The 54810-nt window shown below is 46.2% G+C and overlaps 3 protein-coding genes across 9 annotated transcripts; 2 read left to right on the top strand and 1 right to left on the bottom strand.

Moving 5' to 3' along the window:
- Positions 1-3913: 3913 nt before the first annotated feature.
- Positions 3914-15594, bottom strand: CFAP53 (cilia and flagella associated protein 53). Of its 4 annotated transcripts, none has more exons than XM_035560024.2 (8): positions 15485-15594; positions 14248-14477; positions 13083-13256; positions 10013-10316; positions 7710-7928; positions 6397-6613; positions 5833-5935; positions 3914-4486 (listed from the first exon to the last, which is right to left on the bottom strand). In XM_035560024.2, exons 1-8 carry the CDS (start codon positions 15578-15580, stop codon positions 4237-4239), a joined length of 1593 nt encoding a protein of 530 aa, XP_035415917.1. In that variant the 5' UTR covers positions 15581-15594; the 3' UTR covers positions 3914-4236. The 4 variants fall into 4 exon arrangements, with proteins under 4 accessions (XP_035415917.1, XP_035415918.2, XP_050572410.1 ...); XM_035560025.2 differs by having other exon boundaries at positions 6397-6610; XM_050716453.1 differs by having other exon boundaries at positions 14248-14495; positions 15485-15568.
- A 9440-nt stretch (positions 15595-25034) lies between these two features.
- On the top strand, positions 25035-33313 carry LOC118254591 (tetraspanin-36-like). Of its 2 annotated transcripts, XM_035559970.2 has the most exons (7): positions 25035-25262; positions 29967-30158; positions 30542-30616; positions 30786-30881; positions 31065-31217; positions 31404-31487; positions 32467-33313. In XM_035559970.2, the coding sequence occupies exons 1-7, from the start codon at positions 25203-25205 to the stop codon at positions 32551-32553; spliced, it is 747 nt and encodes a 248-aa protein (XP_035415863.1). In that variant the 5' UTR covers positions 25035-25202; the 3' UTR covers positions 32554-33313. The 2 variants fall into 2 exon arrangements, with proteins under 2 accessions (XP_035415863.1, XP_035415862.1); XM_035559969.2 differs by having other exon boundaries at positions 25135-25262; positions 31065-31487.
- Positions 33314-34789: 1476 nt separating this feature from the next.
- On the top strand, positions 34790-47232 carry SKA1 (spindle and kinetochore associated complex subunit 1). Of its 3 annotated transcripts, none has more exons than XM_035559966.2 (7): positions 34790-34893; positions 35166-35270; positions 35926-36050; positions 37502-37593; positions 39130-39267; positions 43137-43306; positions 45897-47232. In XM_035559966.2, the coding sequence occupies exons 2-7, from the start codon at positions 35183-35185 to the stop codon at positions 46043-46045; spliced, it is 762 nt and encodes a 253-aa protein (XP_035415859.1). In that variant the 5' UTR covers positions 34790-34893; positions 35166-35182; the 3' UTR covers positions 46046-47232. The 3 variants fall into 3 exon arrangements, with proteins under 3 accessions (XP_035415859.1, XP_035415861.1, XP_035415860.1); XM_035559967.1 differs by lacking the exon at positions 34790-34893 and adding an exon at positions 34936-34955; XM_035559968.2 differs by lacking the exon at positions 39130-39267.
- The last annotated feature ends 7578 nt before the right edge of the window (positions 47233-54810 follow it).

Genomic DNA, 54810 nt, shown 5'->3' with positions numbered 1-54810 from the left:
CAGGACTTGGGTGCTGGGTCCTCAGCTGTCAGTCCGTATGATTTGATCCGATTTGCTTATTTCTTTCATTGCTTATTTGTTTCATTTGTTATTTGCTCATTTGTTCATTTATTATTACCACCCTTTTATCATCGTCCCCCTTTTATCATCGTCCCCCTTTTTATCATCCCCCTTTTTATCATCCCCCTTTTACTATCATCCCCCTTTTACTTCCATCCCCCTTTTATTTCCATCCCCCTTCTATTTCCATCCCCCTTTTACTTCCATCCCCCTTTTACTTCCGTCCCCCTTTTACTTCCGTCCCCCTTTTACTATCGTCCCCCTTTTATTTCCATCCCCCTTTTATTTCCATCCCCCTTTTATTTCCATCCCCCTTTTATTTCCATCCCCCTTTTACTTCCATCCCCCTTTTATTTCCATCCCCCTTTTACTATCGTCCCCCTTTTACTATCGTCCCCCTTTTACTATCGTCCCCCTTTTACTATCGTCCCCCTTTTATTTCCATCCCCCTTTTACTTCCATCCCCCTTTTACTATCGTCCCCCTTTTACTTCCATCCCCCTTTTACTTCCATCCCCCTTTTATTTCCATCCCCCTTTTACTATCGTCCCCCTTTTACTATCGTCCCCCTTTTATTTCCATCCCCCTTTTACTTCCATCCCCCTTTTACTTCCATCCCCTTTATTTCCAACCCCCTTTTATTTCCATCCCCCTTTTACTTCCATCCCCCTTCTATTTCCATCCCCCTTTTATTTCCATCCCCCTTTTACTTCCATCCCCCTTTTATTTCCATCCCCCTTTTACTATCGTCCCCCTTTTACTATCGTCCCCCTTTTACTTCCGTCCCCCTTTTACTTCCATCCCCCTTTTACTTCCATCCCCCTTCTATTTCCATCCCCCTTTTACTTCCATCCCCCTTTTATTATCACCCCCCTTTTACCATCCCCAAGCTTTTTTCCCCCAAGCTCGCCCTCCATGCGAAAGGGGCTGCGCCTCTTTCCCCCCCATTTCTGCCCCAAAAGCCCTTCCTACAGGAGCAGAGCGGTGCCCAGGTGGGGCCCCAGGCTCCCCATCACTGCTGGGGACCCCACAGATTTTGGGGTGCGCTGAATGGCTTTATTAGGGTGCCTGGGACAAACCTGTGCCTGGGGTGAGCAACCGTAAGCAACCACAGGGATCCCTCCCCCGGTGGTTTCGGGGGCTGGTCCCTTGGGGAAGAAGCCACCCGCCCGCCCTTGGCTCCGTTTCCTCAGAAACTTCAAACTTTGATTGAAGAGAGAAAATAAGAACACCAAAACAACTATGAAACCCCCGAGGTGCTGAGCTGCTGGAGGTTGTCTCCTCAGGAGACAGAAACTTCTTGCGCTGATCCTAATATTTCAGGAGAAGTGACCCTAAAATTGCATTTGATGGTACCACCTCTCCCATTCACATCAAAGGTGCTCGGAGGTGAAAATGAGCCAGATATCCCTATTTTTCCCCTCAAAACAGAGCCAGCAGCTTCCTTGGAAGCACAGGCAGGTGTTGGAGATGCGTGCCCTCCCCGGGATGGCACAGAGCAGCTCATCCTCCCTCACCCCGGAGCCAGAGTCCGCTTCTTTGCCATTATTAGGGGACGTTAAAGGCAGAGCTGGGGGGTGAACACGCGCGATTTCCAGTTAATATTACCCCCCTGTATTCCTGGGAGGTGTGGGAAGGCTTTTACCCTCGTTGCATGCTTTCGAGATGAATTTCTGCCTATGGGCACCTGAAAAACGGGAGCCCTAACTCAGATCTACCCTTTGAAATCCTGGGAAAACTAGAGGAAGCAAGAAGAAAAATCCTTTTCTTTTCACCTCGTCACCCCTACACATGCACGCCGCCTTTCCGAAGGCGCCTGCTGGGGTATTTGGCCCCAAAACTCTGCGGCAGGAGAGCACGTAGCGAGGTAAAATAGAGCCCCGTGTTTTTTAAACACGGTGCCTGCGCATCACCAGCAGCCCTGGAGGAGGGAGAGGTCACCTGGCAGGCGCCGGGTGGCTTCGCCGATCCGCGGCGTCCCCGCGGTTAATCAACGGCTTGGCTCCAGGCTTCCTCGGCCGCTCGGGGGAAATACCACGCGCATGAGTAGCAGTCAATGCTCGTGAGGCCCTCGAGCCCCGCGAGCCCCAATTTGGGGGCTGGTTTGCCAGCTGCTGTTTGCCCGGTCCACGACAAGGACATCAAAGGAACCGGAGCAGGACGGAGATCGGTAGAATTAAGGAAATGCTTCGGTCTTGACGCACGAAATCGTTGTTGCTGCATTGCTCACCTGACCGTTGGGGGCATCGAGAGGCTGCTTTGAAGGCAGCCGGCTGGCCAGCCAGCTGCTCAGCACGTGGCGCTGGTCCTTACCTGTTCTTCCAGACCCACGCGAAGTCTACGAAGCGCTCAGCCCCAGCGACGCGTTCGTTGACCGCAAGTTTTCTCTCGGAAGAGTCAAAAGAGTTACAGGCACTCAACCCCCATTACCCAGTGGGAATTCAGTTCTGCTGCAGGCAAAGCCGCTCCCGGCCTCATCTTTTATTCCTGTGCAGGCTTCGCGTTCGTGGCAGAGTGGAGTTTTGCCTCCGGGAGCAGGAGCTCTGACACTCTATAAATGCTCGATAGCTCTGACCACCTCTTCGGAGCTCTTATTTTATGAAAAAAAAAAAAAAAAAAAAAAAAGGATTTATTAGCGTTCTGGATGGCTCCAATTGGCCGAGCTCACAAGTGTGGTATTCTGCTGTCTCTCACGCACTGCGCTGTACCCCACGACAGCCTTTAATAACGTACTTTAATTAATCCTGGAATCGCAAATGTGCTATTATGTGCCTTTTTTTTTTTTTTTTCCCCCAAACACGGGTCATGGGAGTAAATAAAATCCACGTTGCTTATGCAGGGCCGTACCAGGAGTCTGTGGCAGTCCAGGAAATTAATCTCTTAATCATCCTGCCAATTTTATCTGGCGGCGAGAGCAGAGACCTGTGGCTGCCTGGGCTCTCTGGACTGATGAACCTACCTCAGCAGGGGAGCTGGGATACCTGGGCTCTAATCCCAGCAAATTATCAGCTCCTCCATTCACATTCCCACAAGCACCAGGTGTCCTGGTACTCGACCAAAAAGGAGCTAAATACTGACAAGAGAAGGTGAGGAGGAGGAAGAAGGTGGAAGAAACACTTAGGGAGGGATGGAAGTTGAAGAAAGGGGTGAAAAAGACAGGAGCTGGAGGAGAGATAGCAGAAGGTGAAAGGGAGGAGAAACATCTGCAGATAAGCAGCAACAAAGGCTCAAACAGAAAAATGTGAGAAAGAAGATAAAACATTTCTGAATCACAGAGCCCATGAGCAAGAAAGGGCACGAGGATATAAACGGATTCTTCCCTCCTCTTAAAAGCAAAGAGGAGAAAATAATGAAATGCAGACCGGAGAGCTGGCTGAGAGGAATGTCATGGGGCTGGCTTCCTCCCGCCTGGCCTCCTTGCATCACCCACTGCTCCTCCTGCATAAAAAACAACCTGGCCATTAATCCGGGGCTGCTTTGTCTGAAAATATTACTGGTGCTCTGGTCCCCCACTCCTGTATGTTCAGACTACGGCACCGGAGGCAATCCAAGACAGTCCAAAGAGGCAGAGTTGCCACCAAAAGGATAACTAATAACCTTTTTTTTTTTTTTTTTTTTCCTCCAAGGAAAGGATGACTTCAGACCTGCACAATTAAATCTGCGCAAGAAGAGGTCTCATGGACTAGCTTTGGGACTCTGATATTCCACAAGTCATCCAACAGCTGTCAGAACATACACAAGGCAGTATTAACTCTTTACTCTCTAGCCAGAGGAAAATAGATTCATAGATTTAACAGGGAAATCACCGAGCACCTTTTGTCTAAACGCAAAAAAAAAAAAAGGTTTTGCAAATATTTGCAGCTTGAAAGGTGTTTTAATAAAAGTTTGCCGAAACTCTTCTACAAAGTTTGTTTTTTTTCTGATTTTAAATAACGCCTGCGTATCGTTCACGGCACCATAATTAATTATACTGCAGAGAACATTGAGTAGTTTTGTATTAAAACGTCAGACACTCTGATTTAGATCTTGTCAAAGAAAGCAGAGCGGGGAAAAAAAAATTAAAAATAGATTTCTTGTATTCAGTTAAATATTTTGAGTGTCCACAGGGGAGAAGGGTCAAACGCAAATCAGTTACAAACACGCCTGGAAAAGGCTTTTAAAGGCAATCTAGAGTGAGCTAAAATGGCATAGTTAAGTGATCTTCTTGGGGGTTAGACATCAGTTTTCTTCTCAAAGGGTGAATTTTTGCTAGTTTCTCGTAAGGCCTTGACAGAACGTCCTGCATCCTTTCTTGATAGGCTCGCTCTTCTGCTAGACCCAATTCGTATTCTTGCTTCTTCTCTTCTTCCTCAGCATCACGGGCCTGTTGCTGATAGGCAATTTGAGCCCTGAGTTGCCCTTGGTATTCTTTTGCTTCCTTCGCTTTTCTGGAAACGACACGTAAATAGCTTGTTTATGAAGCGTGGGTTAAAAAAAAAAAAAAAAAAGTGTAACTTTTTTTAATCTGTAATCATTCAACCTCACACCAAAGGAAGGTTCAAAACTCTTCTCAGGAGTTGAGAGTGACTTGCGCTACTACAAGCAAACCATACGTTGTTCAGAGCACGAATTCTGCTGCATATTACAGAGCAGACCACAAAACCAGTGCTTACCAAAAAAATACAAGCGCAAGAACCACCCCCTGCCATCAGCACGCCTCCTCTGCCCCTCGCAGTGGCAGCAAGAGGCCGGAGAATGCGTCGGGTTTCAGTCCTCCCCTAGCTCTGGCTCACTGCTGAGGCAGCCTTACGCCCAAGCTTCCACTCCCTCGTTGCGAAGGTAACAACGGTTACTGCCAACAGGCGAGGCAGGGCGCAGGCTCTTGTCCAGCGTTGCGCTAACGCTGTGGGAAATGGCTGAAGAAATCGTTGTTCCACCCTACCTTGAGATTCACGCGTTACTTTCACTGTCCCCCGGAGCAGGACTGGAAGCCTACCTACCTGCTCGGGAGGCACGCAGACTCGCTCGGGCTCTTGAAAAACCGACAGTTTAACCAAAATACGTGCGACACAGCGGAAGCACGCAGCGCTTACCGACCCACCGAACGCCCTCTTTGCTACGCGAAGCGGATTCGAAGTGAAGACCAGAACGTTTACTTGCAGAGGGTGAGATATCTGCCACATCCAGGAGACGGTTGTCAATAAATTTATCAGGGAACGCAAGCGATACTAGCTCCGGAAGGAGTTACTCGGTCACGTCCCATGAACGGGTGTGGAGAAAGGGCAGAAGTACAAAAGGGAAACGGAATGAGAGAAATAAGGCCCCTTGTCCTGGGTTTCGCATGACACCCAGAGGAACGTTTCGGCTACTGCGATTAAAAATATTCTCACCCCGAGGAACTGCAAGGTAAGGGGAACCCCGTGCAGCTGGGTTATGGGGTCCGGTGTTTTGGTGGCTGACGCCGCGATTGTTCAAGGGAGGTGCGTGGGTGGCGTTCAGCAATAACCTGAAGACACTCGTTCCCCTCGGTAAGTAACCTAACCTTTCATTAAGCCTTCCTCCTCGCACCTCAGCCACTCCTAACGACAGCTCGGAATACGAGGGGATGTGTGTGATAAACACAACTAATAACGCAGTTTGGAACCGACAGGCTGCACCACGGCAGAGCCTCTGTGAAGGGAAAAAAGCCTACCCGGTGCTCCTACAAAGCTACTTAAAAATGAGGATTATCCAGCTCGCAAACTTAAAAAGGTTGATCTGCAATGCAATGAGCCAACGGCATAAAGAAAAATACCTTGCACACTTTTCTTCCTCTACGTGTTTGAGTTCTGCGACGGCTTCAGCTAGTAACTTCTTCTCTTGAGCAAGTTCTTCCTGCTCCTTTGCGTTTCTCTGCACTGGAAAAACACAAAAATACTTTTAGAAGATAATGGCACTGCTGAGCTCGAGGGGAAAAGGAGACTGCATGCAAGCCAAGTAGCCTAAATAGCAAGCCTGAGCTTTGTTGTTTCTGAGGAGGCACCCAAACAATGGGAAGCGTATTCTCAGCTTATTTGCTTTTGTCCCGTCTTGAGAGCGAAGATTTAACACAACTTCAAGATAATAATATAATTAGTAATAAGAATTGCTTCCTCACGCAATCCTTGCTTTGTTCTGGCGACAGCAACGGGAAACGAGCGTAAGGACTGCCTGTAGGAGGAAAGTTTCAGAAGGAGATTCAGCGACAGCAGCGTTGTTGTCCACTCGTCCATACAGCCCGTGCATACCGGGCCAGACGGTCTTCCCAAAAGCAGCGTGCCTTTGCCAAGCCTCACGTTCACGCAGTAAGTTTGGTGCACAGACAGCTATTATTACTTACTCTTCTCCTCAATCTGTAGCTGTCTCGTATCCAAGACATCTTTCAGTAGCTGCTCTCTAGCCTCCTTTTCTAAGCGCATTTGCTTGGCCTTCTTGGCCCAAACCTTCGCCCTCTCTTCCTCGAGGAACTTGTCCGCTTCTTTTTCTCGCTGTTTTTCCTCCTCCAGCTGTTGAGCCAGGTGTGCCCGGTAAGCCTGTTGCTCCTTGAACAGCTCCTGCTGCAAGCGCACAAACATTTGCAGGTTTGAGTAAAAGGGTTCAAAGGTATATTTCAAAAAAGTCAAGAGAAGTGGTGGTTTGTGGCCAGTGTGGGAAGCAGGAGCCTCGAGCTGCGTTCCAAGCCCTGTCACCAGACGAGCTGAGCAGAACGCGTTTCCCAGGCAATCAACAAAGCCCGGACAAGAGCGTAAGGGAAGAACAAAAACAGAGCGATCCCTCTTAACAGCTCAGCTGCCTGCACCACAGAAATTTTGCAAATATTTTCCACGGCTGACACTCACCTCCATTAGAAGCCACGTAAACGCAATAACAAGTAAACACCGTCTCTTCTAATTTTGTGCCAAGGTCTAACTGGCTGACGATTACAGAGAAAGTTTATAAAACTTTCCTAACCCACACGGTCTTCCAAATACCTTGAGCAGAGTGAAGAACACAGCTCCCCGCTCTGTTATCAAGTTACCCTGAGATCCGTTTTCACCTTGAAGTTGGACAATCTACTTGTTCTAAATTCAAAAATTGACAGATACATCCACGGGTTCATAGCCTCCCCGAGATATTCCATGGGAAACTTTGCACCTATACATCTAGCCAGTAATAAAACATTTTAAACTGTTTCTTAGTAGTCTAATAAACCAGAACACGCCAAAATATTTACTTTCCTCTGCAATTACAAATATTTAATAAATCAGGTCCGTGAGACAGACAAACAAAAAAGCTTCCCCAATCTCCATCGCATCCATGCAGTGTAAGGACTAAAAACCTCACGTGGTTTATACCGAAGGAAATCAGCGTGGAGGGGCAGGAATCCAGGATTTTCTATAAACCCCCATTTTTCATCTAGACTGGTAGCTTTGCTGATCGCAAGACGGGATTTAAAGTCCTTGCTGCGATTTTGACAGATAATGGGTTTCTTTAGAGAACCAGAGTGCCGGCAGGAAGAGAGGCACCAGGCTACGCGACAGAAGAATCGCCTTGATCACAGAAAAGGTCTTGCGTCTGATCTCATTTATACTGTGCAGCTCCACAAAGAGCAGCAAAGTTAGTCCAGGCGAGGTGTTGTCCCAAAACTTCAAAATTAAAACCTGTAGCCCTTACTTTTCTTTTCATTTTCTCCTCAGGGTCTTCCTCAGGTTTCCAAGGAGATTTTTCTAAGGTTTTCATCTCAAGGGCAAGCTCGCTTTCTTTTTCTTCATTAAGCCGCTTCCTCTTGTCCTCTGCTGCGCGGAGCAACATATCCCTGCATTCCTTCTGCTTCTGTAATTTCTCCATTTGAAGTTTTTCATTTTCTCGTTTAAGCAGCTGCTGTTGTTCTTCCTACAAAAGGAAAAATAGCCCGCTCGCAAAATCGTTCCGTAACTTCAAACAAAGCGACGGCTAGGATTAGTTTATTTGGAACACCGAAGAGCAAAGATAAATATTAAAAAACGTTATTATTTCTAAAAATAGAGAATTTTGGAGTTAGTGTTATCCATCAAAGTTGTTAAAGTATGAACGTTTTACCATATCGTTCCTTAGAATTCAGGATTTTCTCTTCAATTATCCCAGGAATGCCTGACATCCAGACTCCAAATACCTCAGGCAGACAGACAGACATCTCTTCAGAGAAACCGGTATCTTGGCAGCACGTATAATCTACATCCAACTCTTTAAACACAGCCACAACCACTAACCGGTATCAGAACCCCGTGTTCCTCCCATTTCTGCATATGTTATCTGTTTATGTTATCATAAAGCACCCACTCTGACTCTTGAAGCGTTTCGAAGCCAAAGCTACACTGCTATCTGCCCGACCAGCCCGGTTTACTTTCAGAAGCCGGAAAAACAGCTTTGAAACTCAGGACATATTATTTGAGACACTGAATAAGGAACCCAACGGTGAAGCTGTAGGAAAGTAGCTAAGGATGGGACCCTCTGAAGAAAGCTTTTTGTTGTTTTCCAGAAATTAAACCGCTTCACCACAAATTTCTGTTCTTGATGGAGCTCAAAACAGCTGTTTTCAGGGGAAGCTACGAAGCCTCCTATTCTAATTTCTTTTTCTATTTCCTCTATTTTTATTTTTATTTTTTCTGAAAAGGCCAGTTAAGTAGAAGTGTTTTTATTTTGGGAGGGCTGGCAGCGCCTGAAAAATCGTTACAAGGAAAGAATTTTCTTCTGCATCGTTTTAAACGAGTGAAACATTGCAGTCTACCTTGGAATAAGGACTCGACTTGGAATAAGACTCGACTTACAGCCAGGATTTTTAGAGCTTTGGAGTCGTTATTGCCATTTTTTTTAAAAAATATTGTCATTATTTTTAAAAAGCAGTGGAATATTTATCTTGCCCATATCAGCTTTCAGTGCCCTGCACGACCATCCAATTGCTACACATAAACAGCTGCAAAATGAAGACGAAGTTTGAACTAAATCACAAAGTCAACGCTGAATAATGCTCCGCTGAAGTCAGCTCAACTATATCAGGTCCAGAATGGGAAGAGACAAGGACACAAGAGGGTAATCACCAGAACAGTTGGACCGAGTGAGCCAAATTCCTCCCACGATGTGGCACCCCTAAATAGGAGGCAGCTCTTAAGACGCTGCTTGCAAAGTTCTATCTGTTAAAGACTGGACTTTCAAAATAAAAAAAAAAAAATAAAAGACGGCAGGATGGAAAGACAGAATGTAGATTCCAAAATCCAGTCAGCTGGGGAGCAAGCAGCAGGGGTGTTTCACACGCACGTCTCCTCGCGTACGTGTCAGGGCCCCGAGTGCACCACCAGGCTCTGCAACCTCCCCCTGCAGGGGTCTGGCTGCCAGTGCTCACAGCTCTGTTGGATCAGAGCGCTGGGGAGGAGGAGCAGGGAGAAAAGGGGCTGAGAACAGTCCCTTGGGAGCTGCAGGTAGGCTCAGGCTCACTCCTGGTGCCCAACCTGCGATTTGGGCTCTTGGAAGACCCTGCTAACTGGCAGCCAGCCTGCTCCGCTCCCTGTGCTCCTGGCAGGGAGAACAGCACACCTACCCTCAGCTCCCGGCAGCTGCTCCCTCTCGCTGCTCCCTCGCAGCGTACGTACCGTGCGTTACAGCTGGGACGCTAGAATCCATCCCCCAGGAAACTGGAATTCAGAATACGTCTGGCAAAAAAATAAGCTTACCACCATTTCCATTTCCCACAAAGGCTTTTTGGAAGCTTTGAATGCTAAAATCCATTACATGCTAAGTTTCAAAGGACGTTTTTCCCTCTGTGAACAGGAACGCATTTGCCACGGCTCTGGAAAAGAGGCTTAGCATAATAGGAGAGTCTCGGATACTAATGGAATCAGCGAAGATACAAACGAGGTATGGATTAATCCACACGCCTAGTAAGCCTAACATTAGAAGGGACTTTCAAAGAACACTGAATTGAGGACGATATGGAAAATTACCAGCAGTCGAGCCTCTTCTTCCTTCAGCCGCTTCGCCTCCTCTTTGTGAGCACTGAGCACTGCTACCTGGGCGCTGAGGACATCCAGGATTTCCCGATTCTGTTTGGACAATTTCTGCGTATCCGCCGCCTCTCGCCTTTCCTTAGCCAACCTGTCTTCCTTCCAAAGCTCTGCAAACATCTGCTCCTCCTCCTCCTGCTGTCTTTTCAGTTCCTCCTTCAGAGTTAGCTGGGCCAGCCGGTCCGTACACAATTCCTTCTGATGCTTCTTCACCCACCGCACGCGGAGCTCATCGCATTGTTCTCTGAATGGCAAAAGAAAGGTTAAAAAAGGAAAAAGTGGGTCGGGGGGTTCGAAATAATAAGCAAATTTGGAGATCCATGACAGACGGAGGGCTCTAGCTCATGACTACATGGAAGACTGCAGCTCAGGATGCTGATTCCTGCACCTGGTCTGGCACTGATTCCCCCTGAGTCATGAGGAATGACTGAAAACCTGATTTCATGGAGATTTTGACATTAATGACTCGAAAAGCAGGTCCTGTATTGGCATTTGTTTAAAAAAAAACCCACACATGCACAATATATATGCATATGCTCACCGTATATTCCTTTATATATACAATGCATGTGCATATATAGAGTCAGAACACGAATTATGTGGGATTTTTTATATACACATGCATATTTTTAACATATAAAACACACTTGTTCAAACACTCAGGTTGCTCTTCATTCAAATAAAGACCTAGACTAGGTTTACTAGTCGCTTAAAAGCTCAAGTCCCAGTCTGAAAACAAATTAAGAGCAGAAATTTAGGTTACGCTGCTAAACTAGAATTTTATTAAATATGAAGTTTTGTGGCATATTTCATAGAAGTTGCAGTATTTCTTTTATGTTCTTTTATGTTTTATTTCTTTTTCTTTTCTTTTCTTTTTTTTTTTTCTTTTAAAGTTTCTTTTATTTTCTTTTTATTTTCAAACGACCAAACAAAATCGAACCCGAACAAACGTTTTAAACCCGTTTTAAAACCAGGACGTGGCCTTTCCCTTTTCGGGAGCCGCCGCGTGACAGCGGCAGGTATCTGTGCCACGTGAAATATTATTACTTTATACAACGTTTGTCTGACAATCCCACGTAGCAAAAACATTAAACACCCCTCAGGCAACTATTTCACAGTACTATCGTTCTCAACGCGAGGACAGTGATTTAATTTTCATCACTACGGTAACGGAACAAAATCTGAATGAATTCTATTACCTAGGATGTATAAAAGTATACATATACGTGTAAAAATAAATAAGATTTTTAAACATAAAAGCAAAACTAAGCTTGCCGCCGCTAAAGTAAAACATTTAGCGGTTTGCTTTTTCATCCTCCGCAGCTCTGCTACGGATTTGTCTTTGCAAAGTCTTAATTTTTCCTGACGATTCCTCAGTCCACTAAAGCTGCTGTCTCTGCTTAAGCCCACATCTGTTTTCCCTGACCTGGGTTTTGGGTATAAAGAGTAACGCTCCTCTCGATTCTGGGGCCAGACACCAGGGGTTCACACCTACACGGAGGCTCGCGCTCACAAGCTCGTAGGCTCACGGACACGCGGTTGAGGCAACCGCCAAGGTGTAATAATTACCCGGTGGCTACCAGGATCTTCCAAAGCTTCGCCAATAACGCTCCCTGGTAAGCCGGCCCAATAAAAATTATTTATGGCTTATAAACTGCAAAATTCTCATTTGGCTTGATATTCAGGGGGCATTTCTGACCTTTTAACCTGGCCTAGAAGAGACAACTGTAATCTGTCAAGCCCCCCTTCACTAGCATCTAATCTCTAAAATAAAACCTCCCACAGTCAGCATTTTTCTTACGTTTTTAACCCTGGGATCGTTCTTCCGACTCCCAGGTAGACGTTACTGGTGATTACAGACTACTGGACTAATTGGTATTCATGAAAAACACGTTTCTCAAATGTTCTGAGAAAAATACACCATAATTAAGATTGGGAACCTTACGCCGTTAGAAAGACCTGCGTTACCTTAACACAACGGGTTCAAAGTTCTCCCAGCAGTGAAAGAATAAAGAATTACTTCTTCTTTTTCACGTTTATAAACTCATCTGAATTTAACCGAGCTCTCGGAGAAGAAGAGAAGTTAAATAAAAGCTTGGCACGGTTCGAATTTTAATAGAAAGTCACTCTGTAACTGCTTGATTTCACCAAAATAAATTCCTTTCGAGCGGCTTGTAGAGCGACGTATAAACATCTGCTCTCCCAGATGGCTGCTTTTCTTCCTCACTTTGCTACCCTAAGCTCCTTAACGTTCAAATTGTGCCTGCATGGAGCCACTTCCCAAAGACGGAAAGTGCGTTTATTCCCCGCCCCTCCCAGTTACTTCTTCATTTTATGGCCGCCGTGTCCAGTCGCTGCGGTAACAACGTCCTCTGCGTGAATGCTCCTGATGTTACCGCGAGAAAAAGGAGGTGAGTGAGGTTTTATGCCAGTTTTAAGACGCTGCAGGTTGTTTTTTCTTAAAGATACCACTGAGTGGCAGACAAAAGACTGCCCAAGCCCCCGGTGAAACACTCCACCCTTTCCCACTGGGTTCAGCGTTCAGTTTTGCAGAGGGAAAGGGCAGGATTACATTAATATCATTTTCACCCCTTCCACAGGAAACCAGATTTCCAAGAGCTGAACGAGTCAGATGTGACGCCAAGGCCTCGGGAGCTGAGGAGCACGTGCAAATCTTAACGGCGTTCTAAGGTCGCTGCCAAACTTGGCGTCCAGGCAAGATTTGGCAGGGGATTTCAGGTTGCGCTACAACTTCAGCTTGCTGGTGTCCTTGAAAAGGGGGCAATAAATAAAACCAGCCAGCTCGGGCAATCCCAACTTCTCAAGGACTTTCCACATATGAGCATGATTTAGGCCAAATAAACCTTCCATGATTTGGCGGGGGGTGGGGGGGGGGGGAGCGTGGGGATGCCCACACAGGACAAGGATTTCTGCACTTCGTCACCTTCTTGTTAGGTTGCTGTTTAGTATTTACTTCGCCAAACTCTATTTCACATTGTTCTGGACCTACCTGAATTGCTGCTCCCGTTTTTCAGCCACCAGCTGCTGTCTTTCCTTCTCCCTCTCCTCTCTCAATAATCTTGCTCGCTCCCTCATTTTCGCTTGCTTCTCCAGTAGAGTCTCTTCAGATGATTCCATCTCAGCGAAGTACTTATTTTCCTCTGCCTCCAGAAGCTCGCGAAGCCTGAAATGAAGAAAACACTTCAATAAAAACCAGAGCAACTCATCTGTTGAACGATTAAGCAATGAACTGCACTCTTCCCCTCACATTTATGCGTCCCTGTAAAGACGGCAAGGGGATCTTTGGCAGCTCAGCACCAAGCCTGGTGAAATTTAACACTGGGAAGGCAAAGTCCTGCACCTGGGGGGGAAGAACCCTGCGCCTGGGGACACGCTGGGGCTGACCGGTGGCGATGAACGAGCTGAACAGAAGCCAGAACACAGAGCCGATGAAGGGAACGGAGTGGTTTTTGTTTGAGGGGAGGCTGAGGGAGCTGGGAGCGGTCAGCCCGGCGAGGAGAAGGCCCCAGGGGGAGCTCATCAAGTGTGTACGAGTCTCCCACAAAAAAGAGGGAGGCTCTTCGGAGTGCCCAGTGACAGGACAAGAGAAAACTGGCACAAAACGAAACGTGAAATTCCACCTGTCCACAAAGGAACAGGTTTTTCTTGTGAGGGTGGCCACATGCAGAACAGGCTGCCCAGAAATCCCGTGGACACTCTGTGTCCGGAGATAACCAAAACCCGACAGGACACGGTGCTGAGCAGCCTGCGCTAGGTGATCTCAGAAGATCTCAGCGGGTTCCTTCCAGTTCACAGCCGCAAAGCCGCTTACTATAAAAAGAACAACTGAGAAAACGTTTGTTTTTTTTTTTTTTCCTCTAAGATCAGCACAGCTCGATTCTGCTGCGGTTTCGGTTTTTAGCTTTTCCTTGTTGTGAATTGTACTGGTAACAAGAGCCCAAAAGTTCCTCTTTGCTCTGCGTTGCTGCCTGCCTGACAAATAAGCGTGCCCACGCTTTCCATTCCAAGGAATAACGAAGGCCATGCCGTAATGCCAGGGGTAAGGCACAGAGCCGAGCTCTACTGAGTGTTTTTCCCCCCTAATCACTCCTCTAAGCACACAGTTAAGTGGAAAATAGCAGGGCAGACACTGATTTTAGCTCCTTGCTTGCTACCTCTCTCTTCTGTCATCAGTCCCTGCCCGATACTCCTGCATCGTCGCCTCAACCTTTCTCCGCACAGCTCTGTTCAGCCATTTCTGCTCGCTGCGTTGCTGCCACTCGTGGACGCTGCGGCACTGCCTGTAGAGCTTTAGGAGAGCGGCGTATTCCAGGAGCTCCTGTTCTTTCTCTCTGCGGGCCAAGGCAAAATTTGCACTTCTTCGTTCTTTAGGAGGCTTGGCTCTCTGTAACAGAAAGAATGTCTGATGAAATTACAATTATTCTTTTTTTTTAATTGAGTTGGGGACCGAGTCCATACGGGTTTATGGTAACCAGGGGTAACACAGAGCCCAAAACACAGAATCACAGAATCGTCTAGGTTGGAAGAGACCTCCAAGATCACCCAGTCCAACCTCCGACCTAACACTAACAAGTCCTCCACTAAACCATCTCACTAAGCTCTACATCTACACATCTCTTAAAGACCTCCAGGGATGGTGACTCAACCACTTCCCTGGGCAGCCCATTCCAATGCCTCACAACCCTTTCAGTAAAGAAGTTCTTCCTAATGTCCAACTAAACCTCCCCTGGCGCAACTTTAGCCCATTCCCCCTCGTCCTATCACCAGGCACGTGGGAGAATAGACCAACCCCCACCTCACTACAACCTCCCTTAAGGTACCTGTAGAGAGCGATAAGGTCGCCCCTGAGCCTCCTCTTCTCCAGGCTGAACAAGCCCAACTCCCTCAGCCGCTCCTCGTAAGACTTGTTCTCCAGACCCCTCACCAGCTTCGTTGCCCTTCTCTGGACTCGCTCGAGCACCTCCATGTCCTTCTTTTAGTGAAAGGCCCAAAGCTAAACACAGTACTCGAGGTGCAGCCTCACCAGAGCCGAGTACAGGGGGACAATCACTTCCCTAGCCCTGCTGGCCGCAGTTTCTGACACAAGCCAGGATGCTGTTGGCCTTCTTGGCCACCTGAGCACACTGCTGGCTCATATTCAGCCGAAAACCGGCACAAGAGCAGCACGAAAGGCCTGGAGGAGCTACAACTTGCATGTTTATCCACCTCATACCTCAAATCTCAACCTGTCCACCTCAGCGGGACCACCCTGACGGCCTTACCCGCCCCGACCCGGCCACACGCCCTCAGCCCGGGCTTGGCCTCGCCGCCTGCTGGCCCCGCGGCCAGCCCCACGCCAAGAGGCACCCGCTGGGGGTCCCCGGATCCCGGTGGCGGCTCCCGGCCGCTCACCAGCGCCACGGAGTGCGGGCCGGGCCCCAGCACCTCCCGCCGCCACCCCGGCCCCCTCCGCGCCGTCATGGCGGCTGCCGCCTCTGCCGTTGCCATGGCGAAGCGGAAGTGACCTCACGACGCAAGGGACGCTCAGAGCGGGCGGGAGCCCGGCCGGGCGGAGGGGGGCCGCGCATGCGCAGTGCGCCCGCGCCTCCTGAGGGGGCACAAAATGGCGGCCGGGGGTGGGGGTGTTGTCATGCTGTCACGTCGCGATGTCGCCTGTCGCCACAACGCGTCGCGGGTTGGGGCTGCTCGGCGAGAATGCGGCTCCCTGCGCCCTCCCGCGGCTCCTGAGAGGGGTTGGGGCTGGTGCGCGGCTCCCAGCAGCGCCTCAGGAGCTGCGGTTGCTTCAGGTTCGTTGCCCACAGTGAGTTCGCTTGGAAGCCGAGGGACAGAGACAGTGCCAAGAGCTTCGTTTCCCGGCAGATAATCAGGACTGGGCTGATAACGAGTTGGTAAACGTGATCCGAAGGCAGAAGGGTTTAAAGCTTGTTTTTATCCTACTGAAATATGTGTGCTGTGCGTATTTCAGGTCTTAGTAATGTTAATTCTGCACTATCAAACACAGCTGTATGATAGGGAGCATTCACACACCCCATTATATGTCATACCACTGCTGCAGTGCTCAAACAACTGGAATCTCCAGGGTTTATTTTAGTAGAGATTTACTCTGTCATCCTGTTCTGACTGACTCTTGGAGGTGTTTGGGAAAGAGAAACAACTTCAGCGAACAGTGTCTTTTTTTTCCCTGAGGTGAAAACCCCTATTTACATGCTGAGAGGGCTGAATTTCTTGGTAGACTGTAGTTTTGATAATATCTGTGGGAAAAGTTAATGGGAGATGTTGCCTTAGTCAACATTTACACCAAAACATGAGCCAATTTTATGTATAATACATAGCCAATTTTATGTATAATACAGTAAAGAAATGTGCAGTATTTCACCTGTTTAAAATTTGAATTAAACAAAATGAATTAAACAATGGAGCTGTGGATCCTCCAATCCCACTATTAATTCTTTCTTTAAGTCCCTCCACCACTTGTAAAAGAAGATTTATTCCTAGAAGAATATTAGCATTAAGGCATGGATAGATTGTGATTTTATTCGTATTTTACATTAACATTTGATGAGAAATCAGATTGTCCTTAGCTCCCGTGCCAAAGGGGGTCTTGGTCACTGCATTCTCCAGGGTTTCCCCATGGGGGGAACATATATAGGATATATATAGCATATATTCTGTCCTTTATTTGCTGGCTTGGATCCCCGAGGGAGTGTTGTAACTGCCTGTTCCTAGGTTGTGTAAACAGTTTGGGGGTTTTTTTCTGTTCTAGCAGGAGCCACCCCCTTTTGTAATGTGACTGGCATTGTCAGTGCCTTTATCGGGTCAGGGCAGTCACTTTAATAGATTTGTCCTAACAAAATGGTAAAAATCCCTTGTAACTATCTACACAAGCCCTGAAGCAACAGGGGATGTTGTGGGGACTTTTTGGGCGGCCAAGTTCCCATTGGGCAGCAATGCAGCCCAAAAAATGTTTTAAGTTCTGTAAAGAGTAGATCCCGGGAGACATTCTGGTCCTTTCTGTCCCCTGCCAGCTTTTAATCCAGACCCTGTAGGAAAGCACAAACTCCGTCAAAGGCACTGAAGAGGAATTCTCCTTTCTGAAACCTCTCGCTAAGGAGCAGCCTGAGAACTTTACAAGAAAAAAAAAAAAAAAAACACATTTTACGCTCAGCGAGGGGCAGATAGGGCAGCACCACAGTGGCAAACTCGGCAAACGGGATTTCCTCGCGTGGATTCCGCAGCGGTTTTAACCGTCGCCTTTTTGTGCCAGGAGGGAAAGCCCAGGCGAGGACAGTAGGGCCTTTTTGTTTTTTTGTTTTTTTTTTTTGCTCTTAGAGGAAGTACAAGAGGTTGATTGATATCGCCTGATGAATAATTGCCTCGTTGTACAAAAGAAACCTTTCACTTCTTTCTCCTAGAGAAAAATTAATGATTTTTAGGTCAAGCAAAGCCCTCCCCGCCCCTCATAAAAGATGAAACCTTTCTTACAGTGGTTTCTTATTCCTTTTGTGTGGTACTGTGGCAGCTGCGTGGGCCAGCACTTGAACACACCAGTTCCCTTCCTTCTACACGATCAAAAGCCCTGCAGATGCTTTGGGCTTCCCAGGCAGGGACTCGAGAAGCCCACAGTTCCTCCCCGGTTCTGAATTCCCCCGGGGTTTCCTCACTGATCACACTCCAGACTGTCTCCAGTTCCTCCAGTCATGCTTCCTTTCAATCCCTCCTGCCAGAGCTTCCAGGCAATCTTCAAAATACACACTTAAGAAAATCCTAACTCCTGGCTTTTTTTTTATTTTTTTTTTAAGGTCCATCGGGTACCTTTATTCATTTTCCTGAAGGGATTTGCTGATCGCTCACATTCACATGATCGTCTGAGTCAGAGACAGGAGACACAACCACTGCTGAGCGCGAGCAGCAGAGATCAGAACTTTTACTAGCACGTGTTTTCAGGCATGAGCTCAAAATCGAGCCTTTCCTTCACTCGTGTCCCAAACTACCAAACTTTGAAGTTTTGCTGGTAATAAGTCCTGCAGCCTAAGAGTTCCGCAGATGTTCAGTCGTGCGGCTCTAAGTAGTGTTAGCTCTCATCAGTTCTACAGGGATATCTTTACTAAAAGGCTTGTTTCTTTCACAGATCTGCCTCCCCTTGGAATCGCATGGAAGGAGGATGGAAGCTAGGACAGGTTTAGGTTCTAACACTCCTGACACTGGTGCCATGAGACAAAATTCTTTACCCCTGACCCCCACATCAGAAGGTTGTGGCAGAGATCAGCTGCTCTGTTCCTCTCCTTTCTGTCTCTCAAGCTTTAAGGAGCAAAGAGTAACCACAGAAAGGGAACGCAGCACGAAAGAGGGGTGAATGATCCCAGCATGAAATGATTAGCACAGACATGTACAGTTTATTTTAGGGCTGCCCCAGGAGGTCATTTACAAATTTCAGTGGATCTGGCCATAAAACTGCAGCCAGTTCTGAAAAACTCCACGTCGGAACAATTTCCCTACTGTAAAAAGGAGAAAATGTGATTTTTTGTTGCTGAAAAAAATACTGTTCTTTTTTTAGTACTGGGACACGACTTGAGCCTTTAACCCAGCCGGAATATTTAAAGAGGAACTGAAAATGAAATTTGAATTTTGAGACTTTTTGCTAATTCAATGATCATTCAAAGGTTCCTTCAGTGTAGCTAAAAAGCTCTCTCTACATTTTCCTTCTTGATATTTCTACATTTTCCAGGGATTGAGTTTTTTAAACGGTTTTGAGAAATAAGATCACATGGTGGTGGAGGTGCTTTTGCGTCATCCTCACATGCCAATCGCAGGAAGCTGCCCCCAACCGCCCACGTTGCGACGGGCAGTGTGACTTTTGCACCGCCGGTCACCAAAATGTCAGTGGTAATCTGGCGGCTGGCACGAGGAGAAGCGCTGATGAAAGGTTAGATCCAAGTGGAGAATGAGGAAAGGGCAGGTTCCACAGAGATTATTTAAGTTCATGATTTTCCTGTGAAGTTTGATGGGCTTTGTCCTAGATGACTTCAAAACTGTTGCCAGTGGTGGCAGGGCTGTCTGTTGAGGGCTTTTGGGAGGGAGATTGGACTGAAAAGGGGCAGACAGGATCCATTTGAAGAAAAAGAAAAAAAAGGAAAAGAAGGGAAAGGAAAGGAAAAGGAGAAAAAAGAAAAGAGAAAAGAAAAAAGGAAAAAAAGGGAAACAAGAAAAAGGAAGGAAAGAAGAAAAAAGGAAAAGAAAGAAGAAAAAAGGAAAAGAAAAGAGAAAAGAGGAAAAAAGGAAAAAAGAAAGAAAAGAAGAAAAGAGAAGGAAAAGAAAAAAGGAAAAGAAAAAAGAAACAAGAAAAGAGAAGAAAAGAAACAAGAAGAGAGAAAAAGAGAAGAAAAGAAACGAGAGAAAAAGAGAAGAAACAAGAAAAGAGAAAAAAGAAGAAACAAGAAAAGAGAAAAAAGAAGAAACAAGAAAAGAGAAAAAAGAAGAAACAAGAAAAGAAAAAAAGAAGAAACAAGAAAAGAGAAAAAGAGAAGAAACAAGAAAAGAGAAAAAGAGAAGAAACAAGAAAAGAGAAAAAGAGAAGAAACAAGAAAAGAGAAAAAGAGAAGAAACAAGAAAAGAGAAAAAAAGAGAAGAAACAAGAAAAGAGAAAAAAAGAGAAGAAACAAGAAAAGAGAAAAAAAGAGAAGAAACAAGAAAAGAGAAAAAAAGAAGAAACAAGAAAAGAGAAAAAAAGAGAAGAAACAAGAAAAGAGAAAAAGAGAAGAAACAAGAAAAGAGAAAAAGAGAAGAAACAAGAAAAGAGAAAAAAAGAGAAGAAACAAGAAAAGAGAAAAAAAGAGAAGAAACAAGAAAAGAGAAAAAGAGAAGAAACAAGAAAAGAGAGAAAAAGAGAAGAAACAAGAAAAGAGAAAAAAAGAGAAACAGGAAAAGAGAAAAAGAGAAGAAACAGGAAAAGAGAAAAAAAGAAGAAACAAGAAAAGGGAACAGGAGAAGAGAAGAAACAAAAGAGAAAAAGAGAAGAGAAGAAACAAAAGAGAAAAAGAGAAGAAAAGAGAAAAAGAAGAGAAGAAACAAAAGAGAAAAAGAGAAGAAACGAAAAAAGAAGAAAAAAGGAAAAGAAAAAAAAGAGAAAAGAAATAAGAAAAAAGGAAAAGAGAAAAGAAGAGAAGAAAAAAGGAAAAGAAAAGAAGGAAAAAGAAAGAAGAGAAGAAAAAAGGAAAAAGAAAAAAAGGAAAAGAAGAAGGAAAAGAAAAGAAAGACGAGAAGAAAAAAGGAAAAAAGAAAAAAGGAAAAGAAAAAGACGAGAAGAAAAAAGGAAAAGAGAGAAGAAAAAAGGAAAAGAAAAGAAAGAAGAGAAGAAAAAAGGAAAAGAGAGAAGAAAAAAGGAAAAGAAAAGAAAGAAGAGAAGAAAAAAGGAAAAGAGAGAAGAAAAAAGGAAAAGAAAAGAAAGAAGAGAAGAAAAAAGGAAAAGAGAGAAGAAAAAAGGAAAAGAAAAGAAAGAAGAGAAGAAAAAAGGAAAAGAGAGAAGAAAAAAGGAAAAGAAAAGAAAGAAGAAAAAAGGAAAAGAGAGAAGAAAAAAGGAAAAGAAAAGAAAGAAGAGAAGAAAAAAGGAAAAGAGAAGAAAAAAGGAAAAGAAAAGAAAGAAGAGAAGAAAAAAGGAAAAGAGAGAAGAAAAAAGGAAAAGAAAAGAAAGAAGAGAAGAAAAAAGGAAAAGAGAGAAGAAAAAAGGAAAAGAAAAGAAAGAAGAGAAGAAAAAAGGAAAAGAGAGAAGAAAAAAGGAAAAGAAAAGAAAGAAGAGAAGAAAAAAGGAAAAGAAAAGAAAGAAGAGAAGAAAGGAAAAGAGAAAAGAGAAAAGGAAAAGAAAAGAAAGAAGAGAAGAAAAAGGAAAAGAAAAGAAGAGAAGAAAAAAGGAAAAGAGAGAAGAAAAAAGGAAAAGGAAAGAAGAGAAGAAAGGAAAAGAGAAGAAAAAAGGAAAAGAAAAGAAAGAAGGAAAAAAGAAGAAAAAAGGAAAAGAAAAGAAAGAAGGAAAAAGGAAAAAAGAGAAGAAAAAAGGAAAAGAAAAGAAAGAAGAAAAAAGGAAAAGAAAAGAAAGAAGAAAAAAGGAAAAGAAAAGAAAGAAGGAAAAAGGAAAAGAAAAGAAAGAAGAAAAAAGGAAAAAAGAGAAGAGAAGAAAAAAGGAAAAAAGAGAAGAAAAAAGGAAAAAAGAGAAGAAAAAAGGAAAAAAGAGAAGAGAAGAAAAAAGGAAAAAAGAGAAAAAAGGAAAAAGAGAAGAGAAGAAAAAAGGAAAAAAGAGAAGAAAAAAGGAAAAAAGAGAAGAGAAGAAAAAAGGAAAAAAGAGAAGAAAAAAGGAAAAAAGAGAAGAGAAGAAAAAAGGAAAAAAGGGAAGAAAAAAGGAAAAAAGAGAAGAGAAGAAAAAAGGAAAAAAGGGAAGAAAGAGGAAAAGAAGAAAAAAGAAAAAAGGAAAAGAAGGAAAAAGAAAAAAGGAAAAGAAGGAAAAGGAAAAAGGAAAAGAAGGAAAAAGGAAAAGAAGGAAAAAGGAAAAGAAGGAAAAAGGAAAAGAAGGAAAAAGGAAAGAGAAGAAAAAAGAAAAGTGGAAAAGAAGGAAAAAGAAAAAAGGAAAAGAAGGAAAAAGGAAAAGAAGGAAAAAGGAAAGAAGAAAAAAGACAAGAAAAGAAAAAAGAAAAAAGGAAAAGAAGGAAAAAGAAAAAAGGAAAAGAAGGAAAAAGGAAAGAGAAAAAAAAAGACAAGAAAAGAAAAAAAAAGGAAAAGAAGAAAAAAGAAAAGAAAAAAGGAAAAAGAAAAAGGAAAAGAAGAAAAAAGGAAAAGAAGAAAAAAGAAAAATGGAAAAGAGAAAAAAGAAAAGAGAAAAGAAAAGAAGAGAAAAGGGTAAGGGCTTGAAAATTACAAGTCAATTACCTTCAGCTCCTGAAAAACAACATCAAAGAGGCCACGGAATAAGTAATCGGAAAATCATTTGTAAGCAACTAGAAGGAAATAGGGAGAGGAGTAACAGGCAACGTAGATTTGTCAAGGACAAACGGTTTCGCTCTAATCTAATTTCCTTCTGCGGTGGGTAACAGGCCCTGTGAGGAAAGAAGCAATAAATACCATCGGATAAAGCTTTTAACGCTGTCTTGTGTGACAGGCTTCGAGGTTTGCTGGGAGACAAGTCTAGCTGCAGGTACCTGTGGCAGGGAGCTTCATCCCCACTGCCCGCTGGGGGTGATCCCTGGCCCCTGGGGCTGTCACCTGCTGTCACCTGGGCTTTGGCACCAGCCTCTCGTGGGCTGGTTTCAGCCACTTCTGTAATAAAGTGGATGTTAATGTTAAATGTGGAAGGGTGGCGAGGGCTAGGACTGGGGCAGCAAAGTTTCCAAATGACCGTGACAATTCGGAGGAAAGGTCTGAAAACCAGGGCGTGGTGCAGGACGGACAAGGCACAGTCCTGGAGCAGCAATAATCGGCCCTAGCGGATGGGGAGCAGCTGGCTCAGAAGTGGGTTGGCAGAAATAGATCAGGAGCGGTAGAAGATCACAAGCTGGAAGTGAGTCAACAACGCTGCAGCGCTGCAGGAGAAGCCAACGCCGCGCCAGGAGGTGGCTGAAAGGCGCCTTCCCCCTGCGACCCCGTCAAAAAAAGGGGCTCAGTGGGAGAGAGCCAGATCTGGGAAATCCGTGAGCTATCAAGTTGCTTACTCTAGTGGGAAGATAACCCCGAGGAGCTATTTGCAGGCACGTGGTCTGATGCGCAGGAGAGAATTTTTGCCTTTACATCCTTGACAGCTGGTAGAGCAAAAAGCAGTGAGGTTTGTAAGGAAAATTCAAGTTAAGGAAAAGTTTCTGAGCATCGAAACAGTGATGGGCAGGCAGCGAGCTTTGCGAGGGTAGCAAGCACATTGTTTAACAGTTACATATTTTAGCCTGTTTTCAATATTTAACTGTCAGACATTTTAGTAAAGCTTATTTCTCCTTCATTCAAAGTACAAATCTTGTTTTCCCAACACGTTTCCTAAACCAATTTCGGACTTAAAACAAACCCAGCCTGAATGCTGGTATTTGAGGAACTGCGAGCAGCTCCTGCAAACACCGTTCACAACGGCAATGCTTACGACATCTCAGCTACCATTTACACCAGCTGTAAGGTAGCAGCTCGAAGGATATCACCAGATCTTGAAATCCTCGGAGCAGAAGAGCCAGGATTTGGCTGGGTACAGATACAGACTGAATGCCGGGGGCTGATTTACTCTGCACAAAGATGCTCTGCCTGACTACGGGGCCTTCATATGCACATCTCCATTTCTTCTGCTCTGGTTCAGGACTCAGCCTTATAAGCTATCTTTCTTTGTACTGTTAATCCTCATTAATTTTCTTGTGTTTCCATCATTTCTGGAGTTGGCTGCGAAATTTCCAGCTTACTGATTTTTTTAAATCCAACATTCAAAAGTAATCTGGTGACTTTAGGACTAATTTGGTGGAGAATGGTCCAGAATCTGTCTGAGATGGTTATCTGAGAAGGCACATCCTTGTTATGACAAATTACTTTCCAGGCCACCTTCAATATAAAATCAGCTGTGTTTGATTTTAATAACATTTTGCTCCGACAGAAACAGCATACGTGCCATAACATTTTGATTAACACTATTTAATTTCTCATTGTCAAATTAGCTTTAGTTTAATTTTTTATTTTTTAATAAAATAGAAGACTTAACAAACAACAAAAAAGGAAGCGGTATTTTGATAATTAAACAAAGGTGCTGGCTGACTGGCTGGCGAGGTTGTTTCTTTGGTAGTTTTTTATTCCTCTGCATTTAATTTCAAATGAATTTTGCCCTTTTCCCTCAAAATTTGCCCTTTTGTTCTAATTTGAAATATTTTCCCCAGATTACCGGTCATTACTACAGATCATTACCAAGCTAAATGTTTTCCGGGTGATTTCTTTTCTTTATTAAGACCTCAGCTGGCCACTCTACAAGGACTAGAGAGGCGGATGATTTTTTTTGTTTTGTTTTTGAGGAAGAAATAATCCACACTTACAGACTCTGTTAATACTTCATGCTCTAATAGAAATTCTAATGGAAATTATCAGGGCAGAGACAGAGTCTGAGGCTTCCTGAATCAGGGTCTGACTTTTGTCTCTGCTCGGATCTCCACTCGGAAAGGAACTGTGTTTTGCAGATTGGCTTTGCCCCACTTTTTTGGTGCTGTTGTCTCTTCCGCGGATCTTGAGGCAAGGCACGGCACAGCAAGGGATCAGCTCGTGCAGGGCCGGATGGAGCATCTGCTCGCGCACCCAGCTACCTCTCGACAGTCTCAAAGGCGCATGTCACAGTAATAACACCGGCCCTCGCTGCAAGCCAACTCCTCTGCCAAGTAACAGCTTAGAAATGAATTTGAAAGCCAGGACTAAGCTGGAAGCCGTGCCCGCTCTCCGTGTGGCAGCGGTGGGTACGGCGGCACCTGTGAGGTCTGTCAGTGCCACCACAGAGCTGTGTGAGGCAGGCACGGGTCCTTCTGCCGATGGTTTGTCTGTGTAAACTTGTGGGCTGAGAGCAGACTGTGATGCCCTGCTCAATAACCAGTCCAGCACAACCCCTATAAAATCGATATTCCCGAAGGAAAGTGGTTAATAACTGTTTTGCAGGAAAGATGACTGTTTTGCCAAGGCCAAGGAGTTTGCCACCACTGCGTGCTGCAGTCAAGCAGTGGGTCAGCTTCAGGCTGCCACATGTCCTCTACAAAACAAACGCCTGCCTCCCCATCCTACACCTTAAACTTTTCTTTTCGAAACCACGAGGCTCGGATGATGGAAGCAGAAACTTTTCAGCCCTCTGCAGTCACCAAACTCAAACTCGCCCCCATTTGGCTGCCCAGCCTGGCATTCCAGACACTGTTGGCTGTCCCAAGCCACACCGTGGCTGTGTCCAAACTTTTTGGGGTGCGTGACAGAAGGAAAAGCCCAGCCCCGGGACTACCCCGCCCGTCCTGTCACGGCCGGGCTCCGCCGCCTCAGGCGAGCCCGGGGCGGGCTCGGGGCGGGCTCGGGGCGGGCTCGGGGCGGGCCCGGCCCCAGAGGCTCGGTGCTGCCCGGTCCCAGAGACTCCCGGCCGGTCGGCGGCATGGACTGCGGCGTGATCACCTCCAAGAGCGTGTTGCTGCTGCTCAGCCTCGCCTTCTGGGTGAGCACGGGGGAGGCCGGAGGGCTCCGACCCCAAACTTGTGGGGGCGACCCGGGTTGGGGGCGGCGGGACGGGGCCGGAGCCCTCAGCGCTCACGCCTGGCGGTTCAGGCAGCTGGTTAGCTGCGCCCGGGAGTTTTGTTTTCAAGTTTATGAGGGGAAAAAAAGCGGTGTTGGAGTTGTGTGTTTTCTTCAGGGGGAGCAGTGTTCTTATTCGCACGTTATTTTTAAAAAAAAAGCACGCTTTAAGTTAATTTAGTGATTGCAAACGTGGAGATGTTTGTGGGGGATCATCCAGGGGCTGCTGCCAAGTGTCTGGTGAGGAAAGCTTTCCTTCGGGGAGCAAAATGACTTCATCAGGGGTTATTATAGAAAATCCCAGCAGGGAACCTGGTTACATTCACCCCTTTCCAGTCACCTCCTGTAGGACAGCCCCACCGGCCCACAGGGGAACACGCTCCCTGGCCCCATGGGTCCCGGGACACATCAGGCATCTGCCTGTGACACCCAGTCACCAGCCAGGGGTTTTCAGGCTCAGGCAGCAAGGAAGAATTACAGAGAAGATCAAGAAGTCTCACAAAGAGAGATGCTGTGTGGCAGAGGTAAAAAAAAAAAGGGAAATGGAAACACTGAGTTAAACCCCCAAGTTCTCACCCTGGTTTGTAAATACCTCCCACCGCCGCACTGAGCCATATTTACTGCTGTGGTGTCACGGCGCATGTTCATCGTGTGGTGGTTTTCTGAAATACCCGCAGAGAAACACAGGGACACCTCGCTGTGTGTACGTGGAAATTCCCCAGGCTTCATCTCGTGTGGCTCACGTACACCTCGGGTTTACCTCATTGCTCGGACTCGGTGTTTTCTCATCAAACAACAGCCTTTTGTCCTTCTACAAGTGTCTCTCTACCTTTCCTTCCGCTCTAGGGGAACTCTTTGATCACGATTGAAGCCATTAGGTCATTTGGCTCTGCAGACCATCTGTAATTACTCTTCTGCCTCGTGCATGTCCACAGCCTCTGAATTTGGGGTGACCCAGGCCAGCCCTTTGTTTGTTTTTTTTCCTAGGAACAGCAATGCAGCCCCAAAGCCTGTGGCGTTTAGACACTGCAGCAACCATTACGCGTCGTAATTACATTCCTGCAGCAGAATTGCAGAACCTGGAGTTCAGGTTTTTAAGAGGGTGGGGAAGAAGGAGGAACTGACTTCAGTGCCCTTTCAGAATGTATTTATTTGTAACAGTTGGGTCTCTACGAGGCTCCAGGTCCTTATGAAAACACAAGATCTGCAAAGAGCATTTCGAGTTCTTCTCTTTCATGCTCAGGCATTGCGTGCTGCAAATCTTGTCCGCCTTGGAGATGATTATGGAAAATGGTTCACCTTCTGCATATTCAGCAGTCGGTGCGGTTGTGGTGCTTTGACAAAAGTTATTGCTTAGAAATGTCCTAAAATTTGGTTAGTAGTCCCGAAGAGGGTGAGATCGGTGGGCTGTGGATGTTTAACCGCCAAAATCCGGCTACGGATTGAAGCTGTTTTAACGAAACGGTTACCAAGTGCGGTGCATCGAGCTGCCTGAGATCCGCTCCGCTCCAATTTTGCCGGCAGCAGAGAGGAGGACACAGATAAGTTATTGCTGGGTGGTTTTAGCAGGACCGGTGGATTTAAGAGAGCAGAGCTCGATCCGCTGGCAGCGCTGGGACTGCCCAAGGAGGAGAAGCAGCAGCACCATCCCCTGGTGGGGCTCGCTCTCCCTGTGAGCCCCGAGGCCCCATTTCCCCCGCTAAAGCCCCCCATTTCCCCCACTAACGTCCCTCTGGAGCAGGAGGTGAGGTTGGGATAATTTCAGGTTCCATCCCACGAGTCTTGTCGTAAGAAAACATGCAGCATTTGCGCTCCCAGAGGCCAGATTTCCCGTGCGGATAGCGGTGGCCCCGACACCACCAGGGCTGAAGGTCGTCGCTGATAAACGCAGGGCGGTTTTTGGTCTTTCGGCAGGAGCTGCTGCCGGGGTCTGACTCAGCAGCATTACTGGTGGAAAAAGCTGCTCGGCTGGGAGCTTGGCTTTTGTTTTACACGTCCAGCGAGCAGGCTGTGGTCGTTCCTCCCCTCCTGGGGGGGCTCGGGGCATCGGGGTCACTGGGGGACCTACTGCCAGGCTTGGATGCTTTGTGGTGAGGCATCTGGGCGTGCCACGACCTCCTGGTGTAAAATGAGCTTATTTTAAGTTCCCGTGCTCAAAATCAGGAAGCGGAGTTGATGTGACTTCCAGGAAAACGTGCTTCGCTCTGCGTGTGTGGGAGCCACGCAGACCAAATGCTGTGGGGAAAGGAGAAGTGTTCGGATGCTTACGTACGCGCGGCGTGAGCCCCCTTCACCCTCAGGATCCTGCGTGCTTTTGGGGAACAGCCTCGGTCCGACGGTCCCCGAGGCTGCGACGGATCCCCACGGCCGGGTTATGGAGCAGCTCCGAAATGCAGCTGGGTCTCAGCCAGGCGGCGGCTCCGCGTCTGCGACTCCGGCATTAAAGCTGCGTTTCGGGACAGATCAGCGGGATCTGCCCTGTTACAAGAAGTTTCCCCAGGCTTTGGGATTAGCTTCGCTGCGTAAATTCTTTGCCACTCGGCTTGCAGCTCGGGAGGCGAAAGCAGCAGGAGCCAGGAGCGGCTTAGTGAGGAAACAGGGCGGTTCTGCAGGCAAATATTGAACTAGAGGGTGTTCTGTACCTAAATCAGCTGCTCCTGACAAAACCGCCTTGGCAGTGGCTGCTGATCCGTCCGTGCTCAGCTAAATTACACTTGCAGCAAGCTCTTGCCCTTCACCCTGTGTTTTTTTCCTGCAGGAGAAGAAAAATGCTGGGGATAAGAGCAGCAAAGGTGGTGGTGCTTCCTCCTGGCGGCAGGTCCCGTTGTCCTCAGCCTGTGAGGCTGCTGCCGCCAGCCCCTCGGACGGGTAAATAGGAGCACAGATATCACCTCCAGCTGCCTTGAAACGAGGGGAGAAACAACCAAAATCCGGGGATTTTCCCTTCCCAAGGATAAAAACTTCCTCCCGATGCGCTGTGACTGCTTAGCAGCACGCTGGCCCCGGCGTGGCGTGCTTCTATGACCTCGTGCTGCGCCAGCCTGTTCCGTGGGGACCGGGAGCTGCAGCAAATGGTGGCTGCGTCCCCCCCGGAGCACTCGTTGCCCGCGTGGCCGCTTGGTGGGCACGCCTGGCAGGGCCACCGGCCGTCCCGGGAGGCGCCGAGTCCCTCAGGTGTGGCAGTAACTGATCTGTTGGTCAGGAAAATGAATACTGTAAGTGCGTCTCCCAGCTTGGCGGAGTGTGAAAACCGCGGCAGGGAACGAGTCTGCGCGAGGTGGGTCGAGGTTGCCGAGCCGAAGGATGCTGGGAGGAGCCTCCAAAAACACCCGCAAAACTCCCAATGTTGGTTCCTAAAACATGGATGATGTCCTGGCTTTGTCTCGGTGTGGGGTGTGTGCGAGCCTGAGCTTCCTTTAAGACCGATCTTTACCCCAAATCTTTTATTTTTGCCTCGTTTCACTTCCTTTTTTTCCGCTCGGAAGCGCAAGGTCACCAGTTGTACCACGCCGCTGGCCGGCCGCGTTTCATCTCCGACCAGAAGCCGGGCGATCCTGAGAGCTGCTGTAAAACCCACCAGGGGGTCTGTTGGGACGTCCCAGCCCGTGCTGATGGGATTTGTAAAGCCCTAACCCCGCTCTGCGTTAGGTTTGGGGTGCTGGCGGAGCAAGGCCGAGGTGACCGGGGTGGAAGCCTGGTGGCCGGAAGCCGCGATGTGCTGCAGGAGGAAGGAGGTGAAGTTGCTCCTGGCGGTGAAGGAGGAGAAAATGGCACCCCACGAGCCACAGGGGTCTCGTCCCTGTGTCCCTAAAAGGGAGAAGGCCTGGTCGCTGTATGTCTGCAGGCAGGGAACTGGGAAAAAGGGTTTTCCTCCAGCAGCGGAAGAGCTAAAGCAAGTTTGGGGAGCTGCTTTAGCTCTAGCTGAAAACACAGCGCAGATGGAGAATAAAAATCTCCTGAGCATTGGTGATCCTTTTCTTGATATCTTACTTGGTAGAGGACCTGCCATATCCCGGCCCCAGCGCCGCAGGGTCTCGCAGGATGTGGGATAAAAGACCCCAAGGGTTCGTGTGCTCCTGCGTTCGTCACTTGGTGCATCTGATCCCGGTAGTTTTGAGGCACAGGCAGCATCCAGGAATGCGAGGGCGATGTGGGATGGGAGCTGACGACACGGAGGGTGTCCCTGCCCTGCCTGAAGGAGCTAAGCGTGGTAAAAGACTTGCGAGGAGGGATCGGTTTAATTAACATGTGCAGTAAATGAACTGCTTGTCAACTGCGTGATGAAATCTGGCTGCAGCCTCCTCCAAACAGGCTGCTTTCCCTCGGGTTTGCAGGACGTGAGTACCGGCAGGGCTTCGCTTGTAGCAGGCGTAGTCTCGGGAGCAGGATTGCAAAGGGCTGAAGGACGCTTGTAGCCCCCGAGGGAATTTTTTTAGGCCGGCGTTGAGGCATCGGCGGGGCGTCGCTGAGCCTTTCGGTGCTGTGCCCAGGCCTGTGCCCAGTTCTGCGGCTAAAAGCCTCAGACCAAACGAAGCAACCCGGGGGCGATAAGTTCTGTAGCAGTCATGGCTTCTGAAGCTGACAACGTGGCAAATCGCCGCTAATAATTTCTTGGGGTGCCTTTCAGGCGGCGGCGGCTGGTCTCAGCTATGTCGGGGGCTACGTCATGAACACCTACAGGAGCTACGACAACTTCCTGCAGGACAAGCACGCTCTGCTGCCAGCCGTGATCATCCTTTGCGTCGCTGCGGTGATGTTCATCATCGGGCTGCTCGGCTGCTGCGCCACCTTCCGCGAGTCTCGGGTTGGCCTGGGGCTGGTGAGTGTTGCGGGAGCGTCCTCCTGGGGGTCAAAAAAGCCAGAAAGGTTCGAGCTGAGTAAGTTCGGACGCCCCCCCGGCTCGTGCCACCCCTTTCTCAGCAGTTAAGAACAGTGGGGTGCCGCCTGCTGAAGCCCCATGCAGCGATCCAGGTGTCCTATAGCTCTTCTCCCGAGTCTTTGAGACCTTGTGGAACTGCAGCCATCACCCTGTCCGTACACAATAATCTCCTCTTCCAAATTATTTTCTGGAAGCTGTTTAGATTGGAGAGGCAACGGCAGGCAAGGATATCTTCACGCTCTAAAGCAACGTGGTGGGTAACGTGCAAACGAATTCAGATGCTGTGGACCTCTTCCTTATTCGAGTCTCTCTTTTAATTTCAGTTCTTGGCCATTATCCTCATTATCTTCATCGCAGAAGTATCCGCTTTTGTCCTGGCATTTGTTTACAGGGAAAAGGTAAGCAAAGAATTTGCAGCTCTTCCGGTATATCCAGTTTTCTCGCTTGACTTTTTATTTTTCACTTTTTTTTCTGACTTTGAGGGATACAGATCTGCAGTTTCCAGTCGATACAATTCCAAGTTCTCATGTTAAATCTGTTTTTTTTTTTTCTCCCCTTTCTAAATAGGTAAAAACTGACGTCCAAGGCACAATGCGTTCAGTCTTCGAGAAGTATGACGGGAAAAACTCAGAGTCTGCTGTGGTGGATTACTTGCAAGAAAACGTAAGGAAGCCTTTAAATTCTCCTGAGAGCTATTTAGAAAAGAACAATTTGGTGCTAAGAGAGGAATTGGGGCTGGGGAAGAGGGCAAGTGTGATGATATCCTGGAACTCATCAGATCAGATCTCCAAGCATTAGATCTAAGGGGTGCGATCACATCCCCTTTATCTGTCTTGTGTTTGGCAGCTTCACTGCTGTGGGGTAAAGAACTACAGCGACTGGACAAGCACGCAGTGGTTTAATTCCACTGGGAATAACAGCGTCCCCCTGAGCTGCTGCAAGCAAAACCTGAAGAACTGCACGGGGAGTCTGGATCAGCCGCAGGAACTCAACACGCAGGTGAGGATAAAGGGCGTAGTCGCTCATTTCCACGTCCCACTGGCCCCCAAACCTTCTCTGTGTTTAAGCAACAGTGGTTGCTTAAGCAGGTCATCCGACGTCCTGCTGCCTTCTAAGGGTCAGGGAGAAAAACCCTGTCCAGCTGAATTGCCTTTGATTTGTTTTCGTTCTTCTCTTTCATGCCAGGGCTGTTCAGGGGAGCTGGAGTCTGGGCTGCAGAGCGTCATCAGCTATGCTATGCTGGTAATCCTGGGCTTTGCCATCGTAAAGGTAAACGTTTCTCTCTCTTTCCCCGTGGAAAATAATAATTTCCTCTTTGATCTCAGAGCTTTTTCTTCCACCGTGTCCTACTAGCCTAAAATAGACCCAGTTTTATGTTCCTCACTGGTTTTCTGTCAACTCTTCTGCATTTCATTCGCATGACAAAAAGGGGAGAGATCCAAAAAGCAGTAGAGGGGTTCAAATGGCAAGTAAATGAATAATCTGTCTTGGTCCTTCAGTAGCAAGTACAAAAAATTAGGTGTGCTAAAAGGCCTAGATCGGGAATTTGCTATGAAAAAATAGCTTTTCTGTATTTAACCGGGGTTTGTGAATCGCTCATTGAAGTTTGTTTTAGGTACAAGTCAATGAATAGTCCTAGGCTAGGAGACCTGGCATCAAAATGGGCTAGAAACATGACAAGGAACGAAACCAGCTAGGCTATTTATGGAATAATAACATTGAATTAAATTAAATGTGAAACCAAATCATGTAGTGGATGAAAACTAGATTTGAAAAGCACTGATATAAAACTCCTTACAACATCCTTAAATTGCTCAGGGAGGAATTTTCCATCGTTTCCCTTTCCTCAATGAAGCGATCAGTTGTGCACTCTATTACAGGTCCCATTTTAATTTATCTATGATGAATCTTTTATTCCCATATATTATATGCTTAAAAAAATTTTAGAACTTCTAAGTCCAGAAAAATCTTGTGTTTTCACTGATTTTTTTCTCCTGGATTAAAATACCTAAGAATTAATGTTGATGTATAAATTAATGGGGGGAAAAAAAAAAAGAGGAAAAAGTTGAACTGAAACTATTATTGAAAAGCGATAGGCAAAAAATCATTTTCCACAGATTTATTTTCAAATTGTTTTTTAATATGAAAGGAATGACCTTGCTATGATGAAAAATTAACATAAATGTTGGATCCAAAGATTGAACCAAAATACAGCAAAACTCAATCTCTTGTTCTCTCTCTTTTTCAGTTCTTTGGCATGCTGAGTGTCTGCGTGCTTACTTGCAAGCGAGAAGACAGCGGATACCAGCCTCTTTACTCAGGGGTGTTCGCTTAATAAAATGCACAGATCACTCTTCTTTTGCTTCCTGATGATAAAATAGATTTGTAAAGATGAACGCTAAAGGACAATTCATGACCCTGTTAACTGTTTTACTTTATTTACATGAAACGGAAAGAACGCTTTGTACTGATTAGGAAAAGTTTTCTTGTGGGCGACTTGAAATGGCAATTCCGATATTCATTACCCTGCAGTAACTTAACCCTGGTCGTACATACCACGGCTTTCTGTAAGGTTATTGTGGATTTGGATTTGTGACTTTTTCTAGGTAGCAACAGATGGCGTAATAGGCTCCAGAAAGAAGCCTACTTCTGCAGTTCTTTCCTGTACCCTCAAAACAAGCAGGAGAAATGTTATTTTTAATCACTAAACTGACTGAGACTGCAGGAGCGGATTCAGTTGCCTGCACAAACATCAGATCGTTCCCATGATGTGCTTAAACAGCGTAAGAAACTTCTGAATGCAAGGTTCAAATATTCTTCATAAGCATGGGGAGATGGAATATGTTTTCTCTGTATCTGATGGTGGTTCATGTTTTTCTCCTTGTAATGGTCATATGTCGAAATTCAGTTTACTGCAGGGGTTGTTAGATAAGACAAACCCTGTGAAGTCTAGAAGAGAAATCTGAGTTGTCTGTTGAAGCAGCTAGCAAATGTGAACAACCCCAGGCCAGGAGGGGATGCGTGTTTGGGACGTCTCTTTTGGTTCATTTTGTCTTTTTGTTTTTAATTTGACATTAAAATTTGCTTATGAAGCAGTTTTCGTTTTCTTTTCTGCTTTTGCTGATGCATTTACGCTTTGTCTACCCAAAGACAGACCGTGTCTGTTTGCGAGAGTGATGCAGATGAATACAGGAGTTGGAGGAAACGTTGGATCAGCGTGGTTATGCAGGAAGGATGACTGGAAGGGCTAGTGCAGAGTTCTCTGTGTCACTGAACACATCTGGCTGCTTTTCACAGCTAAAAATGTTAATATAATACTTTCTTGTACCCTGTTAGTTGACCAAGAAATGTTGTTAACCTGTTTTTTGTCAATGTCTTGTGACTGATAGGTTTCTTTCTCTTTAAATGTCTGGTGAATATGGTCATTTCTTGGATTGCACCACTTCTTCAAAAATGGTCCTTCTTTAACATGTCTGTGTGCTAATCCATGTGTCGGTGCTTTAGGGGTCTTAGAGCTGTGATGTGGGAGAAAACTCAGCTATTCTTGGTTAGAGAATTGCGGAAAAGGAACAGCATATTAGCATATTTTCTCTTTGGAGAGATAAGCAGTCTATTCTGAGCAGCAAACCTTTGTATCTGTAGCTATTTAGAAAAAAGAAGGAGTTTGGGGTAAGTGTAAGCTGTTTATTTATCTTTTTTTTTTTTTTTCTGAAAGAAATTGATGTGTAGGAGATGTACCAGTCTAAGAATGTATATGTTGAAGGTGATTTAATGTTTATGAGGGCTTTGTCTTCTGTTTAATGCCAAAATAAATCAAATTTCTTTAAGTAATTAATTAGTGCTGGGTTTTTATTTGTTTTTTTTTTTTGTTTTGTTTTGTTTTGTTTTGTTTTTTTGGTGGAATCCCAGTTGTTGCATGTGACATACAAGACATAACCACAGCAGCTTGGCAGGAAAAGCAGCGTGCCCTCGCTGTGGGGTTAGAGCCCACCCTGGGTGTGTTGAGCAAGGCAGAGGGCACCAGGAACATCGTGCTCCGCCTGGCACACTTGGAGGCTTCACCTCCAGCTTCACGGTCTAAGAAACAAACAGCAAAAGGAGGCAACACCGGAATAATTTGGGCCAACCCGCAAGGGAGGAAAGGAAGCGCTGTGAGGGAAGGCTGGCTGCGAGGCCAGATGCAGAGCTTTGTGTCAGCAAGTGAGGTGGCTGGGCTGAAATCCTGAAAAAAAAACGTAAGAGGCAGGCAGCGAGCAGACGTGTATATCCTAAGAGATAACAGCTTTAAGCTAAAAAAGGGCAGATTTAGATATTAGGAAGAAATCCTGCACTATGAGGGCAGTGAAGCACCAGGACAGGTTGCCTGGAGAAGCTATGCCCCATCCCTGTGAGGGGAACCTGGTCTGTGGAAGGGCTGTAGGGCTAGGTGGGCTTTGAGATCCCTTCCACCACGACCCCTTCTGTGTTTATGAACCCTTTATTTGTCCCAATTTGTCCCAATTTCTGTCGTTTAATTTCATTTTTCCCTGGTGGCAACGGGGCTGAGGGGCGTTACAAAATGGCTGCCGCGCATGCGCCGTGGGCGGGCGCGGCGGGTTTGAACGGGGCTGAGGGGCGGCGGCGGCGGTTCCGTCCCCTTAGGGTGCTCGCACCCGGCCGGTCCCTGTTCCGCTGTGTAAGTAACCCAATTTCCTGAGGAATCGCTGCACTAATATTGCTCTGCATTTATTTTTAAAGGTCAGGAGATTGCCCTGTTTAGTGTCAGTTACTTCGTGCTTCCTGCCCCGTTCTCCATTTGGTGGAATAAGAAGCGGTTGCTACACTTACTGCCTTGTTTAAGTTCCTTTAGTTTCTCTGACAGATTAACATCCTTTTCAAAATTCCGTTTGTGCACTTGAAGTTTGCTTAGAGTATTTTTTTTAATGCTTTTTTCCTTTTCTCCCTCAGTGTGACAGCACAGGAAAATGGCTTCTTCAGATCTGGAAGACTTGTGCTTTCACATCAACATGAAGATTTCAACTATTAAAAAGACTCTGCAATTAAGAAGCATAGGTAAAAGAAATTAAGGCTGGGTTTTGTCTCTTCTTTGGTTCATACCTCCTTGCAGAAAATCAGCGAGCTGGGTGCCAAGCAAGTGGGAGGATGCTCCTCTGAGAGACCTGTAGGCTGGTGGTTAATGCGCCATATATTCTGTACACCTGGTGGGAAATCCCCCAGATGGGAGAAGAAAAAAATACCTTGTCAAGTTAGGCCTAATTACAAAAGAAGTTAAGCCTAATTACAAAATGTGCAAAGGAATAGCTGGAGGCTATTCCTTTTGGACAGGACAGGTGTCCTGTCCAAGCGTTCCAGGAGTGCCTCTCTGTGGTGTAAACATGCTGTGGGTAATAAGCTTATTTAATCTGCCATGGTGAAGCTGATATAAATGTTTTCGGCTCATCTCTTATCCTTTCTTAGACACAGATGTTACAAAGAATCATAGAAATGGTGTTTGGAGGGGTCATCTGGGCTAACTTTGTGTTCAAAGAGCAGAGGGAGATTGTGAAGGAGTTAATGTTGCTGCTTCTCTTGGGAGGAGATGCTGGCTGGGGAGCACAGAGCGAGCAGATAATCACTGCTTGCAGAGGGGAGGGAAATGGAATTTTGTTTTTGTGTTGGAGATGTTTTGGTTTCCTGGCGTAACATTCTCACATTCTCTCTTGGACAGGTCAAGAACCGTCCTTCAAATCTATGCTCTGTAAAATAGGACATGAGATGGTCCTCTTGCATGATCTCCTGAATAAAATGGAAATAGAAGTTCAGCAGCAAGAAAAACTGAAGAATTTGCTCAAAGTAATCATTTTTCCGTTCATAAAATAGTGAAACATTCAAAGAAATCTTTGACAAGTGCCTAGCTGTTATTCTCTAGATCCTAAGGGATATTTTTAGATGCATGAGGCTACTTCTAAATGAAGGGGCGTTTTGTTTGCAACAGTGATGTGATGATCCAAGATTGAGGTGTGCCATGGAAAACTGAGTCTTGATGGTGTCGTGCTTTGTGGAAACTTAAGTCACTGGTATCAAACTGTATTTATCTTGCGTACAGCTCTTAAAGCAATCCCAAAAGATTGGGGAGCTTGGTAGGGAATAGGTAATTGAGAGGTTGCTCATCTGTTTTGTAAGGCAAAGTAAGTAAATGCTTTTTTATTTAACTGAACGGCAACAATCAAATACTTTTAAAAACTTGTGAAGCAATGCAAAGTGTTAGCTACTGTTCTTGAAACTCTTCCCTGTCTCCTGTTGGGGTTGAGTGGAGGTTAATGCCTTACAGACTGTTGTGGGTGTTGCAAAGGGAGTGCTTAGTGGAATCCTCAAGAAGAATGAATTCTTGTGCCACGAACAGAATCGATCAGACATCTAATTTTTGCATGTACATAGTTTGGACATCTTCCTTTGTAATACCTTTCTCTTCTCTTTGCTTAGAGAAACATTTCTTCTGTTGTTTCTGTTCCTTATGATTAATTCAGGAGGCGTGAGAGAATCAGAAAATGCGTTGTCAAGCCATTGCTTTTTCTTCTTGATCAAAATCTTTTTCCCAGATGAGAATGGGATTCTATCCACAGTACTCCTGTAGAACCTGCTGGTATCAATGTAGCTGGTGTTAGAGGATTAAAGGCAAAAAGAAGTCGTAATTTTCCATCAAATTTAGAAGGAAGAATCTTTTATAAAACCAGCAGATGAAGCAGATTTCCTGGTGGTTTATTAAGTCGCAAAACATTAAAAAAGCTATTTTTCACGCTTTGTGCGTTGAAAGGGTGGTTTAAGTGGTTGAAAGGGTAGTTTTGTTTTTACATCCATGCAATAGATACACAAATGAATTGATTAGAAGATATTTATCTGTTGTTTTAGTGTGCATTTTCAGTGCCTTTGTTTGTTGTGTGTTTTTTTTGAAAGTGTTCTTTGAGGAATATAGATGACTTTCTTGCAGTATCGCTTCCTATAGTCACCACCACCTTTCCCCTACCCAAACCCATGGTACGTTGTTAAATATTACTTCTTCCCGCTCAAATTTCTCTGACACTTCGAGGACAAGGACAGGAAGATTCACATTTTCTTTAGCTTTGTTTTTCTGAGCTTTATTTGCTGCTCTTGGGAAATTAGGCAGTAAAGAAATAAAAAAATGGGAAGAGACCAAAAAACACCTCTTAAGAATTACTTTAACATCATCGTAATAGTAAGCTAATTCTAATTGCATGACATTATTGATGTTTCAGATTTCTGATGGTTTCCAACATTAATTTCAGGAGCTCCAGAAGTCTGCTGAGAGAGATCAAAGCGAAGCACAGCACCTCCGTGAAAACATTCCCCTCCACCTGCCTAAACCGACTCAGAGCTGGTACGTGGCGTGTGAGCGGGGAAATGTTGCATCCTACAGCTCCCATCCTTTCAGCAGGAGCTAACTGTGAACTTTTGGGACCCGAGGTTCTTACATGTATTGATTCTGGAGTTTGCTCCCGATTTTTATTTTATTTCTTTTTTATGTTACTGGGCTTGTGCTAGCGCCGTACCAGGACTTCCAGGACTGAAGGGTGGGTTGGTGATCCAAATGCTGGGGCGCTAGGATGAGGTTGACACAACTCTTTCCCCATACTGAAGTGTCATTTGTCTAAGCACCCTTTCTCCTTCGTCCCCATGTTATCACTTCTCAGTGCTTACTGTGGAGGATCAGGTAAGTGCAAGACGGGATATAACTGGTCAGAATCCATCTGTGCTGGTGTAAAGGGGTCTTCGGTCCTCTTCCCCAAACCTTCTGGAAAAGATTAGGGGTTTGCTTCAGTGAAGAGGATGGCAGGAGGCTGGAAAGCACAGGAGGAGCACAGTTTGTGAACTCTCACCTTCCTTGGTCCTTGCCTTTATCCTTCTCGTCCAAACCCACCACCACCAAAATCCCCACGTTTCCCTTTTCCTCGCAGACATTCCTTGCAGCTAGCTGTGAGGATTAGCCTCGTGCAGGGCCTCACCTTGCTTTTCAGACGCTGACACCTGAATTCGTTGAATTAGCTCTTGGATTTCAGAAGGGATTTGCGCTGTGGCGTGGCACAGAGCAGAGCTTCGGTTGTCACAGTTTCGTCTACCAGACATTTTGGGAGTCCAGCAGGTGGCACTCACCATCCTCGACGCTGCAGAGCTGTTCGGGAGGGGAAATAAATAGGACACGGGGGGCTGGGGGCTGTCGCACCGAGTGCCACATCAGACCCAGGCCCTGGGAAGAGCAGATGGCACGCTGCCGTGCTGCTCGCCGACTGTCGGCCCCTTGTCAAACAGATTTCGTCTTGCAGGAAGGTTTGGCCGAAGCAGAGAATCAGTTCTTTGTCACGGGTCAGCTCTGCCACGCTGTAATTATTGCTCTTGTGCTTCTCAGCCCGGTGTCGTGTCCTTGTCTTGCCTAAAAAAAAATCACAAGGTGATGGATACCGTCGAATTTCTTTGCTTCAAAAGATTAACGGGTGAGTCAGGCTCCCCAAGATCTGAGCTCGTCTCGAAGAGCTGTGAAGTGTTTTAAAGCTGCCTGGTAGACTGGAGCTCTGTGCTCCGGTTCCTCCGATTAAAAAGCGAGGCCTCCCGTTCTGCGAAACGTAACGGGACGTTGAATTCTTAACCGCTCTGCGCCGCCTTGGGGCTGCTTCCAATTCACCTGCTGGCGGCTTCCCTGGCAGCGAGACGAGGAGCCGTAATGAAGTCAGCTGAAGCACGCCCTTCGAAAAGGGAGCGTGCGCTTTCTTTCTTTCTTTTTCTTGCAGGAGAGACCGTGATTTGTATTCACCCGGCCTCTCAGACGGGTTGGAACGTAGGGCTGTGAATAAGCAGGCTTGAAAACGTAATGGTGTCCCCCTTACTGCTTAGCTGCTATTGATGTTCGTTCATTTTCCAGTGTCGCGGGGCTGGCTGCGAAAAGCGAGGACCAAACGAAAGCTGCAGAACCTGAACATGCCAAGAAACCTGCCAAGGAGCCGCGATTTATTAAGGAAGCATCCTTAATAACCACGGAAGAATTCGAAAGCGTTCCCGCGTAAGTAAGCGTGGTTTCTTCTGAGACCCTCTCACACCAATTTGGCCAGAAAACCGAGGTTTTGGGGGAAGTGAGCTCTTGCAGGACTCCAGCTGACGGATGTTTTGAAATTTGAAACATTCCAGAGGGAAGCAACGTAGCAATAGCTCCAGGCATGATTTCATGCGGTGCTGGCGAACCTCAAAATGAAATGAACAGAGCTCACGAGGTTCTCTTTTACGCGTTTGTCGGGAAGAGTGGAAGTAATCTGGGAAAGCCCAGGCCGTTTACCTCAAAAATCACTTGAATTGGATGAGCAGAAACGTACTAGCTAACCAGCGGGTTCTCTTCTTGTTCTGAGGACTGGCATTTAAAACGAGACGTCATCTCCTCGAATAAAATGCACGGCTACACAAAAAGCAAAAACGGTGAGAAACGCAGTTTTTAACTGACCGTGACAACTGGTTTCTGGAAACAGTGATTTTTTGACTTACCAGTCTGTTTTGAGAGGGGTGAAGAAATTGAACTTATTAAAGCAAAAGCCACCTCCCACTGAAATCTCCTGAATTTCTGGAAGAGAAACTTGTTCTTTTCCCTACCGTCTGCACCTGATTAATAAATATCCTTGTTCAAAGACCGTGATACCTTTCCTTAAATAGGATTTTGGGGACAACCGCAAATATTTCTGGGGGGGAAAAAAAAGCAACAAATCAAGATTCTGTCGATGCCTACGTTTAATTTGTTATCGAGACTCTATTTCGATGTGTTCCCTGACAACAGTTGCTTCAATAAGAAATGTTTTAATGGCTTTTCTGATTATTTTTTTTAATGATTTTTGTTTATGAGTCTATTTTATTTGGGGCTTTCATATCGTCTTTGCTGTAGCTTTCAGAACTTTCAGGTAAACCACGTCTACCAAATTTGCTTCAACCGAATCCAGAAACGAAGGAGCCTGAACGCTGAGCTAATAAGAAGGGATTTGGGGTGGGGATTGGTTCTTAAAAGGGCGTTTCTATTCTGCAGGTCATCTCTAATATTTGGTGGATTTGCTCATTAGGTGCGTCTCTGATAGAATTTGGGAAAAGCAGAGCTGGAACGCGACAATTTTTGGCCTTCATCTAAGGCAGGAGAAGTAGGCACAGCCAAATGTTGCTTTAACCCCCCAGTAAAAGCTGTTATCTTCCCTGATGAACTCTTGGAAGTGTTTCGTTATCCTTCAAAGTGGAAGGTTTTGCACTGCTGCTTGTGGGTGAGGAGAACGGGGACAGAGGCTACCTGGACACCCTTCCGTTCCTCACTGGTTTATAGAAAGGTCGACTCTTAGACCATGCTTCTGGGACTATTTAATGGTTTTATTCAGATAAGAAAACGCTGTTTGATGTTCCGTGGAGGAAGATTTACGCGAATTTAAGTAGATTTATTAACCTACCGGCGTTTGCTGTTGTCTGATGGTGTTCCCAGAGCTGTGCTCTCGCAGGGCTGTGCCTGCGCTCAGCCTGCCTGAGGGACTTCCTAAAGCCCAACCGCGCGTCTGCAGTGCGCGTGTGTCTGAAATCCTCACCAGCTGGGCATCATGGGCTGCGCAGCGGCCACGGGTCTTGTTCCTCTCCCTCCTCCTGCAGCCGCGTGAGGATTTAACCGAAAAAATCGAGTTCTTTTCACCCTCTTTGTGCTGAACGCGAAGGAGAACCTTACCCTGACGTTATTAGGGCGCCAGATGTGCAGTCTTCAGTGGCTTCGTGGGTTTTTTTTTTTGAGCTCTGCAGCAGGTATTTAACAAAGGTACGTGCTGTGTTCAGGCGCAGGTACGGAGGATCTTGATCAAACAGAATAGTCTCGCGCAGTAGGAAACCTGCAAATTATCTTAGCCTTCAAATCTGTTCCAGAAAGACGCCTCTTTTTTTTTTTTTTTTTTTGAGGAACAAAAAAGAAATCGCGCAGTGGATGTCTCAGCGTTCAATTGGAGGCAAAGGAACATGCTGGCTTTATTCTTTCTCAAAATTCTCACCACTTAAGGTATTTTTAGCGTGTGCATGTTCATTATAACTCTCCGACGGTAACTTGGGGGAATATACATTTCTTTTAGCCTAAATATTTTTTAGGGAGCTGGCCGTTAGGAGCTTCATCTCTTTTCCAGCTGCATCTACGTGGCAGACCGCTGGTTAGGCTGTTCTTTGAAGAACGTAGCCGTGTGCTTTGGGTTTTGTACCTATGGATTCAAGGGAGAAATAGGTTTAGGGAAACAAATTGCGCCTTTCTGGTTCTGCTTCAGGGTGAGCTGAGGTTTTCTGGCATTTTTAAGGGTATTTTATTGATTGTGGGAGCGTAGGGCCTCGACTATAGGTGTTTTAGACTTAATACCTTGGTCTTCGTAGCCTACAAATACCCCTGTGACTATATAAAAAGGCTAAGGGGTGCATAAAGAGCAATAAATAGCAATTAATGTCTATAGGCCAAGTACTTCTGTGCTAGTAGGCTGTATTACTCCAAGTGTGACCGCATTTCAGAGGCAGTAGGGCTGCTTTTACTCAAGAAGATGCTTGCAGAGTAGAGTATTTTTATCCAAACAGTTGCATCTCCAACTTTGGGTTAGTCAGAAGATCCATGAAGCTGAAAACTGGCTACAAATAACTTCGTGGCAATTCGGTTTGAAACTGGAGGTGACTCCTGGAATGTTGACTTTTTAATTGATTAACTACTTTAAATTCTTCGTATGTTTTCCAAAAACTGAGGTTTGCCGTTCAGATGAAATGAAACGAGGGAAGGATTTCTTTCTTCGTTGATCTCTCCCAACGTCCTACAGCTTTTAGTCAGACGGTGTACCGACCTGAAGAACCCCGTTCGTTCTTAAAATGAATTGTAACACTTTCCTCGACGTATTTTAATTCCACACGACTGCCTGCTGATACGGGACCAAACGGAGACGGCCAAATCTGGTTTGCTGCCGTGACTGAAGGGTGATCAAAGGCGAAGTCAAGTTGCAAGGCTGCCCCGGCTTTTATTGCAGTGCTTCCTGGCGTTTGGTCTCGTGTTTAGTTCGCTGCTTATCACATGAGTTTCAGATTTCTTTTCCATTTAATGGCTTCTCAGTTTGCAGCTCTGCGGCTGATTTCCGTTTCCTTTTCCTTGAATGCATGCCTCTACGTCTCTAAACACTGCATGGCCTTACTCGCAAATATTCCAACGTTTTGATGTTTCCACGTCGCTTTTTTTTTTTTTTTTATCTGCTGTGCTTCCTGTAGCTCTGGGCTGTCATCAGCAGCCTTTATTATTTTGGTACTGGTTTTGTGAAATGCTCTGAAAGCTCAAAAAAAAGGATGCTGGTACTGCGTAGAGTCCAGTAGGCTACGCGAGGAAATACAGAAAACAGAACCGGTATTTCTCCAAAAAACAAAGGAATACCTACAAGATTATAATCCTACATAATCTTTTCTCTTTAATATGAACCAAATTTCACTCCTAGGCAGAAACATTTAATTTCGCTTTTCGCCTTTGCCATGTTTTCTGCCAAGCAGGTCGATTTTTTTTTTTTTCTGTTTGTAGTTTAAGCGTTAGGCTATAAATGCAACCTTCTTTCCATTTTTGAAATGCTCCTGGAAGTTTAAGGGCAGGATATTATTTTTTTTTTTTCACTTCTTGATTTGGCTTTCTAACGTCCTTCTTTCTGCTTTAAGTTTTATTATGGCTTTTTTTTTTTTCCTGCAGCGTTATTAAGCAATCTAATGAACTATCAGGTTTATTCATTAACACGAAGCAGAAGAAACCGCCTCTAACTAGGAGCAGCGCGTTCAGTTCAGGCTGAATAAAGAGGAAAATAAACAGAGAACTTCACGTTCGTGACTCTCCGGCTACTGACTTTGCTTTTTTTTTTTTTTTTTTTTTATTTGCAGGTATATGAAAGGTCGCTTGACGTACGATCAAATCAACGCCGTCGTTCAAGATATCAACAAGGCCGTGGTGGGCAAGTACAAGATCCTGCATCAGCCTTTGAAATCCATGAATGCATCGGTCAGGAATCTCTACCACCGATTCCTGGAAGAGGAAACTAAGGATACAAAAGGTATTTTTTTTTTTTGCGTTTATTAGTGCCAAATTCGTCGCAGGTGGATCTGGCGGTGTCAGTAAGTATAAAATAAGCGGACAAGAGGTTAAATGGCGAATGACAGCAGATGCTTTTCGTGCTGTAGCACCTCATTTCCAGGAAATAGTCTGTCCAGGCACTCTGGTAGTTGGTGGAGTGACCTATATTAAGGGAGTGTTTAAAAACATCATTTGGGAAAGCTTCAGAACATCTGCTATGACTTTTTCTCAAAACAAAACAACAACAACAAAAGGAAAAACGGAACAAAACCCAACAACCGTAGACTTAGCAGGGTTTTCCCTCCATCCCCAGCATGCTGTGACAGTCTAAATCAGATTTGGCTCCTTCAGAATCCCTCTCCCCTATGGAGGCACCGACAACACCTTGCCATGGAGGTTGTGGTCCTCCCTTGATGTAAGGGGAGGAGATCAGAGAACAGCCCGTATAAAATCCGTTGACCGCTCCCGCTAAGCTGCAGTTTAGCGAAAAAGGATTTTTCTTTCGACTGAATAGTTTCCCCGTAACTATCGTTGGTTTTATTTTGTGTGTTTTCGCTGAATGCACGTGATTTTCTCGGCACGTTGCCACAAAAACCCAGAGAGCAAAACGATTTAATTCGGAGTCACTCTGAATAGACTCGAGAACCAAACCGCACACACCGTGGGTTCAGTTTCTTAAGCTAGAATGGACGCGAGCTACTAAAAACTTGTTGTGAGGCAGGCAAATCGAGGTAAGCAGTCACGTTGCAGTGGCTTTGTGGAAGAGACAGGGCTGTCTGATAATCTTAAGAAGTCTTCTCGTCTTTAAAGCACAGACGAGCAAAAATGCCCTGAAATGTCTTTGCCGTGCAGCTTACAGGCTAGCTTTTCCAAATACACGTGGCACAGTAGATCTCTCATCTTAAAATCTACTCTTTGACATTCCTTTCCTGTTGAGAGCAACGCCACGGTGTCTCCCTCTCGATTCTTGCCCTCGGCAGAATGCAAGAACATTCTCCCCTTAAATGTTCACTGTGTGCTCCAAAGAAAGGCTGAGAGAGCTGGGGGTGTTCAGCCTGAAGAAGAGAAGGCTCTGGGGAGACCTCACTGGAGCCTTTCAGGATTAAAGGGGGCTTATAAAAAAAGATGGGGAGCAGGCTTTTGCTCGGGTTATAACATGGGAATGGTCTTATGACTCGCCTCTGATTTGGGCTTGGGTAGATCTTTGTGCAGACAAGCCCTACTTCAGTCTAGCAATGGCTCGTACCCTACGAATCTGGGATTTCTTGAAACACTGCTCATCTTCAAAGGTTCTTGAAGTTTGGGTTCGGTAATGGCATTAAATTCAAGTCCACAGAGAAGGAGAAAATGGGCGGAAGCCACAGAAGGGATTCCTCGATGGAAGCGAGTGTTTAAATCTCACGTGAACGTAAGAGCAGAAGCTGCAATGCCGAGGTCTTCCTAATTGTGAAAACTCGAGGCTTTTAATTTCTTCGAGTACCTGTGAGCCAGACTATTTTCCTGTTTGTTTTTGGAAAGTTCAATTACAGAACTAGGACGTGCAGCATCCGAGAGGGTGCGTTGAGTGGTTTGTTTTGCGATCATCTAGGAAGTCTAAGCAAGGTCTGACAGCTGGCGCTTATCTGACCAGCCCCAAATGATTCAATGTCTTCGTCCGGTGCGTTTTTCAGGGTGAGGTTGCACGTTCAGTGATTTGTTTGCTTAAATTTCTGCCGTGAGCGTGCCCGTGCTTCGGATTCCCGCAGTTCCCCAGCCTGGGCTGCTTGCCAGCTGGTTTCTTCCTCTGGTTTCGAGGTGAGCAAAGATGCTGGCTGGTTTGTCAGGGCGCCTTCCCACCCAGCGAGGTGATTCAGTTTAGTTGTTTGGTGCACGGGGCTCCTGTTTCCAACCAAACCACCACCACCGGCAGCCTTCAGCCAGCTCCGGTTTCTTGGTAAATAAGATCCTGCTGCGCTGAAGGCTGCTGCCCTGAATTCTGGGCAAATAAAGGAAGAATTTGTGTTCTGCCCAGGCTCAGGAGATTGTTATGCTCCCCCAGATGGAACAGAAAATGGAAATTGTAAGGGGCACTCTAGGACCTCAGTCCCAAAGGCCAGCACATCATCCTCGGATGCTTCTTCAGAGTGGGGTCGCGTCCTGCTCAATCGCTCGTAAGATTTAGAGATGAAATCTCTCCATAAAACCAGATTTTCTTGTGTAAACCTACCTTGCGCTTGTTTAATAAACAAAAATTTTCCGGCATCTTCGGCTTTCCAGCTAGCACCAGCTTCTTTCTCCTTGGTTAAACTGGAAACAGTCTCTCCTAACTTAGGTGGGGCATCTCTTCCCTCTATTTAAGATGCTTCTGCCTTACTCTGAGGGTAAACGGAGGGAGAATGCTCTCCTCCTTTTTTTTCCAACCCAGATCACCTGTAGCCATGCAGACCTCTTGCTCGTAAGACTTGGAAGCACGATACTATGGAGGAACACAGTATTTCCCCCTACTTAGTTGTCTTAAAGATAACTGGGTGTTTTTTTATCCCTTGAATTAGCATGCTCCTGGTTTCAGATGGCTTTTCTGTGTTTTCCAGGAGAATTTTTTGTCGTGGAGGCCGATATCAAAGAGTTCACCCAGCTGAAAGTGGATAAGCGCTTCCACAGGATCCTCAACATCCTGCGCCACTGCCAGCGAGTGAGAGAAGTCCGCGGCTCGCGCCTCGTCCGCTACGTCATCTGCTAAGGAGCCTTCTGCATTCTGCTTACCCAAGATGCGTGGAGGGCAGAGACATGAAGAGGTTTTGTCGTCCTCGGGGAGATTCTACGTGTGGGCATTCCTGTTAGGCTCTCTTAATTTCTAAAAGGCAGTAGCGAGGACCAAAGAGTGTTTTCCAAGCATCTATTCTACATTTGGAGTAGCAATATCAAAGGGCCTTGAAGTATTTGAGCTTCATTTCTGAAAACTTGGGAGGCACTGATGTCTTTTGGTAAATTACAAACACAAACCAGGTGCAGACGCAAACACAAACCAGGTGAAGTTGGCACACCTGTGGTCGTAGGAAGCCCTAATCACATTTTTAGGTCGGCGCTCAAAAGTGAAATTAATGTTCCTTACTACCCCGTAGCTACCCAAAGGAAGCATTGGATTCTTTTTTTAGTGCCGCAAACCGATTTCCAGACTTCCTTTTCTTCATCTTTTTTTTTTTTTTTCCTTCGTATCCTAGTTGTGCGTTTTGGAGTTCCTTGCATCATTTGAACGGGAAGATCTGAGGTGCTTTAACCATTTCCAGTTCTGCTGGCCATGTGGTTTTCATACTTCATCACGCAGCCAGATTTTTTTTTTTTGCTCAGACCAACGCACCAGGTCGAAAGAGCAGAGCAGGGATAATTTTTTCTGTTGTAGTGAAAATGTTGAATTACACTTTAAAAATACTGGTCAGACTCTGTTATTTTCATTATAGAAGATTGCTTTCAAAGGATCTATTAGCGTAGTAAATTCCGGAGTAGAATTGTGATAGATTTCAGCTCTGTGAGTGATAAAAATTGCTTTGATAAGAAGACTTGTAGTCTTTTTTTCTTCCATAAGCCTGTATCTGCTGTTATCCCAACAACTAATCGAAAATACCTCCTGTTTTACCCTGTCAGGTGACAATTTAATTCATATTAGATATTTAATTCATTCAGATATTTCATCTTCGGTATAGGAAGACGCGCAAAATGAGAACTTCTGTAATTTCTGTTTCCACAGTTGTCAGTTGGGTCTGTGAGATCTGTTGTTACAAAGCTTAGTTTACATGAAGAGAGATTTGGGTCCGTGGATCATCAGGGTCCCTTTCCTCCCTGCTCTCAGCTTTGTGTACTCTTAACAGGCTTTCAAAATTCCGGGCTTGTAACCTTCTTCTTAATAAAAAGAAATTTATTCATTTAAAAGTTGTGCTTCCTTGCCTTTATTTCGTGTTTTTGGTTTTTGAAATTTCCAGGTGACTTGCCTCAGACTATCAAACGGCCTAAATTCTGTTTTTCTTCTGCTCTCATCCGACTCCTCAGCTCTCCGGGAGGTCCTGTTGCACAGGTGCCACACTAGAGGGACGTTGGCCTGGTGGACGTGGGACTATTCCGGTAATTTACAGCATGTTGACTTACCTTCCTGGGTGATTTATGTTGTGATTATATGGCTTTAACTTTAAAAGCGTGGGGAAGAAGTAAAAAGAGCCCCAGGTAGCCCCAGAAGAACTTTTTGTTAATGGGTGTTGCTTGTGCCAGCTCGCAGTTGGATTGCGTTCACCGCTCCTCCACGGCTGCTTGTTGTCAACGGGGTTTCCTTTATTCTTAGGTTGAGGCTGTGGTCTTACAAATTGCTTCCTGCTAAATATTGAAAACCAGAAACTGATGTTATACAACATCACCATGAATAACCAAAAGCAAGGTCAAGTCCTGATAGTTTTGTCAACTTTTTTTCTGCTCGGGCACCATCGCTAGGGTTTTTTGTACTTGTTTTGGTCTGGGTAAGCTTAGTTGCTACAAGATTACTTCTTTTTTTTCTCTCTGCCTTTGTAATTACTTTTAATGTTTTGTTGTGGGGATTTGCAGCTTGTGATTAATTAGATGTTGGTTAACAGCTTTCAGTCTGTTACTGTGGAATTTTTAATTTTCTAAGCTATTTTCCCTCGGGCGGATTCTCACAAACGGGCTCGTTATTTTAAGCCCGTATCCTTAACGTCGTGTTTTCATTCTTACTTTTACTTCTCACGAGGAAGCTGAGCAGTTGGGATTGCAGACGCTTGTTAGGCCCTTCTCTTCCTCAAAAAGTTAACGACTTGTGAGCTGGAAAAGAGCAAAGCCGTGGTGTCCCAGGTGCTCAGCAAGTCCCCGTCTCCTTCCTTGAACGGCACGTTGGTGTTTCCAAAATGTTTTCGAGACAAAGCCTTCGTCTCCGTGAGTCACCTCAAAACACGGCTCTCCAGCTCCTGCCGGTGTACGCTCGCTTATTTCTCTTTGGCTGGAGTTCCCCTTATCTTTCATCAGCACACAATTGGCACTGGTGTTACATATCACGACGCGTTCCCGACGATCCTGCCAGATAGCTTCGTGTAATAATACTCCTCCAGAATTTAGCTATCGCGCCGCTTTCCAGTGCGAACTTGCACTCCTCCGAATGTCAGCTTTTTTCTGATGCTTCACCTCCTGCAAACAAGGAAATGAAGCTGAGGCACCGCAAATTTAATTACCTGATGGGCGAGAAAGGAATCCTGTGTTCTCCTCGCAGCCTTAATCCTGCTCTCTGCGGGGCATGACTCAGTTCCTTCTCTCACACCCTGTAAGGTAGCAGGAGGAGTGGATGATGAGTGTGCAAGACCAAAGCCTGCACCTAAAAAGCTGAGACAAACCCAAGCTGGTTTTTAAAATGCTCTCTGTTCCCGTTGTTTTGCTGTTTCGTTCTTCTAAAAACAACAACAAAAAAAAGCTTTTTGTTCGCCTTAACTCCTCTTCTGAAGAGGCACCGGTGGAAATAACAATTATCAGTGGAAATAAAATGCTCAAAGCTCTCAGCCGTAGTTTGCGCGGTGCTCGGCTACGTGTTATTTCAGGAGGCAGCAATTTCCATCTGTGAAAGCACATGTTCCCCCTCACGCTGCCCGTGAGGAGGAATAGAAAACAAGCATTTCATGTCACTCGCGCTGGAGCTCAGCTTACAGCGAGTTAACGTGGAGCAAAACCCGCCGGTAACTGTGTAAAGGAAGACTGTGAAAGTAACGTCATCGATAGGAAGGACTTGGAGAGAACAGCTTTTGCTTTCTGAGTTAAGAAAGGTCCCGTGTGTGCGCGCACACCTTCAAGTGACTCTCGGAAGGGTTTCTTGCAGCTTTAAGGGCGTGCTGATAGTGCCAGGGTGCTCACCTGGCTTCAGCCGCTTGGTCCACGTCCTTTTGAGGCCAGCGCTGGTAATGTGGGTGTCACCTGGGTGGTGATTATTTCCCAGCACCCAAATATCCGCACCACGAAATAAAACCGACGTAGGCAGCCCGAGAGAACAACTGGTGGAGTTGTGAGCCCTGAAAAAAAAAACAAAAAAAAAAAGCTTATTTTAGTAATTAAAATTAAAACCTTCTCATCTATGTTCCTCCTATCTTGTACGATTTCGGTGGGAGCTCGGTGCTGGGACTTTATTTTGGTCCCTGCTGTATTTACACGATCATTCGTAATCCAGTTTTGCTTTTATAAGAGTTTTCCTTGAGCACTTGATTCTTACCGGAGCGGACCCATTAAGGGGCGTTAGCTGCAAGCGAAAACAAGAGCTGTGCTAAATCTGGGACTTGTGTGCGATAACCAGGAGAATATATAAGCAGCTACAGAGCTTAATACCCTGGTAATGAGGCTTACGATTTTCCACAATTAAGTACAAAAACTAAACGGGGCTTTCTCATTAAGCAGCTGACTCCTTTTTTTAATAAAAAAAAAAAAAAGCCTCTAACTTATCATATTGCATTTTCCTGGGAATTGGGATGCAATTAAAACGGAGAAAGGCTTTGTAAAATGGAACCGCTTTAAGCACGCTGATTTTTATGCCTAGGCAGAGGCACGGAACAAGTTTATTACTACACACGCCGCTTTCAAAGCCGAACAAAGGCTGAATAAAAACCAAGACATTGGAGGAACCATGATCAGAACCAATTAAGCCTGTTTCTACTTTGATGTAGTAGGGTGTAGCCTCTGCTTCCTCGTAGGGAGAACTTCCTCGGATTTGGTTGAAAATTGGTTGTCCCATTTCCCCGATTCTTCGGGGATCTTTATGGATTTGCTGAATGCAAATAAACCAGACGAAGAGTGGAAACAGAAATGGAGAAAGCCCCCCAGAAGAGGCTGTTTCCCTTAAAACTTTGTTTAGTCTTCCAGCAAGCTGCTTTATGACCAGTAAAAGTCTTGTGCGCTGATCCATGCCGAAGTTTGCCTTTTTTTTTCCATTTTATTTTTCGATTTATCGGGGAATTTGCTCCCGAGAGGAGCTCAGCCCCATCCCCGTGCATCTGTGTGGCCAGCTGCACCTCACTCCTGGCTGCTGACGCAGCTTCTCTGGCTGTGCGCTGAGCAGCAGCGTTTCGATTATGAGCTAGTATTTTATGTTTGCTCTGCTGAGAAGCCTAAATAATTAAATTTCCCCGTGGCCCGAGCAGGCCAGGAGTCGGACAAGCTTCGTGGACGGGGGCTGTGCCGGCTTAAAAGATGTGCTGGCATAAATGGCTGCTACCTGGCTGCTAGCTCCTTAAGAGAAACCGCAGCGCTGATCATCGATAATTCAGCTGTGGCTCAGCAAATCAGCTTAACCTTTGGGAACGCGCCGAGGTTCCTCTTCTGCGCAGCCTTCGTTTTCAAAGCAGAAGGATGATTCATTCGTTCGCAGCAGCTCGCAGACCGTGCTTCTTTCGAGGCGGTTTGTTTGGGGGAAACAGCCGTGAGCAAGGGTGGCAAACTATTCAGATGTGTTTCTATTAGTCCCTATTTTCCTCGTTGTTTTAGCAGGCTATTATTTTTATTTTTTTTTTTCGTGACATCTGCAGGGAGGAGAAATCCGAGGCAGACTGGGGATGAGCTGGTCCACGGAGATGTGGTGGGAGTGACCTGGTGGTGAGAGGAGCACGGGTTAAAATGGGAATCGGTTACATGGGGCTATTAAAAGGAAGCCAATAAAGTACATATATATATATAAAAAATCTGGGTTTACCAAACGGGAACTCTGCTACCCCTGGAAAGCAGTCAGTCAGGTACAAACTACAGCTGGGGATTGGGCTCAGACCCTTTGTGGGGTCCTGGCTACACCTAAGCCAGGCCAAAGCGAAGAGAAACCAGAACGGCGAGGACAGCCAGAAAGGTTTGCAAGGGAAAAGAAAGGAATTGGGGTTACTGAATGTAAAAAATGAGGATTCAAGGGGAGACGGCGCTGCTGAAATTGTCTTTTCAGTCCTGTAACTTCGAAATCTGCCAGCTCAGCCCTTCCACAAGTCGGCCGTGTCCATCCAGAGCTCTGGGCATCCCACCCTTCCTGCAGCAAGAGCTGGAGAATATCTGCAGAGGCAGAAGCAGCCCCATTAACCTTTACCGTCTGTCTCTTTTCTGTGTAATCCAGTTGGTGTTTGTCTTGATGGCGATAATTACTCAGAAGTATGTAATTGCGAGACAAATGTTTAATTAAGAGTGCTTTTATCGCTCGTCTCTTATCTGGTTCCATCTGGAAACGGCGTGGTTACGGCAGCAGTCTTGGCAGCCTTGAGGGAGGCTCCGGTGGCCTCATCCTGCACCGTCTCAAAGGTAAGGCAACAAATTCAGCGACGATACCCATGGGACCCTTCGTTCCTGAGTTCTCTGCTGCTTCCACGTGAGATTTAAATTTCTAAATAATATTTTTTCCAGGATCCACGTCCTCTGATGACAGCCCTTGGGGTTCTCCAGAGCTGACGTTTCAGCACTGAGCAGGTAGGGAGTTGCGGGTGCCCAAAGTCTCGGTGCTTGTGGCCAAGCTCTTGGAGCCAAGCTCTTGGAGCTCTTGTGCTACAATTTATCTACAATTTATCATGGGTTTTCAGGCAAACCCTGACGCGTGGCATCTCTGCACGCGTGGCCTGTGTGCATCAGGGCAGGTAGGGAAGGAGGAGGGGCCCAGAGGGGATTTTTCCTCCAAATTAGGTTTCTAAATGCAGATTTCTGCCATTTCCACGTGCTGGCAGCTGGTTGAAAACTCTCTGCTTCGCCACCCATCCGTCCTCGACAACTTGTAACAGCTGTGTGCAGAGAGGAAATTTAACCAGCATATAAAACAGGATAACCAGGTATAAAAACGAGTGGATTTCTTCTAAAACTCTCACGTTGTGTAGTATCACGTTTAACTCAAATCAGAATGAGAGGTAGAGTTTTCTAGCTGCAGCCACCATCAGCTGCTGGAGTGACTTCAGCATTTTTATCCTGCTGGGAAATCACAGTCATCTTAATAAGGGCTTTTTAATTAAATAACGTGCTTATTTGCAAGCTGGAAATATGTTTATTTTTGCCTTTCTCCTTTGCAGCAGTGTTTTCTTTGCTCAGTTGCTTATGGAAGGAGGATGCTCGGGATTGCTGTCCGCTGGGGATGGTCCCAGGGCCCCACAAGTGCAAGTGCTGCAATGGGACGAGTCGCTGCAGTGGCTTCTTGTGGGGTCGGGGCTCCCTTTCTCCGTTCTTCTCCTCTCCGGCAACTGGGGAATTGGGAAATTTCTGGAGGCTGCTCGGTGTCTCTTCCCCCGGTCGGTAATGAGGTGGGTAATTAGGCAGAGCGGCGGCGATTTCGTTGGTTCTTTAAAGCCCCGTGAAGGAGAAAATGGGCCCGCTTTTCCCCAGGCTTGGCTCAGCGGTCGGTGGGGGACAGCCGCTTGTGACACCCGGGCTGGGAAATGCCCCGGCACCACCTCGGGCACGAGCTGCTGGTGTGTCGACGTCTGAGAAAGCCGAAATGAAAATTTCAACAGCTCTGCTGAGAACAGCAAGCCGAGCCCGTGCAGTGGGACCGGCAGGAGCGGGGCTCCTCCATCCCTACCTGGCTCTGCAGCCACTTCTCCGTCCTTCCCGTGAGAGGCTTCGAGACGCTTTGGCAGCTTCATCACCCGCACCGATGTGGCAGGGACGAGGCTTCCTCCTGCCTTGGGACGTGCTGAGCTCCGTTGAGTGCTTCTACGAGGTCCTCGGAGCTTCCCACCCCCAAATCATTCCCTGCACTTCAGATTTGCTCCATCTGGTGTTTTTCGGCCCTCTAGCTGTGTTATTTATTAACCTTGCTCACCTGGAAAATGGAGAGCAGAGGAGAGGTGCTCTGCACAACGCAGCCTGCTTGCTAGAGAGCTCCAGGCAGCTGCAGCAGCAGTCGGAAGGGAAAGCAGAAAAGCCCCATGCTTTTTCAGCTCCTAATAGGGCTTTTCAGCTCCGAGTATCGAAAAAAAAAAAAAAAGCACAGCAAAATGCCCTTGGGTTTGGAAATTGGAAGCACAAAGAGTGGAGGTGCTGGGGCGCACAAAGCCGCTGCGCTCGCCGAGCCGCTCGAGGTTTTTGAAGGCTTTGCTCAGCTCCCTTTTTGGTGCTCAGCTTTTCTGCTGTGGTTTGGGCACAAGACAAAAGCTTCACCAGGCTTCTTCGCATTGCAAAAGTACGGCGGGGGAGTCGTTTCTGGGTGAGGAAGCCCAAATTTTCCCTTTGACCCATTCCTCGTGTTTTTCAGCCCGGTGCGCTGACCTCACCCTGCACGCAGGAGCAGCAGAACATCACTGCAAACCAACCTAATCACAAATATCCTTTTTTATTTTTTTTCCGTTTTCCCTTTGAGTTAACCTTGAAACGGAGGCAGCATCCCTCTGCAGGACAGGGTACGCACCACTGCGCCAAACCTCCCCCAGTTCCGGGCACTGAGGGGTCTTTCTCGCCTGGTTTGGCCACCAAATTCTCCACGTTCCAACCCAAAAACACGTCCTGGGCTTCCCAGCCCGCGGCCCCTTTCTTCTTCTGGCTCCGTACGGGTGCACGCAGCAGCCATCAGAAATCTGGTTTGTATTTTCAAGAGACTCCTTCATTCTTCTAACTCCTTGATTATTTCGCCCGGGCTGTTCTCGCTGTGCTTAATATCACTCCACTGGCTCACTTCTGTGAATTAGCTTGATTAATGGCAGAGCCCAGATACAAAGCTCCCAGCCTATTCAAGCTTTTTTTTTTTTATTTTTTAATTTTTTTTTCCATTAGAATAATACAGTCTTTTATTCTCTCTTACCATGGCCAAGCTTTTGTCTCGGATATTAAGTGGGAGTCGCTGCTTTTCCAGGATATGCACCCCCCCCCAGAGATGCGCACGGACGGCTCGTGCGGTTCCTCAGCTGATGAGATAAAGAAAATTTTGCTGAAAACATCAACTTACGGATTAGTTGGTTGCACGTCTCATAGGATTCTTGTGAAATCCTGCAGCACCTTCCTTCTTCCCCTTTTTCTCCTCCTCCTCTGAGGCAAGGCGCCCTCCCCGTGGGCAGACCCACGGCTCTGCCTGCCAAACCCATTCAGATTGGGGGTTTTTCAGCCTGTGCCATGCCAAAAAAACGGGCTCTGTCCCACTCAGGGGCCGGTGGGGCCGTGAGATCAGGCTCTGGAGCACCTCTGGGGACCGAGGATGGAGTAGGGCTGGTGCCAAATGAGGTCCTGGAGCAGGTCAACGGGATCCAGAGCTTCCCGGGGTTGATTGCTTACCACCCCGCGGGAATCCGGATCTGAAGCGGGAGGAAACTGGGAAGTGCCACAGGAAAATCCGGGCTCCGGCACGTGTGGCTGGGCGCCGGGTCTTGTGCTCGGGGTCTTCTCTTCCCCTTGTGCCTGCAAACATGTAAATGAGAGGGAAAAAGTAAGAGCAGGAGGTGGGAACAGTGGAAATGTCGGTGTGCAGAGAAGGACTGCTCCCACAGGAGCTGCCCCGTACCGCGAAATGGTGACGAGCCGATTCTCTTTTTACGA

This window comes from Cygnus atratus, chromosome Z (assembly GCF_013377495.2).
Source record: "Cygnus atratus isolate AKBS03 ecotype Queensland, Australia chromosome Z, CAtr_DNAZoo_HiC_assembly, whole genome shotgun sequence".
In the NCBI taxonomy this organism is placed as follows: domain Eukaryota; kingdom Metazoa; phylum Chordata; class Aves; order Anseriformes; family Anatidae; genus Cygnus; species Cygnus atratus.
This window is presented reverse-complemented; position numbering and strand designations above follow the sequence as displayed.

Coding starts and splice junctions, on each gene's coding strand:
- CFAP53 (XM_035560024.2), bottom strand. CDS start 15,580: ATGGCAACGGCAGAGGCGGCAGCCGCCATGACGGCGCGGAGGGGGCCG. Junction 13,257..14,247: donor ACTGATGACAGAAGAGAGAG/GTAGCAAGCAAG, acceptor TCTTCATTTCAG/GCTTCGCGAGCTTCTGGAGG. Junction 6,614..7,709: donor AGGAGAAAATGAAAAGAAAA/GTAAGGGCTACA, acceptor GTGCGCTTGCAG/CAGGAGCTGTTCAAGGAGCA.
- LOC118254591 (XM_035559969.2), top strand. CDS start 25,203: ATGGACTGCGGCGTGATCACCTCCAAGAGCGTGTTGCTGCTGCTCAGC. Junction 30,159..30,541: donor CTCGGGTTGGCCTGGGGCTG/GTGAGTGTTGCG, acceptor TTTTAATTTCAG/TTCTTGGCCATTATCCTCAT. Junction 30,882..31,064: donor TGGATTACTTGCAAGAAAAC/GTAAGGAAGCCT, acceptor TGTGTTTGGCAG/CTTCACTGCTGTGGGGTAAA.
- SKA1 (XM_035559966.2), top strand. CDS start 35,183: ATGGCTTCTTCAGATCTGGAAGACTTGTGCTTTCACATCAACATGAAG. Junction 36,051..37,501: donor AACTGAAGAATTTGCTCAAA/GTAATCATTTTT, acceptor CATTAATTTCAG/GAGCTCCAGAAGTCTGCTGA. Junction 43,307..45,896: donor GGAAACTAAGGATACAAAAG/GTATTTTTTTTT, acceptor TGTGTTTTCCAG/GAGAATTTTTTGTCGTGGAG.